Genomic DNA, 72089 nt, shown 5'->3' on the forward strand with positions numbered 1-72089 from the left:
ATTAAATGAAAATATTAATTTTCTTATTCTAAATCCAATAAATGGTTGAAAGCAGAAGCCATGTCTTTTGTCATGGCACTAATGTTTACTGGTCAGAAATGAATAAATTATAAAGTTGAAGACCAGGCAGGTTTATACTCAGTGACAGAATTACTAAGTATGTCAGAGCAAAAGCCTGATTCAAACTTATATACTTCTTATTCTTTTGTTTGTTTATTTTTCAGTCACATCGATCTCTGTGTCTCTGTTTGGAGTTTTCTAGGCAAAAATACTGAATTGTTTTGTTATTTCTTTTTCCAGGTTATTTTACAGATCAGTAAATTGAGGTAAACAAGATTAAGTGACTTGTCTAGGATTACACAGCTGCCATGTGTCTGAAGGGATTGAACTCTGGAAGATGAGTTTTAACTGGTAGTTCAAATAATCACTAGCCATAGGATAATTTTCTCTTGCTACCTGCTAAGCTACCTACTAAGAATGCTAAATAATGCTTGCGTGTATGCATATACAATATCCTTTGTGTATGTGTTGGGGGGTGAGGTAGGAAATGGGAAATATCCAGAAACAATTAAATTTAAGTTTAATTAATAATCAATTATGAATCAGTGTATTTGCTATCCATTCACTATGTGTTAGACACTATATTAAATGCTGGAGACACAAAGAAAAAAGGTAAAAGTTAGTTACAGAATAATTAAAAATTCAATTCAAACATTATTTAAGGTTTGATCTTCACTGCTTGAAACCTTTGGATATGGCGATTTGTTTTTGCAAAGCAGCATGTTACATGAAAGAATATCAAAACAAAACAAATCTATAGTTGGTACCTGTGTGATCTTAGGCAAGTCCTTTAACCATTTGGGGACTATTTTGTTATCTTTAAAAATGAGAGGGTTGGAACAGGTATTTTCTATGGCCTCTATCAGATTGAAACTTGTTTTAAATGTCCATCAATTTCTTTCCTATTCCATTTTGGTTAAATAGTTAGAAGGTACAATATCTTCAAGGACATTACAACCATATATATATATATATATATAAATATATATGAATCTGTGAAGTACTGTGATTTAAGGGAAAAGTTTATTATCTTATTCAAACAGAATGTGTGTGTGTGTGTGTGTGCGCGCGCATGTGTACAACTAAGACTGGGGAGAGTGAGTCATACATCATAAAGAGTAGGACAGGGCATACTTATTTATTTTGATACATCATCAGTAAAATGGATCCCGGGTAATATACTCTAGAGTTTCCTTATCAGAACAACTGGAAGGTGTTGATTATATCACTTTCCCTTATTTACTGGAATCATGGATCATCATAGCACATCATCTTCCAGTGCCTAGGAAAGTGACCCCAGATGGCAGGGAATGCAACATGATGATTGTTTTCATAAACTTTATCTTTGAATCACATGGATAGAATTATGAGTTCAGCAAAAACCCGCTCAAAGAAGAACTGAATTTCTATACTGTTGTAAGCTCAGAAAATATAGCCAATTAGGAAGTGGAAAAATAAAATTAATTTAAATTTTCATCTAGTCCTTTTTAAGCCTTATTTACAAAGTATTCAGAAATTGCAATTAATTTTATGCCTTTCAGGGTATGTTGGAATACTTATAAGTCATGGTACTATTGCTTTAGTTATATTAAAGTTAAAAAATAGAAAGAACATAAATAAAATGTATTTCTGTATCCAGAGTGCTGTGTCTGGAGCACTGTGTTTTACAAGAATGACATCAGAAGGGACCTTAGAGATCATTCACTTCTTGCTCCTATTGTATAGAAAAGAAAACTGGGGCCTAGATCAATCATATAAGAACAGAGTTGGAAGCAGCTTTAGGGGCTATTTAATTCAACCCCCACGTTTTATAAATGAGAAAAGGAAACCCAAAGCGATAAGTGATCTACCAAAGATAACAGAGGAATTGGTTAATCTAAACCTTTTACCTCCAAAGCAAGTATATTTTTTACCAGTTCATACTGTGATATGTAGCAGTTAGATGGTGCATATGGGGCAGATAGAGCTCTGGAACTGGAGTAAGGATTACTCATCTTTAAAATTTCAAATCTGATCTCAGGCGTTTTCTAACTATGTAGTCCTGGTCAAGTCATTAAACACTGCCTCAGTTCCCATATCTGTTAAATGAGCAGGAAAAGGAAAAGGAAGCCACTTTTGCCAAGAAAATTCCACAGGGGATGATGAAGAGTTGGCCATGAATGAAAAAGTGCCTGAAAGACAACTGTGATATGTTTTACCTAGTCACAGAGTTGCTATTCAAACAAATATTGTCAATTCACTCTTTTCAATTTTTTCCTAACTTTATTATGCAATCCCTCCCCTCAAGCGCCTTATAGTTTAGGATGATAGTGGAAATAGGATCAAACATAAGAGTAGGACTTAATCAAAATCCTATTAACCTGCATCATTTAATTAGCTATGCATATTGATTAAATCAATCAGTCAATAAATGAATTAAATATTTTGGAATAAGTATGACAAGTTTTTGATAAATTTGAAAATTATTTGATTAAATTAGATGATAGTGAAGAGGAATTATATTTAAACTGCTGAGAACATGTGATAATATCATATTAGACTGTATAAAGCAATGAAAATAGTTTAGAACTGAACCACTTGGGGCAGTATATCATAAACTAAGTAGTTTATAGTTAAAGAAATTTAGGCTTATAAACCAGGAAACTAATCTTTTTCAGATACACACTTAATAGATGGCATAATTAAGAAATTATCTCAGAACCCTAGAATCCTAATCTATAGTATTTTCCACTAAACCATGCTGCCTTTCTACATAAAAGCATTTTAAAAAACACTCTGATATAACTTTTTTTTTTTGTAGTATCAATTCTTCAAGTATTTATGAAATGTTTATTATTTGTCAGGCACTGTGATAAATCCTGGGAATAAAAATAAAAAAGGAAGAAAAAAAAAGGAAGGAAGGAAGGAAGGAAGAAAGAAAGAAAGGAAGAGGGGGAGAAGGGAAGGGAAGGAGGAAGGAAAGAAGGAGACAATTCATTTATCAGGGGCAGGGTCAGCAGAGTTGAATCAAATCCTAGACTAAGCAAGGTAGAGTAAGGAACATAAAATACATTGATATCATTTTTATATTTAGTATCACTGATTACACTCTCAGATAATGATAGGAGCACCCTAAATTAAGTAAGGGTCATCCGTGTTTGTTCTTAATAAATGGTTTGTAATGATTCTAATTTTACTCTATTGAAATTTATTCCATAATGGTATTTTCCTCAAATACATTTAATAATAGTTTTCAACATTCATTTTTGTAAGATTTTGAGTTCCAATTTTTTTTTCCCTCCTTCCCTCTCCTTCCCCTTACGACAGCAAGAAATCTGATATGGGTTATGCATTTATGATACTTTTAAACATATTTTCCTATTTGCCATTCTCTTGAAATATCTTGACAGAGGTCACCTGAGTGTTACAATTATGGGAAAATATGAAGTTCCCCTGACTCCAGTTAATTCTTTAGAATTTATGCAAAGCTTGCATTTGTTTTTGTTTTTTAGAAGCTAGGAAACAAATTAATCTTTGGAATATGAGTTCTTATTTGTTAACTTGCAATTTGCATGGATCTGTGCCCCATTAGAGACCACTCACTAATGACCTATGTCAATGGTGACAAGTTTATTTGGCAAATGAGGTGGTAGTAGCTGCCAGATTTCCATTTTTGCTGTGGCCATTGATGAATGCTAAAGGAGATCTGACTATAGCTGAAGTCAGAGAAATGATGTCTAATGGTGTCTTGGGGACAATAAAGGAGACAGTTAGTGGTAGTATAGTTGACCTCAAGGAGCAACAGATTTATCAAGTGCCTAAGGGATATGATCAGCGTTTCACTCCAAGACTTAAAATTAAAAAAAAAAAAAAAAAACTCACTCTATTTCTCTCTAATTGATCCCAGTCTGGCTCAGATGCCTGAAGTTTTCAACATTAGATATTCTCCCCCACCAACAAATCTAGTATGAGCTTCGTGTTCTTCATGAATTTCCTTAAAAAAAAACAAACAAAAAACCATGTAGCCATGTGACATCATACAAAAAGTAAGAACTATGGACTTAGGTGCATTTTGGCACTAATGTGTGCCCCCAGTTTCTTTGTTCTTCTATTCCCTTATCTGGAAAGTTATGAGTTTGGATGTAATGGCCTCCAAGGTAATTTATAGATAAAGTAGCAGCATGATTTCAAAGAGACCTGGAGACATTTACATGAACTGATGTTAAGTGAAATGAGCAGAACCAAGAGATCATTGTACATGACAACAGCAAGATTATACAATCATCATTTCTGATAGATGTGACTCTTTCCAACAATGAGATAATTGAGGCCAATTCCAATGATCTTGTGGTGAAGAGAGCCATCCAAACTCAGAGAGAGAACTGTGGGAACTGATTGTGGATCACAACATAGCATTTTCACTCTTTTTGTTGTTTGTTTGCATTTTATTTTCTATCTCAGTTTTTTTTTTCCTTTTTGATCTCTTTTGATTTTGATTTTTCTTGTGCAGCAAGATAATCGTATGTGTATACATATACAAATCTGTCATATATGTTAACATGTTTAACACATTTAACATATTTTGAATTACTTGCCATCTAGGGGAGGGCATGGGGGGAAGGAGGAGAAATTTGGAAAACAAAGATTTATAAGATTCAATGTTTAAAAATTATCCATGCATATGTTTTGAAAATAAAGAGTTTAATAAAAACAAACAAACAAGCATGCAAACAAAACAACAGTAACAAACTTTGGCAACAGAGGGTTTGTGAAGTCCCCTGGAGCTTTAGCTATGGCCAACTCTAGAGAAGAAGTCTATTGTACTGACAAGAACCCTACATCCTAAATCAAGAATACGGAGATCCTGTGTTATTGAGTAGCTATGTGATCTAGGACACATCTAGCTTCTCCAAACCTATTTACTTAACTATGAGAGGAAAATAATGTCGTCAATAGGATTTACTTCACAGGTATACTATGAGAACAAAATAAGGACACAAAAGCTCTTTCGAGTATTTGAAGTATTATTTAGAATCAACTATTTTAAAGTACATCTGTGCACAGAACTAAAACCTGCTTATCTGTAGCCACTTGTCCTTGTACTGCCCTTAGGGGCCAATCTGCTCTTCAGATTCTTAATTTTAGACAGGGTAAGTCCCAGAGTATTATCTTCTTTGTGAAATAGCCCTTCTTCCTTCAAACTGTCTCTACAGAACATTCTCTAGTCCTCTCTGTATCATTATTCACTTTCTCTAGATGCCAATTAGCATAGCGAGAATTTTTTTTTTAATTTGTTCTCTGTTCATTCATTCATTCATTTATTTGTTTATTTGTTTATTTATTTTTGATACATCTTTCATTTTGAAACATGTTGGGAGAGAAAAAATCAGAACAAAAGAAAACACCCTGGAAGAAAAAAAAAAAAAAAAAACAGAAAAAAAGAAGTAAACATGGCAACTGTTGATTTACATTCAGTCTCTATAATTCTTTTTCTAGCTGTAGATGGCATTTTCTATCTATCCAAAGGATTTGGGGATTACCTTGGGTAACTGAACCACTAAGAAGAAGACTTTGGTCTTTCATAATTGATCATCCCATATTCTTGATGTTATTGTGTACAATATATTCCTAATTCTGCTTGTTTTGTTCCGCATCAGTTCAAATAATTTTTCTAGGTCTTTTTAAAATCAGCTTTTTCATCATTTTTATAGAATAATAATATTTCATTACCTTCATGTACCACAACTTATTCAGCCATTCTCCAATTTTATAAACCTTCCTCATCACAAAAAGAGGTGCTACAAACATTTTCGAATATGTTCCTTTATTTTTCCTCTTTTATGATTGTGATACATCTTGGGATGTATCTTGGGATACAACTTGGGATATAGATGTAGTATTGGCACTGCTGGATCAAAGGGTATACACAATTTGACAGGACTTTGGGTATAGTTCCAACTTGTGGTCTAGAATAGTTGGATCATTTCACATTAGTGTACTAATTTTCCAACATCTCCTCAGACAGTTATCATCTTTTCTAGTCATCATAGGCAATCTGAAAGTGTAATGGTACCTCACAGTTGTCTTAATTCGCATTCCTGTAATCAACAGTGATTTAGAGTATTGTTCATATGACTATAGATGGCTTTAATTTCATCATCTGAATATTTTCTGTTAATATCCTTTGACCATTTATCAATTTGGGAATGACTTGTATTCTTATAAATTTGACAGAGTTCTTTATATATTTTGAAAATGAGATCTTTTTCAGAAACACTAGATGAAAAAAAAAAATTCCCCCAGTTTTGTATTTCTCTTTTAAACATATTTCTGTCAGTTTTCTTTTTGCAAAACTTTCAAATATAATGTAATCCAAGTTGTACATTTTATCTTTTATAATATTTACTATTTCTTCTTTGGTCATAAATTCATCCCTTCTCCAAAGATCTTGATGGGTAAATTATCCCTTGCTTTCCTAATTTGATTATCGCATCACCTTTTATCCTGAAATCATGGAACCATTTTAATCTTATTTTGGTATGGGGTGTGAGATGTAGATCTTTCCCAAGTTTCTGACATACTTTTTTCCTATTTTTCCAAGAAATTTTGGTCAAATAGTGAGGTCTTAGTCCAGAAGCTGGAATTTTTTTTTTAAATACTAAATTACTATGGGCATCATTTTTTGTGTTATCTTTATTCAACCTATTCCACTGATCCACCACTCTACTTCTTAACTTGTACCACTTTTGATTACAACTGTTTTATAATATAGTTTTATGTCTGGTATTGCTGGGCCACTGTAATTTTTTTTATTAATTCCCTTGATATTCTTGGCATTTTGTTTTTCCACATGAATTTTGTTTTTATTTGTTTAGTGTTCTATAAATATTTTTGTCAGTTTGAATGGTACAATCATAAACAAGTAAACCAATTTAGTCAGATTTGTCATTTTTATTATATTAACTTGGCCAACCCATGAGCAATTAATATATTCCCAATTGTTTAGATATAACTTTATTTGTGTGAAGTGTTTTGTAATTGTGTTTGTAAAGTTCCTGGGTTTGTCTTGGAAGTAGAGACCCAAATGCTTTATTTTCTCTATAGATATTTTAAATAGAATGTCTCTATCTCTTATTATAGGACTTTGTTAGTAATATGTGGGAATGATGATAATTTCTGGGATTATTTTATATCCTCTAACTTTGCTAAGGGTATTAATTTTTTGGGATTCTCTAAATATATCTTCATATCATTTCAAAGACAGATAATTTTATTTCCTCACTGCCTAGTCTAATTTATTTAATTTCTTTTTTCTTTTCTTTTCTAATTGTTAAAGCCAACATTTCTAGTACAATTTTGAATAATAGTGGTAATAATTGACCTCTGTTTCATCCTGATCTTACTATGAATGCAACCTGCTTCTCACCATCACAAATAATGCTTGCTGTTTTAGATATTAGATGTTGTTTATTGTTTTGGATGGTGCTAATTATTTTAAGGGAATTTCCCTCTATCCTTATGTTCTCTAGGGTTTTTAATAGGAATGGGTACTGTATTTTGTCAAAAGCTTTTTCTGTATCTATCAAAATTATATAATTTTTGTTGGCTTAGTTATTGATACAGTCCTTATGGTAATAGTTTTCCTGATATTGACTGAGTCTTGCATTCCTGGTATAAATCTGACTTGGTCATGGTGTATTATTCTATTGATAAATTACTGTAATCTCTTTGCTAATATTTTATTTAAAATTTTTGCATCAACATTCATTAGGGAAATTGGTCTATAATTTTCTTTCTCTGTTTTGGCTCTTTCTGGTTTAGCTATCAATAACATATTTGTGTCATAGAAGGAATTTTGCAGTACTCCTTTTTTTTTCCAAATAGTTTACATTTGTTGGAATTAATTGTTCTCTATAGGTTTGGTAGCATTCACTTTTAAATCCATCTGGTCCTGGAGATTTTTTTCTTAGGGAGTTGATTGCTAGCTTGTTCAATTTCTCTTTCTAAAACGGGATTGAAGAAAAAAATAATAATAATTTAAAATTTAAATTAAAAATTTTAACTTAATTGTGTTTTAAATTTAACACACAATTTAAAGCTTAAACTATATAAATAATATATTATATACCTATAAATATATGGATATATCTATATGTATATCTATCTCTCTATCTATCTATTTTTCCCCTTTTTACCTTTCTACATTTTTCTTGAGTATTGTTTTTAATTGAAGATCAAATTTTTGTTTGGTCTTTTTTTTTTTTTTTTCAGGAGAAATGATTGAAATTCTCTTACTTCATTGAATTTCTATTGCCTTCTCTGAAAGATGGTGCTGAGTCTGTTAATTATTTGTTGCAAGTGCAATCCCAAGTCCTTTACCTTTTGGAATATGGTATTATAGATCCTCTTATCCTTTATTGTAGATGCTGCCAAATTCTGGATACCTCTTATTGTTGCTCCTTAATACTTAAATTGCTTTTGCCTGGCAGTTTGCAGTAATTTTTGTTTGAGGTTATAGTTCTTGAGTTTTACAACACTATTCCTTGGGGTTTTCTTGTGGGACCTCTTTCTGAAAGTGATTACTGAATTGTTTCAATGACTGTTTTTCCCTGTGTTTCTACAATATCAGAATTATCCTTGATAATCTCTTGAAGAATGGTATCCAGGTTATTTTATGAATTAGTCATGGCCTTCAGGTAGACCAATATTTTTTTAAATTGTCTCTTCTGAATCTATTTTCCAGTTCTAGTGTTCTCCCAGTGAGACTTTACATTTTCTTCTGTTTATTTTTTTCATTCTTTTTAGTTTATTTGACTGATTTTTTGATATCTTATAAAGTCATTAAATTCCATTTTCCCCATTCTAGTTTTTGATGCATGATTTTCTTCAGTTAACTTTTATATTTCTTTTTTTTTTTTCATTTGATTAATTCCCTTTTTGAAGGTGTTGTTTGCCTCAATAGATTTTTTTGCATTTGGCCAATTGTATTTTTTGAGGAATTGTCTTCCTTTTCAAAGCTGTTGATTCTCTTTGTTATATCTCTCATTTATTTTATCTTTTTTTTCTTCTATCTCTCTTATTTGCCTTTTATTCTTTTATGAGCACTTTCAAGAAATCTCTTTGGACATCAGATCAATTTATATCACATTTTGTTCTCATTTGAATTAGAGTTTTCAACTTCCCTGTTACCATAATAGCTTCTTATGGTCAAGGTTCTTTTCTGTTTCTTGCTCATTTTCTTTCCTTTTCTTTTCTTTTGGTATTTACTCTTCTTTTTATTATTATTATTTTTATGGTTGAGCTCCATTCCTGGACTATAGGGTACATTGTCTCATGCTTCCTGTGCAGTTCTCAGTCTTGGCTTTGAACACAGGGTCCCCTTTTCTTTGCGAGGAGTTTTAACTACTCTTTCCAGGAAACAGACTGTTTTCACAGAATTTGCCTTCTGCACTGGGCTTAGAGAATGCTTCAGTAGTCTGCTCCTCTTCTGAATCACAATTGAGTGTCTCAATTGCTATCTGCTATGATTAAGACCCTCTCTCTGGTGTTCCCAGACTCCATCTAAGCTGGGCTGAACACCCTTTTCTTCCCAGTGAAACTGACCTTTCTTGAAGTTTTTTTTTTTTTTTTTTTTAATCTTTCTTGAGCTGGAGAGTGGTTTAATTCTGTCAGACTCTGTTCAGAGGCTTTTATTTGGTTTCATGTGGTTTTCCAGGAAGATCTTGAGCATCTTCCTGGCTTCACTCCACCATCTTGGCTCCACTCCTGGAAGGAGTTAGAGTTTGCTTAGCAAGATCATTATACATACATCTATGGAGCCTAAAGATAATTCAATTAGACAATTCAATTTGGTACTTTTCTATTCATTAAACATAGCAGGCACAGTGCTAGGCTCCCCAAAAACAAAGACAAAAAGTTAATTATGCCTCAAGAAACTTGTATTTCACTGTGAGTAATTTGACATGTTCACAGAAATATAAGTAAAGTAAATGCTGAGTACAAGCCAAGATTATCTAACTGTGAAAAGAGCATTAAATGGGGCAAACAGAAATGTCCTCAATTTGGAGATGCATTGGATTTAGAGCTGTACATTGAAAGAAAGTAGAAATTATAGAACTCCTTGTGAAAATAAGACTTTCCATGTATCAAACATAGCCCTGAAAATATATAGTAATGGAAGGTGGATAGGATTTATGTCTATCAATGGAGAAAGTCAGAAAAGTAAGATCTAAGGAATCTTAGTAATATAGGCCTACTTGACATAGTCAACAAAGAAGTGAAGGAAACAACAAAAGAAAACTTCAGTCTGTTCACTAGTTGCCTAAAATTCACCATGAGTAGTGATATGAAATTGAAATTGAAATTGAATGAAAGCTAATATAAGATACATCACTAATCAAATAGGCAAATGTAATGGCCTAATAATAATATATATATATGTATATGTATATGTATATGCATATATAATTTTTTTAGTAATTGTTTTAGTTTTCTGTTTATTATTATTATTATTATGTATATTAACTTCGCAAAATGCACATTTCCTTATGAATCATGTTGGGTTAGAAAAATAACATGGGGAGAATCATGAAGGAAAAAAAAATCCAGAAAAAAGAAATGAACATAGCATGTGTTAGTTTACATTCATTCTCTGTAGTTCTCTTTCTGAATGCATATTTTCTATCCAAAATTTATTGGAATTGCCTTGGATTATTGAACCACTGAGAAGAACCAAGTCTTTCAAAGTTTATCATCACACAATATACTGTTGTCATATTGGTTTACTTGTATATATTACTCTTTATGAATAATTATGGGTGTAATCTGCACATATTTATAATGTTAAAATTGATTAAAGACAGATGAAGGACTTAGAAATTCTTATTTTGAAAAAGAGGAGATGAATGTGATAGCTGTCTATAAACATTTGAAGAGTTTTCTTATGGAATAAGGATTAAACTCATTTGTTGTGGCCCTACATGACAAAAATTGGAGCAAAATAAAGACAAGAGTATAATGGTAAGATTTGCATTTGGTATTAGGAAGAGTTGACTTCATATCCCTGCTCAGACACTTACTATATCATCCTGAGCAAACTAGTTAATCTAGTGATTTTTAAGGTCCTGCCAAATCTAAACTATTATCCAATGAAGTTGTAAAGATGTGGATTTTTGGCTATGTAGTAGGCAAATTTGATAATTTCTTTCCTAACCCATAAAATGGATTACCTCACAAGATAGTAGATTTCCTATCCTTGAACCTCTCTAGTAAAGGCTAGATGATCTTTTGATGAGTATGCTATGGAGAGTGTGTTATATAAGTACAGGCTGGGCTAATGGCCTCTGAAATCCTTACTAACTCTGGAATTCTGTGTTTCCTCTTTGGATTAGATTGTGAAATGGAGAACTATTATAGGAAGAAATATTTAGCGACTATTCAAGTGAAGTGAAACATTTATAATTATGGAGAATATCTTTATATGTTCTTGACCAGTGAGAGAGGCAAGAGAGAGATAATTTGTGAAGACGATAGATAAATTGTGTGTGTATTTATCTGTTTATATATGCTGACATGATAGGATAAGAGCAAAATCTCTTAGAGAAAAGTGATTGGGATGAGACAGTTAAGAAGAGATAGGTTAATGTTGTCATGAAGAAAGGATATCTCCTTAGAGATTGGAAGAAAGGAAGAATGAATGATTCTCTTTTGTTTCATATACATTTGTCCCTAATAAATCTCTGATCTGGCTGATCAATTCCAAGTCTTCATGAAGAAAGAGAATCTTAGATTCATAGGTCTCATGATTCAGAAATTATCTCACCTGCTCATCTAGTTTAGTAGTCTCACTTTATACAGATCAAATGGAAATTTTATTTTATATATCAAGTGAATGAAGGCCAAACTTGTGTCACACACAATTAATATGTGGTAATGTAAAGGTTAGAGTTCTCTGGTTTTTCTCCTCAAATAGAAGCCCTATAATATTTCAGACTCAGATTTCTGATTAGTTTGAATGCTGAATTCAATTCAGTGGAATTCAACAAGGCAAACTCATTCTGCCCTTTGCTTCAACCTGTGCTTCAGTGAGAAGTTGATTTCATGAACCTTCCATGACTGAATATGTGACAAAGTTATCTTTGATATTTTCCATTTAAAATGCTCATTTTCAGCCCATGAAGAACTTCAGTTAAGTGATTTGCAGTTCACTACAGAATCTAGCATCGTGCCCTGGACAAATTAGGTACATAAAAACTCCTGATTGAGATAAGGACCCATTCCCTGAATGCTTAAAATGAAGTAAATAAATAAAAGAAGGATCAAAGTGATTCTTTGGAAATATATTTTCTGGTATTTCTGAATATACAGACATTAGACCTCTGTGATCTCAACATTGGACATAACAAGATTAGTAAGAAAAGTCTGTTCAGTGACTAATTTGTAACCCGCAATAAAAGAAGAGAATATAGTACTCAGAATTTTGTTGTTATTTAGTCATTTTTCAGTTGTGTCTTGGCAATGATAAGGGACTAGTTTGCTATTTCTTTAAGAAATTCATTTTATAAGTAAGGCAGGAGGGATTAAGTGATTTGCCCACAGAGCTAATAGTGTCACAGGTAAAATTTGAATCAAGATTTTCTGAAAATAGGCCCAGAACTCTATGCACTGTGCCATTCAACTGACCCCTACAAGCTAGTTATGAATTCTCAGACCCCATCACAGAGATTAAGTAAATTTATAAGAATCCAATGTCTCCCAGAAAGTGGCAAAACACAGTACAGAAAATTCATGGAAGAAACTTGAGTCAATCTTTCTTCTTTGTTTTCTCCTTCCTGGTTTTGGTCATCCTGCTATCTTTTTCACTTTGAGTACCTAAGTGACCACTGGGTTTTTAAATGGATTAGACCTGTTTGTGTCCATTGAACAGATCCTTATGCTACGTCTCTACTTGTGGTAGCATCTCTCCATTCATGTCTTTGACGTATTGATGCTTTGGATTTGTCATGGTCCTCACTATAGTTTTATGCTTTGAACTTTGTTGTTTCAATTAAGCTTAATGACTTAACAATTCATGATTTGAAGCTCTGGTCTCCAAGTCCTTCTATAAGGGACAATATTGTAGGTATCAAACCTACAATAAAAATTCTGTTCATCTACCCCCCAAAAAACACACAATTCCTTTATTATTTACCAAAAAAAAAATGTGTACATCATTCTTCACCTAAGTATAAGGTTAACAATGCACCAAACAATTTTAGACTGGTGATTCCACTGAACAGGATGCCTGAAAAAAAGAGGATGTTTAAAGTCTGATCCTCCAGCATGTTTATTTCAGGTCCTATTTCAGCTGAAAGCTTTTATCAGAAGGTCTTTCTTCAGACTCTGCATTTCTTTGTGTCAGTCAATAATGCTAAAGGTGAAGGCACGGAAATTGGTCCTTGGCTTTGGATTCCAAAGAGAAGTAATATGATGTTAGCATTTGCATTTGCTGTGAATTTATTTCTTCTTAATCTTTCTTAAATAGCAGCAGTGGTTCTTGAGGCATTGTCTTTCATAAGAGGTGACTGACAGTCGGTTAATGCTATGTGACCATATAAATGGAGCTGGGGTTTTTAAGCACTAGTCACATGGATGACCATATTTTTCTTTTCATATCTCAAAGTGAAAATGTGAGACAAATTGCTTCAGAGTAAATAGAGTCATAGCAAGAAATTGTAGAGGGGAAAGAGCTCTGAATTGAGTGTCAGAGGAGTTGGGTTGATTTGTTGCTGTCCAGTCATTTTCAGTCATTTCCAAGCATTTGACTCTATTTGGGGGTTTCCTGGCAAATATTCTGAAATAGTTTGCCATTTCCTTCTCCAAATCACTTTTCAGGTGAGGAAACTGAGGGACAATTAAGTGACTTACCTAGCATCACAGTTATTATTAAGAGTTTGAGACCAGATCTGAATTCAAGTCAGTCTCAGAGCTCCAATTACTGGGCCAATTACTAGTTTAGTCAGGTGCATATTCTGAACTTATCCCTTATTGTTGATTTGGGAACAATCATTTACTACTATTGATTAGCTTCACTTCCCTCAGATATAAAAATTGAGCTGATTCCTAAGCCATAAATCTTTACTCTTCATAATCTTTATGATCCTATGAGGATGAGTTAACAGTCAGGATCAAGGAATCAGTTTCATTTAGAAGATATTTATTATAACAGATAAGATTGAAAGTGAGAGATAATGGGACACCTTGAGCTTGAGCAGCAGAAATCACATTTGTATGTGACCTACAGGAAGAATCTTCATGGGTTTTTAAGGATATCTTAGCATATATTGATATAGATGCTATTTCAAGATGAAATAATGACTTCTTTATTCTTAGATAATATTCTTCTTAGAACTAGATTTAGAAGGGAGCCCCAAATCTATGAACATTATCTTTCCTTTATCTTATATATCAGGAAGCTGATGGTAAAATGACTTCTCCAAGGTCACACAGATAGCAAGTAACAGAGTCAACATGTATGCAAAAATCCTCTGATTCCAAAGCCAGAGCTCTTTCCAGAATGCTAAGCTGCCTAGAAGACTTCCTAGAACTTGGAGCTTTCTCCAGAATATGAAATTTTTTTGAAGATTTCCCAGAAGCTAGAGCTCTTTGCAGAATGTTAACTTTCCTAGAAATTCATGATTGAATAAAGATTGCTTTAAAGCAAAGTTATTACTTAGTCACATTATTTTAACACTGGGATGTTTGCCTAATTCACTTGGTTATATAGAAAGGATCCACTGCTTTTCCATGGAGGAAACCCTGCATCTTCAGATTGAGATACATAAAATGCTATGTAATTTAGAGGACTTATATTAGTGGAGTTAGTTCAAATGACCACAGCAAATTAGTAATTTCCCATGTATTGATGCTTTTATTAGATTTATTATTTATTGTGTGTAATAAAAGATATGTGCACTCATAATTTCAGCTACTTTGTCCATGGATGACAAACTTACCCTATCAGCACTTTCTCCAGACATGATACTCTTTTCCATGACTCCAGAGGAGAAAGTGAGGCTGGTGATATTGCACAGCCCTTTCTCACTTAAATCCAATTCACTTGCATGACATGATATCATCTCCCTGATTTCATGGTCCTTTTTGAGAATGAAGAACAAACCACAATCTCTGTGAAGTGACATAAGAGCTGCCTCATTGGGTCCCCAACAGAAACTGTTCAATTTCTTCATTTCTTTTCTCTTTCCCTTCCTTTCCCTTCCCTCTCATCCCCTCTCCTGTCAATGTAAATTTTCATCTCTGAAACCTTCTAAGATATCTTCAGGTTTATAAGTGGGGCTCAGGCCTTAATCCCAAATCACCCTGACTCCCTTTGATTGACTAACAAAAGGTCTCAGGGCAAGTTCCAATTGGTTACTGTTTTAGCCTTGTTTGGCTAGAGTGTAAATTCGGTTATTTCTATTTTGGCCTTCTAGAGTGATATTTTTTTGACTAAGTACAAAAAGTTATTCTCTGCCTCATTTCTAACCTAAACTTAATTACTGATTGGGCACTGGCTCAGTCAATCTAAGATTTGTTAAAGACCTTAGCTTAAAAAAAAAATCAAAATCTTCATCTGCATTCAGGATCATATCTAATCATCCAGATCTACAACTTGTCACTGGACCCAGATGTCTCTGGAGGAGAAAGTGAGGCTGGTAACTTTGAAATGCCCTGCCTCCAATCCAATTCACTTGCATGTCATGGCACCACCTTCCTGATTCACTTTGTGAATGAAACACAAACACATTATCATTATCCATATCTTTTTAAAAATCCTCCATAGGTGTCTGATATAATATGGTGGACACCTTCCTCCTGAATTGTGTTATATTACAAGCTCCACAGCTGCCTATTTGTCACCATCTCCCTTTTTTTTCATTTAAATGAATCCTGCATTGAGTTGGAAAGGAGCTTTAAACATATCTAGTCTAAATTCCTAAATCCCATCTTTATACAGATGTTGAAACTGGCTCAGAGAAGTATATAAATTGCCCAAGATTACACAGATAATATTCAATATACAATTTGAAATCAGGTCCTATTATTCCATTGCTTTTCCATTGTATTATATTCCCTTTCAGATAGATCTTCTTGTAATTTTTTTTAAAATCATATATCTGTATGATGTTATCTTTTAGGCATTTTTTCTATATAATTGGTAATGTGGGGTAGCCTATATACGTTCTCAGAATACAGGCTTTTCCTTTGGATATTTGTAATTATCAATTATCAGAAATGTTTGCATTCAAAGGATGAGAAAGCTCTGTTTTCTTCTATTTATTTTTCTTTCTCCTTAAGAATTTGGCAAATTTAACCTTTTTTTTTTTTGCTTTAATAAAATCTATATAGTTCTTCCTATGTGCCAGACACTGTGCTGAGTATTTTATAATTATGTCTCATTTGATCCTCACAACATCCTTGGATTATTATTCTCATTTTATAGAAAAGGAAGCAGGTAAATAGAAATAAAGTCACTTGCCCAGAATTACACAGCTACCAAATGTCTGAGGCTAAATTTCAACAGTTCTTCCTGACATCAGATACAGCACTGATTTCTGACTTCTTCCTTATTAATTATAGTCCTGTTGAGTATTGATTTACAAATCTCTTTTTGACTCTTCCCATATTTGGGAATTCCTATGCACTAGACTTATGCTCTGATCCAATTGACTTTGGAGGTATGGGACTTGAAATGGTGCAGGGTTAACCTGAGTTGTCAGTTCCCATTTCTTCATGTCTTGCAGAAACCCCTAAATAGTCTGACTCTGCCCCACTTTCTTCTATTCCTTATGTCCCTGATGGAAAGAGCATTGTTAAAATTCAGAGTGGTACTCTATTCTTCCTCTACTCTACTCTTGTGCCACTAAAACCACTACCCACAAGACAACTAGTTATGAGGTTGAATTAATGACGTTGATGGCTTCAAAATGATGGAGAGAGGACAGAGGAAGGGAAGAAAAAAATTCAGAGGCTGTAAATACAGCAAAATAATTATTGAGAGGATCCTAAGCCCTAACTCCAATTATCCTGTTTTGTAGCCCTGCCAGGTATAGGGTCTGATGGAGGCAGAGGTACTGAGTGAATGTTTTAATTATTATTGTGGGACATATGGCATAGTCTTCTTTCCTAGTAATGGATAAAGTATAGAGAGCCAGATTCTGAGAAAAGTATACTTGAAGCAAAGATACTTACAGCAGGATGTTAACTCAGTGTGATTGATGAGATGATGGTACTCTAGTTGACATATACTTAATACATACTATGGTTCTATAGTTGACACACGCTCAGTGTGCTGTAGTTATGTAATTGTATTAAGTTATATAAGGGCTGAGATAACTTGAAAGAAGCAGACAGGAGAAAGACTGGAGTGAGAGTGTGCTCGATCTCTATCTCAGACTTGAGACTCCAGAGAGATCCTTGAGAAAGTTAGGTCAGACATTACAATAAAGTTTTTATATTTTTAGGGTTTTGGGTGTTTTCACTTCTGAGTATATCTAAACTTAGTTTACCTCTTAAATATAATTCTTATTAGATATATCATTTTCTTGGTTATACTTGTTTCATTGTAGTTCAGTTCATTTAAGCTTTCTCATGTTTCTCTATCCCACATTTATTCTTTATAATATGGCAACATTCTATATTGAATTATATTCATGCCAAAATTTATTAATATTCAATTGATGAACAGTCACCTTATTTTTACTTTTTTGCTATCACAAAAACTAGTGCCATGAATAATTAAGCATACTTGGGACTATAGAATCAATATCATAGTCCTATCATATTTTGTTGTTGTTATTATTGTTGTTGATGTTTTGATATTGCAAAGGCCTTTAATAGACTGGGATTTTCTTCTTATGAAGAAGCTATAACAAGAATAATAGGATATAATATATTTGTTTTACTCAGAATAATGAGTGTTATATTCAACTTACTAAAATCAATCATTTTTCAATATTTTTCTTGAGTATTCCAAAATTTTGAGTTGGGTACCAAACCTCATTTTATGTACCCTATAATCTCTTCACTCTGTACTTATATCTAATATTGTACTATCATTATTTCATTTTGATTTCACAAGGTTATAAAAATAATCTGCCTCCCTCAGCTAGGGAGAACATCTTTTCATGACCCTAATAGTCTTGTCTGTGCCTCTCCTCTTAAAATTACAGGACCATTTCTTGGCTAAATCAGAAGCAGAATACTTAGTTAATTATTCTATGGGTTCTTTTTAAAAAAATATGCCTAGAAGTGAGATTTATTGATCTGAGTATAAGAATTTAATTTACTTTTTAGCAGAATATAAAATTATTTTCCTGAATGAATAAATTAGTTCAACTTCATCAACAATATATCTATTTACTTTTTTCCTATATATCTTCCATTTTCATCTTTTTATACTTTACTAATTTGTTGGATATGAGATGAAACCAGTGTCTATTATGATTTGTCTTTCTCATTTTACTAGTGAATAGAGGGATTTTTTATATTGTTTTTCACAATTTGAAATTTTCATTTTATATATTCTGTGTTAGTCCTTTGTCTCCCTATGTATTCATCATGATTTTTTTTAAGTTAACAATTAATACTAATCTATCAGGAATTATTTCATATCCTAAATTCAGGAGAATAATTAATATTAACAAGTGGGAAAATATTTATTTTAAACTTCAGTGAGCTTGATTAATAACATGGGGTAAATATTTATTATTGAAAATAGAAATTTAGAAATGCTAAGGATGTATAAACTTCAAATAAAGAGGGAATCTTTGAGATCTTTCACTCTAGTTAAGGTTATTACACAAGTCTATGAGGTTTCAAAAGGCAAAGCTTATGCAGGAAAACTTTACACTGAAAAACTCATTTCATTGATTTATGCTTTGTGAGCAATAATCTTTCCATATTAAACTATGTGTTTATTTCATTTCTAAAACATTGGAACCTAAAAGTTAGTTCTTCATCCTATGTAATTCTATAAGAATGGAACCTTAGGGGAAAAGGAAGAAGTTACTATATTTCAATATTTTGCTAATATATACTTTCTTTATGACATTTCAGTGGCCTTCTCTTAGAACCAAATCTCAACATCCCATTATGTACCAACATCCAGGCTTTGAAGGGAAACATCCCTGTTTTACTGAGGGAAAGAAAAGATGAGTTGATTAAGTTTGGAACATATCTGTTTCCTAAAGGGTGTGAAAAGTACCTTTTCACCATGCTTAATGAACAATCCAGAAGGGACAAATGTACATTCAGGGATTGTAGATAATGAAGAGATTTGTAAGAATGAGTTAATAAAAGACAAATAAATTATGGGCTCAAGATACAGGAGACCTAATTTTTTAAATATGATTCATGTGGAAATTTATTTTGCTTGATTATGTTTATTTCTTTTCTTTTTCCCAATTTGAAAAATATGTAGAATGGGCTTAAAAGAAAACTTCATTAATTGAAATATATATGTGTGTGTGTGTGTGTGTGTGTGTGTGTGTGTGTGTGTGTATACACACAATGTAAAACAAAACAAACTGGAGGTAAGAATCATGTTGCTTATGTTATAAGACTCTTGTGAGAAAAAAAATCTTAAACATCAAAATGATACTGAAATGTGCAAAGATATTATCTGTAATATGGGAGAAAAACTATTACCTGGCCTATGGTCCTTAGAGGTGCTTTGAAGAAAAGTAAAAGGGCTGTCTGGAGGTAAGATAATTCTGAACCCAGAATTGCTGTTGAAGTTGTGTTTACCTTTTCTCACTTAGTTTGACTAATATAATGAATATCATGTTTATTTTTCCTCCACCAAATCATCCTTCACATGCAGCCACAATATTTCTCTCTGGCACCAGTAAAGCCATACTGTGCCTCTGCTCAAGAAACACCCTTTTCTCCTTATTGGCTACAATTTTATTTTGTCATTTGAATCCCTTTAAAATCTGACACCAGTTTGCCTTACCTGGTTTATTGGATAAAACACTCTTTAATTCACTCTGTATTCCAGACATATTGGTTTACTTGAGAGTCCAAAACTTGATATGGACAAGCTTTCTTGTGAATCTGGAATGAATTTCCTACTTTTTACAGTTTCAAAGAATCTCTAGCTTTCTTTAATTTTCAGCTCCTTTGTGACTTTCTATAGACAGTGTCTTTCTTGATCTCCTCTCCTCCTCATCGTTTTCTTCCTTAGATGCTCATCTTTTTAAAATGATACACATTAAAAATGAAAAGGGAGAACTCACCACTAACGAAGAGGAAATTAGAGCAATAATTAGGAGTTACTTTGCCCAACTTTACGCCAATAAATTCGACAACTTAAATGAAATAGAAGAATACCTCCAAAAATATAGCTTGCCTAAACTAACAGAGGAAGAAGTAAATATCCTAAACACTCCTATCTCAGAAAAAGAAATAGAACAAACTATCAATCAACTCCCTAAGAAAAAAACCCCAGGACCAGATGGATTTACATCTGAATTCTATCAAACATTTAAAGATCAATTAACTCCAATGCTAAATAAACTATTTGAAGAAGTAGGGATTGAAGGAGTCCTACCAAACTCCTTTTATGACACAGATATGGTACTGATACCTAAACCAGGTAGGCTGAAAACAGAGAAAGAAAATTATAGACCAATCTCCCTAATGAATATTGATGCTAAAATCTTAAATAAAATATTAGCAAAAAGATTACAGAAAATCATCCCCAGGATAATACACTATGACCAAGTAGGATTTATACCAGGAATGCAGGGCTGGTTCAATATTAGGAAAACTATTAACATAATTGACTATATCAACAACCAACCAAACAAAAACCATATGATCATCTCAATAGATGCAGAAAAAGCATTTGATAAAATCCAACAGCCATTCCTAATAAAAACACTTGAGAGCATAGGAATAAAAGGACTTTTCCTTAAAATAGTTAGGAGCATATATTTTAAACCTTCAGTAAGCATCATATGCAATGGGGAAAAACTGGAACCTTTCCCGTAAGATCTGGAGTGAAGCAAGGTTGCCCACTATCACCATTATTATTCAATATTGTATTAGAAACACTGGCCTCTGCAATAAGAGTCGAGAAAGAAATTAAAGGAATTAGAGTAGGCAAAGAGGAAACCAAACTATCACTCTTTGCAGATGATATGATGGTATGCCTAGAAAACCCCAGAGATTCTACTAAAAAGCTATTAGAAATAATTCATAATTTTAGCAAAGTAGCAGGATACAAAATAAATCCCCATAAATCCTCAGCATTCTTATACACCACCAACAAAATCCAAGAGCAAGAGATATAAAGAGAAATTCCATTCAAAATAACTGTTGATAGCATAAAATATTTGGGAATCTACCTACCAAAGGAAAGTCAGGAATTATATGAGCAAAATTACAAAAAAGTTTTCACACAAATAAAGTCAGACTTAAATAATTGGAAAAATATTAAGTGCTCTTGGATAGGCCGAGCAAATATAATAAAGATGACAATACTCCCTAAACTAATCTATTTATTTAGTGCTATACCAATCAGACTTCCAAGAAAATATTTTAATGATTTAGAAAAAATAACAACAAAATTCATATGGAACAATAAAAAGTCGAGAATCTCAAGGGAATTAATGAAAAAAAAAAATCAAATGAAGGTGGTCTAGCTGTACCTGATCTAAAATTATATTATAAAGCAGCAGTCACCAAAACCATTTGGTATTGGCTTAGAAATAGATTAGTTGATCAGTGGAAAAGGTTAGGTTCACAAGACAGAATAGTCAACTATAGCAATCTAGTGTTTGACAAACCCAAAGATTCTAAATTTTGGGATAAGATTTCATTATTTGATAAAAACTGCTGGGATAACTGGAAATTAGTATGGCAGAAATTATGCAAGGACCCACACTTAACACCACATACCAAGATAAGATCAAAATGGGTCCATGACCTAGGCATAAAGAACAAGATTATAAATAAATTAGAGGAACATAGGATAGTTTATCTCTCAGACTTGTGGAGGAGAAAGAAATTTGTGACAAAAGATGAACTAGAGACCATTACCGATCACAAAATAGAAAATTTTGATTATATCAAATTAAAAAGCCTTTGTACAAACAGAACGAATGCAAACAAGATTAGTAGGGAAGTAACAAACTAGGAAAACATCTTTACAATTAAAGGTTCTGATAAAGGCCTCATTTCCAAAATATATAGAGAACTGACTCAAATTTATAAAAAATCAAGCCATTCTCCAATTGATAAATGGTCAAGGGATATGAACAGACAATTTTCAGATGAAGAAATTGAAACTATTACCACTCACATGAAAGAGTGTTCCAAATCACTATTGATCAGAGAAATGCAAATTAAGACAACTCTGAGATATCACTACACACCTGTCAGATTGGCTAAGATAACAGGAAAAAATAATGATGAATGTTGGAGGGGATGCGGGAAAACGGGGACACTGATGCATTGTTGGTGGAGTTGTGAACGAATCCAGCCATTCTGGAGAGCGATCTGGAATTATGCCCAAAAAGTTACCAAACTGTGCATACCCTTTGATCCAGCAGTGTTTCTATTGGGCTTATACCCCAAAGAGATACTAAAAAAGGGAAGGGGACCTGTATGTGCCAAAATGTTTGTAGCAGCCCTGTTTGTAGTGGCTAGAAACTGGAAAATGAATGGATGCCCATCAATTGGAGAATGGCTGGGTAAATTGTGGTATATGAATATTATGGAATATTATTGCTCTGTAAGGAATGACCAGCAGGATAAATACAGAGAGGCTTGGAGAGACCTACATGGACTGATGCTAAGTGAGATGAGCAGAACCAGGAGATCATTATACACTTTGACAACGATATTGTATGAGGATGTATTCTGATGGAAGTGGATTTCACTGAGAAAGAGACTTAACTGAGTTTCATTGGAGAAATGATGGACAGAAACAGCTACACCCAAAGAAGGAATACTGGGAAATGAATGTGAACTATTTGCATTTTTGATTTTCTTCCCGAGTTATTTTTACCTTCTGAATCCAATTCTCCCTGTGCAGCGGGAGAAATGTTCGGTTCTGCAAATATGTATTGTATCTAGGATATACTGCAACATATTTAACATATATAGGTGTTGTGAGCTTTTTCTTCTCAAAACGCAGCCAGGTGATAAAAGTTCAGATCTTTTATTATCCCAATATAGCCCGGTTAGCTTAGAGGCCTATCTCTCTGCTTGGTTCCAAGAGCTCTCTCCGAATGTCACCAAATCCAAAGGTCTGGTCCTTCAGCCTCTGCCTCTGCTTTCTTCAGCCTCCAGCCAGCTCCAACTCTTCATGTCATTCCAGTGAAATCTCGACTTGTAGCGTCTTCCTCTCTCTAGAGAACTCTCCGACTGGCCCATTGGCCTATTTATGCTCCTTCCAGAGAGAGGGATTATGGGTAGTTCTACTTAGTACCTTGTTTCAGGTTCTGCCCAAAACATCTTCTTGTAAGATTAGATCAACTCTAATTACTTAGCAGTTAGTAAGGATTCCAACATATAGGACTGCTTGCCATCTTGGGAGGGGGGAGGAGGGAGGGAGGGGAAAAAAACGAAACATAAGTGATTGCAAGGGATAATGTCGTGTAAAAATTATCCTGGCATGGATTCTGTCAATACAAAGTTATTATTAAATAAAATAAAATTTAAAAAAATAAAAATAAAAAAAAATAAATAAAATAAAATGATACACATGTAGTAGATGACCTCTGTATTCTCTTCTAGTTGAAAATCTATTATCACATTTCTAGCCAGAATGAAAGATCTCTCAAGGAAAAGACCCTTTTCATTAGATCCTAATAGTGCTTAACAAAGTCCCTGAGCCTTTGCAATCTTGTCTTAGATCCTGGCTAGATTAGACTAGAATAGATTGCTCAAGAAAAAAACAAAAAAAAAAAACATTAAGAGAAAAGGACAAAGAGGCTACTCTATTCTGCTTTTTCTCTCTTGGTTATTCTTCTTTATTACTGCTGCTATAGCAAGACATAAGATGTAGTGATTTTTCTCAGTTTTCTCAAAGAACAATTGAATGTGAAGAATTATATCTCTACTGAAAGAGTGTGTGTGTGTGTGTGTGTGTGTGTGTGTGTTTGTGTGTGTGTGTGTTTGTATGTGAGTGAATAAGAGTGTGTACTTGTAGGGAGGGATCATTCACATTACTTATGAAACATTAGCTTGGTCACTGCTTGAGAAAAAAAAATTAAATTGTCCAGATGCTACCAAAAAAAATGGAGAATTTTCAATATGTGTAGTTGTTTCCCACATGCACCCTAGTCTCATGATAGGATGTGGGATATGGTGAAGAATTAATTGTTCTAATTTACAACTTTAGATCTCAGGGAAAGCTTTCTGAAACTATTACCATTACATACGTCTACTGCCCTTTACACTACAGAAATCATACCACAGATTTCAATCTTAGTATGACTCAAAGGAGTAGTCTTTGAATCCATTTCATTTCTAACTGTGTATTCATATCTCAGAATATATGGATTCACATGTCATCATATGTTTCCTCCAATGTTGTCATCAATAGCAATGTTTTCTTTTTGGTCTTTATTTTTCCTATTGTTTTATGAAATAAATAGATTTGCATTAGCATTTTCTCAGTCCACAGCACTGAAATCCTAAGTATTTGTACTGTCTCATCTGCAAAGGAATTCTAAACACTGTACAAAAAAAAAAAAAAATAGGAAGTTATTTGGAATAATGAGGTGTAAGTTTAAAAGAAATAAAAGAAAACATTATTACTATAGTAGTTGTTTGTCTAGTTTTATATTTAGAATTCCATATTTGGAGCATGTTTGTAAGAACAAGATCATGTTTTCCCCTTAGTATTTCTCTCCTATTTAGTTTTATAAAGAGTAAAGGTATGTCTTTTCCTGGAATGACACCAAGGTGGGAGAGAACAAAAACAACTCTGTGTAACCTCCTCTTACCTTCTCTCAAACCAATAGCAGATTAAGCCTCTAAACTAGTTTTGGACTCAGAAAATCAACAAATATTTGGAGTACAACACATTTCTAGAAGAAATTACCTTGGAAGAGCTTCAGAACATGTCTGTTTCAAATGGGAAGGGTGACAGTCTGCTGTAATGGGCTGAAACTCTTAAAAGGTGTGCTTGAATCAGACAACCGAGCACTTAAGGCTAATTACCTATTGGACAAAAACTCTATTAGCATATGTTTGTAAACATGGCCCTTCTCACTATTCCGTGCTGGCTCCTTTTGGTGTATACAGATAATCATAGGAGGGATTAGAGGGTGGAGTGAGATAAGCCAGACTCACTTTGAAACAGGATGAGGAGAAGGGAGCTTGGTGGAGAGTTTGTGGCAATTTTGTCCATCTCCTTCACTTTTCCCCCTAAAGACCAAGAACTTTTGCTTATCCTGACTCTGGCTCATCCTGAGGTCTCCAGAGAGCTAGCTCAGACTTTACATTTTGGTGCCCAACATGTGAAGAAGGACCCTAATTTCACTGAAGAAATTTCAGGTGACCAGGAAATAGGGTGAGTATTTTAATAGACAAACAGGGAACTTACTTTGTTAAGAGCTAAACTACTTTTTCTAACTGAAATGGGGTAGATATTAGGAAAAGATTCTCTCCCACCCCCAACTCCACGACCACCCCCATGCTGAGGGAGCTCTATAGAAAGCATACTTAGGTTGATCAAGAGACAAGGTTTGCTTGTAACTTGGGAGCAGATTGGTGGACTCTTGGATACATTAGAATGCACATTCCCTTGGTTTTTCAAGGGAAAAAAGAAATAGAGGCAGATAATTGGAAACTAGCAGGAAATCAACTATGTAAATATTATAATGATAATGGTCTGATTCAATTTCCAAGGAAACATTCTCTATGTACAACTTAATACAATTGGCCTTAAAGAATCCCACAAGTTATAGAAAGCAGAAAAGTTTTAAGAACAGTCAGATGAAGAAATGTGAGGAAAAAAAGGAAGATAAAGGACAGATTAATGGCAATATCACCAGAGGGTATGAGACTTAAGTGAACTTGAAGGGTGTGGTGATTCTCACTCTCAAAGCCCAGCTTCAACTCCACCTACACCAGAGCAGACTCTTGACTCTCCACCCCACACCAACTTCACCTTCCTGAGTAAAGTGTTGAAGAGTAGTGGGAGGGGCAGTGATGCCACCAGCATTTCCCTCTTCCAGCAATCACCCCTTCCTATGACTAGATTGCAAAAGGCACTACTTAAAGCCAAAGAAGAAAGGCAGAATACAACTTATTTGAGAATAGAAATGTGTCCTGTGATTCAACAGTTTAACTCTTCAGGTCAAGAAAGTAGAAGATACACTGCTTTTGATTTAGAAATCCTTAAAGACCTGAAAAAGGCTTACATGCCTTATGGGGCTATATCATCTTATGTTAAGATGTTATTACAGAATTTGGAACCCCTTGTGACTGGAAATCTATAGCAAGGACATGCTTAGAATCTGGACAAAACTTGTTGTGGCTTTCTAAATATAGTGAGCTCTATAGGATACAAGCCCAAAGAAATAGTCAAAGTGGAGTTAATACCCCAATCACCTATGACCACCTAACAAGTGTCGTTTCTTATGCAGACACTTCAGTACAAATTAATTACACCATAGCAGCTTATGAACAAATTGCCCCTGTTGCTATCAAAGCAAGGGGTTTTATCCCAAATAAACAGGACAAAAGAAAGGCCTTTACAAAAATAGCACAAGGGCCAAATGAACCCTTTGCTGATTTTGTGGGATGTTTGCAGACAGCTTCATATAAACTATTGGTGAAAATACAGCAACAGAAATTATGATTAGGTAACATGCTAAAGGAAATGCTAATGAGGTTTGTAGAAGAATTATACTAGAACTACACAAGGATGCTCCTTTAGAGGAGATCATAAGACACTGTGCCACAGTAAGCACAAATGCCTTTTATAACCAGGCTATAATGCAGACTTCCCAAAATCTGAATGTGGGAAGACAGGGTCGCTTTTCCAGAGAGACTTGTCAATGCTTTCAATGTGGTAAAGTAGGCCATCTGAAAGCTTAATGTTGGCATAGAGACAGAGTGAGAAAACAGGGTGGGAGAACAAGACCTAAAACCCCATGTCCAAAATGCAACAGAGGCTTCCATTGGGCATCAGAATGTAGACTGATTCAAGGAAATGGGATGAGGGGTCCAGCCCCAGGGCCCAAGACAAAAAATACTTGGGGCATGATGACAGCCAATGCTATACTCAGAGAGCCTTTAGAAGTTCCATAACCAGACATGAACAGTCAGCTAGGAGGCAACCTGATGGGAGAAAGAGATTACAATTTAGAGAATACAGTTGTATGCAGCTGGGACAACTGAGATATTCCCTGGAGAAGTGAAACCTGTTCTTCTCCAGCCTATGGAATAGGCTTGACCATTTCATCTCCTGAGAGTACTTACAAAACAGTGTCCATCCATAAACTGATGTGGGAAACTGGGGAATGTATAGATGATATCCCAGTCACTAATATAGGTAGACAACATGTGACTTATCACCCAGGAGAAGTAGTAGCATCAGGTTTACTGATACAGACTCCTAATAAGTAATCTGGTGATAGTTGCCCAGATTCTGACTCCAAGCAACAAAATCCAGGAATATACTAGAAGCAGTTGTAACAGCTGACTGACCTATGCTCACAATCTATATAAATGGGCTACCATTGAAAGGATTGATTAATACTGGTGCAGATCATACAGTCATTAGAGGTGCCAACTGGCCCAGTCACTGGCCAAAGATTAAAGCAGACACCTACATGTCTGATGTAGGAGAATCAATAGCAGCTGAAGTTAGTGCTAACCCTTTGAAATGAACTATTGAAAGAGAAACAGGAGTTTTTACTCCTTTTATACTTGAAAAAATCCCCATCAATCTGTGGGGAAGAGACATTTTACAACAATTAGGATTACAAATGAGTACTTCAGTTTTTTAGGCAGCACTGTTGTTGAGGGCCTGCCAACACTTTCACCTGTTGCTATCCAATGGAAAACTGATATACCAGTGTGGAAAGAATAGTGGCCTTTAAGTAGTGATAAAATTCAGGCCTTATTAGATATAGTACAGGAGCAATTTGACCAAGGACACTTAGAGTCTGCTGAGCTCAGACCACAGCATAGGGAGACAGGGGCAAGAAGCTAGGGCTGGGAGTCAGAGGGTTGCAGCTTCCTGGCACCTGGGAATCTTCCACAAGCCTCTTAGGCCATTCTGTTCAGATTATAAGCAGGTGGTTTGGAAGATTTGCCTTTTATAAAATCTTGAGAACTGTATTTCTGTTATGGGTGTACTTAGAGAATGTGGGCATACTTTGATTTTATTTTGATAATATAAAAAAAGAAACTAGAGGTAGAAATGGAATTGTAATGGAAAAAGAGGAAAAAGGAGGTAAAATAAGAGAAATTACATCTCACTGAGTGGCAAATAAAACTATTAAAATTGAGGGCAAAAAGAGAGAGAGAATTGTGTGAATCTTATTCTCATCAGATTTGGCTCTAAGAGAGAATATCAGACATATTTGATTACAGAGAAAAATTTGTCTCACCTTATAGGAAAGTGGGAGGAAAGGGGGGGGAGAAATGGAAAGACTAATAGGAAAAACAGGAGAATTAGGGGAAAGGTGAAAAAAAAGGAGAAGAGGCTATAAAGAGGTAGAAGTATTACAGGGAGATAGTCATCAAAAGCAAAATTCTGCATAGAAGGGAAAGGGAAAAGGAAAGAGAAAAGCATAACTTAGGGTAAATAAAATGGCAGGAAATACAGAATTAGTTATTTTACCTGTGAATGTGAATGGGATGAACTCTCCCATAAAACGGAAGCAGATAGCAGACTGGATTAAAAGCCAGATTACTACAATATTCTGTTTACAAGAAACACATGTAAGCATAGTGATAAATACAAAGCAAAAGTAAAGAGCAGTCTATTATGTTTCACGTGATAAAAAAAAAAAAAAAAAAAAAAAAAAGCAGTGGTAGCAATCCTGATCTCAGAGCTCAAAGAAAAGATCAATCTAATTAAAAGAGATAAGGAAGGAAACTATATTTTACTAAAAGGTATCATAGATAATGAAGTAATATCAATACTAAACATATGTAAACCAAGTGGTATAGCATGGAAATTAATAGAGAAGTTAAGAAAGATGCAAGAAAAAAATAGGCAACAAAATTATACTAGTGGGGGATCTCAACCTTGCTCTCTCAGAACTAAATAAATTGAACCACAAAATAAATAAGAAAGAAGTTAAGGAGGTAAACAAAATGTTTGAAAAGTTTGGTATGGTAGATCTTTGAAAAATTGAATGGAGACAGTTTATTTTTTTCTCAGTGTTTCATGAAACTTATATAAAAATTGGCCATGTGTTAGGGCATTAAAAACCACAAAATCAAATGCAGGAAGACAGAAATAGTAAATGCATTTTTTCAGATCATGTTGTGATAAAAATCATATGCAATATAAGGCCCGGAAAAAAATAGCCCAAAAGTTAATTGGAAATTAAATAATCTAATCCTAAAGAATGAAAAGGTGAAACAGCAAATCATAAACAATAATTTCATCCAAGAGAATAATAATAATGAAACAACATACCAAAATTTATGGGATACAGCCAAAGTGATATAAGGGGAGATTTTATATGTCTGGATGTTTACTTACATAAAATAGAGAAAGAGAAGATCAATGAAATGGGATTACAACTAAAAAAAAAAAAAAAAAAAAACCTAGGACAAAAACAAATTAAATTAAAAATCTTCAATTAAATACCAAATTTGAAATTCTGAAAATAAAATGGGAGATTAATAAAGTTGAAAATGAGAAAACTATTGAATTAATAAATAAAACTAAGAGGTGGTTTTATGAAAAAACAAAAACAAAAAATATAGATAAACCTTTAGTTAATTTGATTAGAAAAAGGAAAGAAGAAAAATCAAACTGTTAGCCTCAAAAATGAAAAGGGAAAACTTTCACCAATAAAGAGGAAATTAAGACAATAGTTAGGATTTATTTTCCCCAACTACACACCAATAAACTTGATAATCTAAATTAAATGGAGAAATATGTATAGAAATATAGATTACCAAGGTTAAGAGAAGAGAAAATAAATTATTTAAATAATCCTATTTTAGGGAAAAAAAAAAAAACTAGAACAAGCTATTACATCAACTCCCTAAGAAAAAATTTCCAGGGACAGATGGATTTACATGTGAATTCTACCAAACATTCAAAGAACAATTAATTCCAATATAATATAAACTATTAAAAAAAAAACCAGGGAAAGAAGGAGTCCTATCAAATTCTTTTTATGACACACATATGATGCTGATAGCCTAACCAAATAGGGTAAAAATAGAAAAAGAAAATTATAGACCAATTTCCTTAATGAATATTGATGCAAAAAATTTAAATAAAATATTAGCAACAAGATTACAGAAAGCCCTCCCCAAGTAGGATTTATACCAGGAATGCAGGCTGGTTCAATATTAGGAAAACTATCAGCATAATCATCTATATCAATAATCAAACTAATAAAAATCATATGACTATCTCAATAGATGCAGGAAAATACTATTTAAATCTTAAATAAATGATATCCACATTCAGATAAAAAATCAATAGATTCTGAAACCATATCAAAGTATATATTTTTAAAACTTACTTTATCATCTTTTGTCATTTTGTTTCTTTTAATCTTTTTTTTTTCTTTCACAACTGTAACTAATATAAAAATATGTTTAACATGATAGCATAAGCATACATTATATCAAAATGCCTACCATCTTTTTGAAGAGACAAGGGGAGGAAGAATGAAGAGGCGTTTGGGATTCACAATCTTGTTAAATGAATGCTTAAAAATGTCTCGACGTTTTAGTGAAAAATAAATACTATTAAAATTAAAACATACTTTCTAGTTCATAACAATAACTTTCATATATTTAATATTCTGCTTGCTAAAATATTTGCATATGTTTTCCTATTAGTTTCTCAGTGAATCACTTCAATGTTTAATGCAGGTAATACAAATATATTTATCCTCCCCACTATTAGATGAATAAAGTGGGGTTGGCAAAGGGTGACTTGCCAAAAGATGACATAATTTCTAGGTTTCAGCAGTAAGATTTTAAAGTGGGTATTTCTGATTCCACTTTTAGTACGATACTCACCGTAGCATTTTGCCTCTGTCATATAACTCAATCAAACTTAGTGAGATTAAGGGAGAAAAAAAGTCCGTTTAAAGGAGCTTGTAAATTTCATCTCAACCCTTGAAATAAAGTTGTGATGAATGTGTATTATTAAATTGGAACTATGGGACTTTGTAATAGTGCCATTTTCTGCCTAGATCTAATCTAAGAATTTAAGATGTGAAGAATGGAAATAGTATATAAAATGCTTATAGATTTTCAAAGGAACTTAACTATAATCTGTTTCTTTGTGTGAATTTTTTAGATGCGGAAACTGATATCCATTGAGGTTAAATGACTTTCAAGAACATGCAGACATGAATTAGTAAAAGTAGGAGAAAAATTCTGATTTTCTTTCTCCAAAACCCCTCTTCTTTCTTCCATGCCTAGCGATCCAGTGAAGCTCTATTCACATTCAAACCTTGAAGTTCTCCATCTAAAGTGCTAATCTGATTTTCTGGTTAATACATTCTAGATTGTGGAATTGTATTCATTTCCATAATGGTTCAGAAAACAGATTTTTTAAAAAATTTCTACTTGAAAATGAAATAAATTGCCATTAAGTTTCAATATATTTGATATAAATTGTCCTTGTTTCTGGTGGTTGAAAATATTTAATTCAGATGTTCTCCATATTCCTATACAGAAATATTCAATGTTGAATCCTGCTGGCTCAAGGAGATTAGTCCTTTCTTCCTGGGCTAATATACAGAATATTAATGTAGTGGATTAGAAACATATGCAGTTCTCCAAAGAATTATAAAGACTTTCAAAGATTCTGACCCCTAGAGAATTCCTAATTATTAATATAATTAATTTTCTAAAAATATCTCTTCAAGCTTTGATGAGAAAAGAAAGGGATTTTTTTTTTTAATGCTTACAAGGCAACATAACTAATTGACCCAATACTAATTATTTGAATTGTGAAAAATACATTAATACTCTAATAGAGCATTTCTTTCATGTCTTGCAGTCAACAGGGGTTTTACTCATAAAAAAGAGTTTCATAAGAAAGGGGTCATGGTGAATTCAATTTAATATCCTCAGCCAGAATCAAAGTGAATTAGGTCTTAAATTTTTAGTAGTTAGAACTAAAATAGGTACAGCTATCACACTCACATACCCTATCATAGTACTAGGGCAGAAATTTTGTAACTTGTGTGTGTCATGGACCCATTTAGTAATCTCATGAAGCCTACAAAATATATTTAAATGAATTAAGTAAAATGTATAGAATTAAAAAGGAAACTAATGACTTGGTTTTACAGTCATCAATATATGCATATTTATATATTCATAGGATTACATATGTAAATAAGTATACACATCTACTTACTATACATACACACATTGTTTTTCAATCACTTAATCATGACTGATTCATCATTACCCCTTAGATACTGGCTAAGCTTTTCTTGCTAATGATATTGAGATGGTTTCCAATTTCCTTTTCCACATGATCAAGGTAAACAGAAATTAAATGACTTTCTCAGGGACACTGAGCCCAGATTTGAATTCTGGTCCTCCTGACTCCAAGCTCCAGTGAACCATCTAGGAACTCCATGTAGAGACATAGCTATACGTAACATATGCTTACATAAAATATTTTGCATATATTGATGTCAATTAAGTATATATGCAAATATTTGCATGCATACATATGTATACATACACAAAGAAATTTATTTCTATCTCTATCTGTGTGCCTGCTTATTTATCTATCTCTATATCTATCTATTTATCTATCTAGTGAGTGTATATCTTAGGCACATTTAAATACTCTGTGCCAGAAATAGGATTTGAACCCATGCTTTTTAAATTTCTAAAAATAATAGTTTTGGAGAAAATATTTATAGGAGCTATAGGTCAAAGATTGACAAGAGAATAGTGAATTCTGAGCTGGCTATGAAGTTAAGGGTCCTTGTGTTTCAGCTTCTTCTCTTCAGTCATAAGAGATCCTCTCCATCTATTCTATTGTAAGAGCCTTTCAATTGATCTTTCTAATTCAATTCTTTTCCTGCTCTAAAACATCCTGAACTCAGATTCCAGAGTGATTTAAAGTACAGTTCCAACAATGTCTTCTTCCCTTTTATAAAATAAAGCTCAAAGACAGCTTCTCTTCTCTTTCTTTTTCTATTCCTTCCCTTCCACTACCTTCTATTCTTCCCTTCCTTTCTCTCTTCTGCTCCCTTCTCATCTCTCTTTTCCCCTTCCCTTCCCTTCTGTCTCATTCTTTTCTCCCTCCAACTCTCTCTCATATATATTGTTTATGGTATCTTAAGCATATGTAGGTATATAAATGATAAATATAGATATTTGTATTGGTCTATATATGTTCTTTAAATGAATCAAGTTTAAGAATACAAAATTATGAGAAATATATGTGTGCGTGTGTATATGTGTATATGTATATAATCTGTTTATAAATTTAATATTACATTGTTTTAGTTAGTAAATTTCTGTATCTTTATGAAATTTTGGTCACTACTCTATCTTTTATGATCATGCACAGGTTTCCAGGGATAATTTAAATAGTTCTAGGCAGGGAAGAAGTTATTTGGGTTTTGGCACTGAATCTATAAGATTTTTGTGGCCTTGTAAATATGGAGGCAATTGACTATGAAAAAAAAATTCAGAGGAGACCTGGTTTCAGTGAAATCAGATATCCATTGCAAGCAGTGAGGGCAACAACCAGAAAGTGGCACTTGAGTAAGACAAGGCTATTTGGACACTAGTAGTTCCCTTGTGCCCCCTTGGCTTTGACAGCAATTAGCAAAGAGCATTCTATCTCTTTTTCCACTCTCTCCTCTCTGACTCTGAGAAGGTTTCATTTTGTCTAATGCTTTCTTCTTCTTTTGGATCATAGTTTTTGTAGTTGCTTATTTTAAGCTTAACTCATTTAGAGAACAATTATTTTCCCCTGGAAGATCTATGGCAATTTCATAGATAGGTAGATAGAGGATTTATATATATATATATATATATATAGAGAGAGAGAGAGAGAGAGAGAGAGAGAGAGAGAGAGAGAGAGAATGGAAGAGGTGATTAATATTTTTGAATTATATCATTAAGTATTGCTTATTATAAATTATTAAGTTAATTTAGCCATCTAGAATTCTCTTTGTATATTATCGTATTATCAGCAAAAAGTTAGAATTTTCTTGCCTCCTTTGAAATTTCTTCTCTTATTGCTATAGCTAACTCCTCTTGCACTATAAAATAATAATGGTCAAAGCTAACAGTGATAATAATTGCAATTATTATTATTAATATTATTGCTATCTTTATGCTAATATGTATATAGTGCCTAATATGTACCAAACAATGTGTTAAATACTTTTCAAGTTTTATATCATTGGATCCTCATGATAACCATGGAAGTTAGAAGCTATTATTATTCTTATTTTGAAGATGTAAAAACTAGGTTAAATAGAAGTTAAGTGATTCAACCAAATTCTCACAGCTAGTAAATATCTGAGGCTGGATTTAAACTGAAATCTTCCTAAACTCAGACTCAGTGTTTATCCACTGTGACACTATCTGCCTATTAATAATGAGCATCCTTGTTTTACACTGAATTTAGTGAAAAATTCTCTAACTTTTCTCTTTCACGTATGTATTTTCTTCTTGTTGGAGTTAATAAATATAAATTACGGTATTAAAAGATCCATTTTTTAAGTTTTCTAGAATAAACATGAATTAGCATTAATTTTTGTTCAAAGCCTTTCTAGTATCTAAAGGCACAATTGTATATTTTGCTTATAAATTTACATTATTTATTATGTTTATAAATATTTCCATGTTAAAACCAACACTGGGTAAGGTACTTGCTGATATTTTATTTATTCATTTATTTATTTTTTGCATCACTGCTCATTGGGGATACAAATCAGTGTTTTCTTTATCTTTTATGTCATTCCTTGTATTAAGTATATAATCATATTTATAGTTTAGAAATTTATTGAATGTATGGATATATATATATATATATTTAATTGAAAACCAAAACATCTGTTGTAGAAATTAGTTGTCTTTGTTTCACAGAAAGCAGTGGGGAACTATCTCATTATGGATATTTATTTTCATTCTTTTGGATTTGGTCTAATCCTCTATTTTTTTTTTTCTGATATTAGATAATTTATATGGTATCTTTCTTTTTATGTTAATCTCATTACTTACCACTTTTTTTTTTGAAAATTGTTGTACATTTTCAGCTATTAAGTATAATAGGATGCAATTATGCAAAATTTCCATTAAATTTACCTTAGATTTTTTTTTCCTTATTTGGGGGATAATTTCTACTTTCAAAATTTTGAATAATTTAGATTTTTTTTCCTATTAAAATTCAGTTTTTAAAATTTCTACTTTTTAGACAAAACTCCAAATTTTACTTATTAATTTAAAAAAATATTTTGAATTCATTATCCCAATCAATTATTTATCATGATTTCTAGTTCATCATTTAGTTGTGAAATTTAAGATTTTGATGTTAAAGTGTATTTCTATGAATTGCATTCCTACCTCACCATTTTCTCTCTCTTTTATTGATCAAAAAAAAAAATAGAGATACATATTTTTCTCTCAGAATACTTTACATACATCTCAAAAGTTTTGGTACATTTTTATATTATTATCTTTTATTTGATTTAATTTTCTGTTATTTTTATAACTTCCTATTTTACTCATTAATTCTATAAAATTATAGTATCTATTCTTCAAATATTTTAATATTTATATAAGGATCTCTTACTGAATAATTTTCTTGTTATTTCACTGTCATGAGAACTTTTTGTATTATTTTATGACATCTTTGTAACCATTATACAGGGGCAATTTTTGTACAGAATTCATATATAGATGATATATAGGTAAATTCCTTTCTTTTCCTATTAATGTCATTCCTCTGATTTCCTGTTTTTAAGCAGTCTAAAAAGTTTATCTTAACTTCACTGTCTATTGTAGATTTACTATTAATTTCTCCCTCCTATCAGATTAACTTAATTTAAATATTTATATCCCATATTGTTTGGTGGTTATACAGTTAAATATTGATAATATTTCATTGCTTCTCAAGATTTTAAGCACAACAATTTTTCTTTAAACATTTATTTTTTATCCAATTCTTTATTTCCAGAATTCTTATCTGAAATAAGGATTTCTATGCCAATTCATTTAAGTTCACGTTAATTATAATAGATTTTAGTTTAATGTTTCTTTTTAACACTATGTGAATCTTCTCATCTTAAGAATGCTTCTAGTAAACAGTATAGTAGACTGCTTTGTAGTCCATGTAGCTTTCCTCTTCCATTTTATGGTTATTTTTGTGCCATTCACATTCAACTTTCTCTTTATAATTAATGATATCTTACAGGAGAGAGAATGTGTCTCTTTGTGAACTTTGAAATGGATCAGTCTGCTTCTTCTCTATTACAGCTTTTATTTTATCCTTATCATGTTCTAGTCCCAATATTGATATTTCTTCTTCCCTTTCCTTTTAGTTCTCTATTCATATTTCTTCCATCAGTATTTGAGTTTGTTTTTCTTACAACTATGTTTTTGTTTATCCCATAAACTCCTTAAAATTCCTCTCTACCACTTTCTCATCCATAACCTTTCTTATTTTCATTTTGAATTTCATGTTTTCCTATGCCAAAATCTACATGTGCATATTGATATGTCTTCATTGAGGGATAGTAGTAACTGGTATTATCTTTATTTTTTTTTTAACTTTTTTTTATCTTTTTTAATCTTTATTTTTCTTTTCTTTTATCTCTTTGTTTTTATACTTGAATTAAGATTCATAGGATGAACATTTTCACGAATACTTCCTATATAACACATAATTTTCATCTTGTATGTGTCTATCATACAAGCAATTTGCCTTCCTTTCTTTATACTTTTCCTAAGCAATAGTTTCCTGTCTTCCTGTGCTAATTTGTTTTTCTTTTAAACTGTTAAAAAAAAAAAGAAAGCCATTAATATAACTTGCCACTTTAAATTTTCTCTGAATCTCAAAGATTTTAAGACTTTGAGAAAACATTTACCAACAGCTGCTGTTTTTTTTTTTTTGTTTTTTTTGTTTTTTTTTTTTTTTCCCTCTATCATCTTCATCATACTTGGTCCAAGATAAGCTTATCATCAGCAAATGTCATCATGAAAATTGCTTCAATTTTGGTACTCAAACCTGAAAAATACCTTCAATTGCTTCTGCTGCTTTGATTTCAGGGAAGATCAAAAATCTCAACCTGTGAGTTCACTTTGCAGTAGGTTCAAAATCCCTCATCATTTATCAAAACCTACTCTATTTCACTTAATCTCCATCATTCTCACCATCATCATCATCATGTTGCAGTGGCAGATATGCCCTCATAGTTCATATTTAAAACAACAAACAATAAAACAACAACAAAAAATCATTGTGCTCTATTAAATTATAAGGCCCTTGAGGAAAAAAATGTTTTTCCTTTTCCTGATTTGAATCTTTATCATACAACACAGTATCTGTCACATAATAAGTACATAATGCTTATTTTAATATATTGTCCATTTTTAATCTCCCTAATAATATGTTTGCTTAAGCCACAAAAAAAAAAAAAAAATGTATTCCTTTATGTTTTTCTTGGCACCTGAATTTCTATTACCAAATATTTACTTACTTTTAGTCTTTTCATTAAGATAATAATAATAATAACCTTAACAATCCTCCACTCCAAAAAAGTTTTTTTTTTCCCCCCTCTCTTCTGACAGGGGAATTTTGTAGAAATATGCTAAGTTCTAAAAGGGTAGGGGATCCAGGAAAAAGGTTTAAATATTGCATTTTGGTATAATATTCAGAGCTTCCCTATCCTTAAGAATGGCAGAATTTACTAAGGCTTTTGTATTTGTAATTGTGGTTCCTTAGTACTCCTTTTTGACTTTTTGAAATAGTTTTTGTTTAACCTGTAAAAACTGGATTTCAACTGATTTTTCTTGGAATTTCCTTTTGATATTAATTTTTGGAAATGATGAATATATTTATTTGTTTTATTTTACTCTCTTATTTTAACAGTTCTAGTCAATCAAATTGAGATTTTCCTTTAATGTGACATATGTGGTGCTTTTTCTAATAACAATTTTGGGCGATTTGAGAATTCTAAGATTGTTTCTCATGAATTAATTTTCTATACCCATTTTTATTTTTACTTTGTTTTCTAGTTTTTTTTTTCTATTTTGATTTTAAAAAATACATATATTTTTATTTTTTACATAAGTAGATCATTGTTTTCTGTCTGGTTCTTTCTAAGTTTCTAGGTATTTTGTTCTTAAATGAGGTTTCTGTTTTAAGGTATCAGTTTTCCTTGCACTTCTCTACTCTTTAGATTTTTCATTCTGTATCTTCTGTTTCATTGTCTCCAAATACTCCTGTACTCCTTGTAACTAGAGAATTTTTTTTCCCATTAAGTCTTCCTGAATATGTTATCTGGTATTATCTAGTGATTATTTTCTTTGATGTTTTCTAGCTAAGCATCTTCCATACCAACATATTTCTTCATCAGGCTTAGAGTATTCCTTGGCTTATTTTGGAAGATAAAGAGAGATGTAACTGGATCATGTTCCTTAAATAAAGTGATGTGGTGGGGAGGCAACTGGGTCCTGATTATAATCAACCAGACTAAGTCAATCTTTCTTTTAACATTTATTTTTCTCAATTTCATGTAAAAATGACTTTTAACACTTTTTAAAAAATTTAGGCTTCAAAATTCTCTCCCATCTTCTTCTCCCTTTGCCTAAAATTTTAAACATTTAGATATATAAGCATTCATGCAAAACAAATTCCTACACTAGTCACGGGGTTGTAATGACAGCATATTTAAAATCAGCCGGAGTCAGGAACTCAGGTTAAGGGAAAAATCCTCAATCTCTATTGAAGTGAAGAGGTGAACAAGGATTGCAATAGCAATATGGGCAGCTGTGACAGGAAGTCAGCCAACAGAGGGGGATCTGAGCTGAAAGGTCGTCGCAATGGCAAAAGCAAGCAGTCTCTCCTCCCCTTCCTTTTCCACTCCCCTGCCTCCACCCACCAAAATCGTCATTTCCTATACAACACATCAGGACTTGCACAAAGAGTGGGCGGGGGCCATTCTTTCTCCAAGCTTATATATTAATAGAGTATGGTCCAATTACTATTTAGCCTCATGTGCTTGGGACCTCAGTGCATCAACTCAAGCCTCAGCCCATTACATCTCCCGCTTTCTTTTGTTTTAGAACACAGGTGATCATGCCATCCCTGACTCCTCAGGGAGGTCAGAGCCCCCAAGGGGAGGTGATCACACCCTCCCTGACTTCTCAGGAAAGGAGGTGAAAGCACTAAAAAGGAGATAATCACACCCTCCCTGACATCTCAGGAAGGGAGATGAAAAGCACCAAAGGGAAGTGGGGGTTGCTACCAGGTTTCTGGGTTGAAGGGTCTTATTATGCACAAACCCATCAGCATGGGAAGTATTACACAAGCACATAGCAACAACACAGAGGCTATTAGTGATGACTCTCCCCACAGTCAGTGCAGGCTTGATGTGGTGTAACAAATATGAATTATACACCCAAGTAACGGTATAACAAATAATATAAATCAACATTGTGTTGTAAAAAATTGCCAGAAGTCCTAGAAGGAGAGTATGTAAACAGCAGTCACACATACACCTTCTTCAGCAGTCAAGAGATAGTCCAAAACCAATCTATTGTCCATTGCTTCACATATCAGGGAATCCAATGATCCCCCCAAGTTTTTGAAGTCCAGCAAAAGTCTTTTTATGTCTTAGGGAATCCAATGATTCCAGCAGATTTTGAAGTCCTGTAACAAGCTTATATATTAATGGAGTATGGTCCAATTACTATTTAGCCTCATGTGCTTAGGACCTCAGTGCATCAACTCAAGCCTCAGCCCATTACACGGGGTGAAAGAAAACACAGACAAAAAGTAAAGAAAATAGAGTGAAAAACAGTATTCTTCTATCTTCATTCAGATTACATCAATTTTCTCTTGAGGTGGGTAACATTTTTCCATTATGAATCCTGAAGAACTGTCTTTAAATTTGTTTTGTTGAAATAGCTAAGACATTCCCAATAGATCATACAATATTTTTTTGAGGTGTACATTGTTCTTGTTCTACTCAGGTCAATTTGCATCAGTTCATATATGTTTCCCCAAGTCTTTTTGAAACTCTCTGACTCATCACTTCTTATATCACAATAATATTCCAACACAATCACAAACCCCAAATATTTGATCATTTCCCAATTTTAAAAAGAGAGTGTTCTTTTAATTTATAACTCTTTGCCACCATAAAAAAAGAGCTGCTATATTTTAATCTCTTTGCAGTACAACTCTAGTAATGATATTAAGAGTTAAAGAGTATGTACATATTTATACATAGTTCAATTTTTTTCCAGAATGTTTGAATCAATTTAAAACTTGATCAATACTACATTCATATCCAAATTTTTCAACATCTCCAACATTTATAATATTCTATTGTGTCATACCAATTTGAAAGGTGTGAGATAATGACTTAAGAGATGTTTTAATTTGTATTTCTCTAATGGTTTAGAGCATTTTCATGTGACAATAGATAGTTTTGATTTATTCATCTGAAAACTGTCTATCCAAATCATTTTGCCATGTATATCATTTGAGGATGGTTTATATTCTTATAAATTTGACTCAATTCTCTAAATAAAAAGTGAGGCTTTTATCAGAAACTTGGTATATAAAAGCAACTCCCCCAGCCCGCAAACAGCTTTTTTTTATTTCCTTCTAATTTTGAAAACATTGAATTTTAGTTGTGACTTTGTAAAAAAAAAAAAAATCTTCTAATTTAATAAAAATTACCCCCCTTTATATTTCATAACATTCTGTCTCTTGACAGTCAAAAATTATTTTCTTATTCATAGATCTGGCAGGTAAACTATTATTCCACACTCCCTGAATTTGCTTATTGTATCCCTTTTTACGTTTAAATCATGTACAAATGTTTACCTTATCCTAATATATCATATGAAATGTCGGTATGTATCTAGTTTTCCTCAAAATATTCTCTAGTTTAACAAGACCTTTTTATCATATAGTGAATTATTTTCTCAAATTCTTGAATCTTGGATCTCTGGAAACACTAGTTCACTATGATCAATTGCTATGATGTCTTGTATATTTAATCTATTCCACTAATCCACCATTTTACATAGTAGTCAATACTAGATTTTTTGAAGATTAGCATTTAATAATCAGTTTGAGATCTGGTCCAGGTAGACTACTTTATTCAACATTCATTTTATTAGTTCCTGTTATGAGTCAAAACTCCTGTATTTGAAAAAAAAAAAAAAAAAGGATTCTTACAAGGTGCTAACTCAATGGAATTGATGAGACAATGGTTATCTAGTTTAGCATGGTGATTAATAGTTCTCTACTTCAGTTTGATTGATTTAATCTTACAACAAATAATGGTTCTTCAGTGACATAATGATTGGCTTATGCTCAGTAGGATGAATGGATTTAACTGTAATAGAGCATATAAACCGGGACAAACTCAGCCAGGGTGGGACTCAGAGACAGATTCACTTCATCTCACAACACCCTGATGGTTGGCCTCCTGCACTTCCACCACTGAGACCAAGGCTAGTCTAAAAGGCTCTCCAGAAAACTGTTCAGCCCCAGGCAAGGAGACAATAAAGAATTTGGACTTTAACACTAGGCTATTCTCATGGAGATTACCCTTCTGAAAAAAAGGCTGGTCTCAAGACCTCCAGAAAACCCAAAGGGAACACTACAAGTTTCCTTGATGTTCTTTACTTTTGTTCTTCCATATCATTTTGTTATTTTTTTTTACTACCTTTAAAATTTGTTTGTCATAGATTAATTGTTATGGCATTGAACAAATAAATTGTTTAAGGTAGAACTGACATTTACCCCATAGTTTATATCTTACTTTATTTGTGGGGAAAATATAATTGTATTCAAACAGTTCCCTGCTTTGTCTTGGCATCTACTGTAGACAACTATCTTTTATACTGTTTAAAATTATTTTAAATGTAATTTCTCTTCCTATCTCTTGGTGTTAGACTTTGTAATACAAAGAAATGCTGATGATTTGTGTGTTTAGTTTATGTCCTATAACTCTGCTAAAATTTTAATTATTTCATGTAGTATTTTAGTTGATTATAAAAGTATACAAACATATCATCTGAATGAAACATTTATCCTAGGTTATTCTTATCTTTTCTTTACTTTTTTCTCTTAGTACTAGAGATTGCTTTTGTGGTGCAATTTAGTGCAATTTATAGTGCACTAATTATGAAAATGGGAATCTTTACTTCACTCATACTCTTATTGAGTAGACATTTAGCTTATTTCCATTATAGATAATGGTTGCTGATGATTTTAGAAAAATTCCATTATCCTTTTAAATAAAGCTCAATTCATGTCTAGGTTCTCCCCTCTTTTTAATAGGAATAAGTGTTGTATTTTGTGATTTTTTTTTTCCTTCATTCTTTAGTAATCATATTATTTCTGTTATTTTTTTTTAATAGACATGGTACATTGTGCTAATAGTTTCCCAAATATTAAACCATCTGTGTATTGCTAGTATAAATCTCACCTGCTTATAAAGTGTAATTTTTTGTGATATACTATTATAATATCCTTGCTAATATTTTATTTAATTTTTTTGAATGGATATTCTTTAGGAAATTTATTCTTCTTTCCTTCGTTCCTTTGTTCCTCTTTCCCTCTCTCTCTCTCTTCTTTCTTTCTTTCTTTCTTTCTTTCTTTCTTTCTTTCTTTCTTTCTTTCTTTCTTTCTTTCTTTCTTTCTTTCTTTCTTTCTTCTTTCTTTCTTTTTTTCTTTCTTTCTTTTTTTCTTCCTTCCTTCCTTCCTTCCTTCCTTCCTTCCTTCCTTCGTTCGTTCCTTCCTTCTTCCTTCCTTTCACTGTCTCTCTGTCTTTTTTCCCATTTTATGTAGCTGTATCATATTTTGTCATAAAAGGAATTTGTTAAAAATTCTTCCTGGGGTACAGCTAGATGGTGCATTGAAAAGAACACCACCCCTAAATTCAGGAGTTCAAAGCAGAACTCAGAAACTTAATACTTCCTAGCTGTGTGACTCTGGGCAAGTCACTTAATCTTCAATTGCCTCAAATGAAAATAAAAATCCTTCCTTATCTAATTTTTTCAATTGGTTTATTTAAGATTGGAATTAATTGTTTTATTTTCACTAAATAGTATTTAATTTTTCCCATTTCATATAAAGATAGTTTTCAACCTTAAATTTTATAAGATTTGAGGTTGAAAATTTTTTCTCCTTCCTTTCCAAGATGTCAAGCAAACGGATATAGGCTATACATATCTAATCAAATTGGACATATTGCCATATGTATCATTTTATGAAAGAAAAATCAGAACAAAATGGAAAATTCATGAGAAAAAACTATGCTAAAAATGAAAATAATATACTTCAATCTGCATTCAAATCAATACTTCTTTCTTTGGGTGTGCCCAATATTTTCCATCATGAATCTTTTGGAATTGTCTTAGATCATTGCATTGCTAAGAAATAAATCTACCAAAGTTGATTATCACACAATTTTGCTGTTCCTATGTATCATTTTCTACTGGTTCTGCTCATTCCATTTAACATCAGTTCTTGCAAATCTTTCCAGATTTTTATGAAATCTGCCATCTCATCCTTTTTTATAGCACAATAATATTCTGTTACATTCATATATCAAAGCTTTTACATTCATTTCCTAATTAATGGGTATCTCCTTAATTTTTAAATTTTTGCAAACACAAAAAGAGCTGCTATAAACAGTTTTTCATATGTGGGTCTTTTTTCCATTTTTATGATCTTTTGGGGGGATATAGATGTAGCAGTAATATTGCTTGATGAAAGGGCATGCAAGGTTTATAGCCCTTTGGGCATAGTTTTAAATTGCTCTCCAGAATGACTGGATCAGTTCACAACTCCATCAATAATACATTAATGTTCTACTTTTCCCACATCCTCTTCAACATTTATGACTTTCCTTTTTTTGGTCATGTTGGCCAAAAGAGTTTGTTTTAATTTGTACTTCTTTAATCAATAGTGATTTAGATAACTTTATATGAATTTATATATACATATACATATATACACATATATCTTTAATTTTTAAAAGCTACCTGTTCAAATCCTTTGACAATTTATCTATTAGAGAATGGTTTGCATTCTTATAAATTTGACTCATTTGTTGATATATTTGAGAAATGAAGTTTTTATCAGAAAAAACTGGCTTTAAAAAATCATTTACTAGGTTTCTGCTTTTCTAGTTATCTTGGTTGCATTGGGTATTTTTGTGCAAAACCCTTTTTAATTTAATGCTATCAAAATTATCCTTTTTTGTATTTTATTATAAATCTGATAAGTTTCTTACTCTCCTAATTTACTTATGTTATCACTATGTCCAAATCATTGACCCATTTTGACCTTTTTATTGGAATATGATGTAAGATGTTCTCCTATACCATGTTTCTGACATACAATTTTCCAGTTTTCCAAGCAATTTTTGTTAAACAGGTTTATTAAACAATAAATTACTATAGTCATTCACTGCTAACATATTCCAGTGATCCACAACTCTATTTCTTATCTAGTACCAAATGATTTGCATGGCTGATGCTTTATAATATAGTTTTAGACCTGAGTACAGCTGGGCCACCTTCCTTTTTCATTTTTTTCTTCATTATTTCCCTTACTGGAATTAATTCTTCTTTAAGTGTTTGGTAGAATTCAAGTATGAATTCATCTGACCCTGAGAATTTTTTCTTAGGGAGTTCATTGATGGATTGTTCCATTTCTTTTACTTAAAATGGAATTATTTAAGTGTCCTATTTCCTTTTGTGTTGATCAGGATTTTTTTTTTTTTTAAATATGAATCTGATTCTGTGATGAAGAAAGACAAACATTATCAGCAGATCAAGATTGGAGCTTATAATTTCCATTCCCTGAGTGGGACACTGTCACTTCTGAAGACAATTTTTTTTTAACCAGGCCTTAACCATCAACCTTGCAAAAAGGATCAAAGCTCATGAGGCCCTGAATAAGCCCTCAGTCATGGACACAATGATGTACAGGCAACAGATTGATGAGTGTCTAAGAAATTCAATGCCAGTAGAAAGTTCAAGGAGGCAATCATACCAACAAGGAAACTTCTCAGCACCTAACTACTTTTAACTTACTAAATAAGAAGGCAGATATAGTCAAGAAATCACCATAGAGAACTAAAACCACCAAACAGAATGAAGATACCAAAGTTCATAAGCAAGAAATCATTAAGATTACAGAGCAGCTGATTGAGGCCATCAATAATGGGAACTTTGAAGTTTATGCAAAACTGACCTCATTTGAACCTGAAACTGTTGCCAACCTTCTAGAAGAGATGTACTACCACAGATTCTACTTTGAGAATTTGTTGCCCAAAACAACAAACCCATACAGACTACCATCCTGAATCCCCATGTACACATTATAGGTGAGAATGTTGCATGCAGTGCCTATGTCTGTCTTACACAGTGTATTGATAGACAGGGCTAATCCGCCACCAGCCAGTTACAGGCAATGGCCAGTTATAGAATGTCTATTTTCACTGTTCATGTACACCTGTGTCTCTACTGCAGTAAAGAATCAATACAGGGACTTTCGGTTAAGATGGCGGAGAGGAGGCTCACAGTTGCATAAGCTCCGCGCTTTCTCTCACTATCCACTTCATTACAAGCCTCTGAATCAATGCTTGACTGAAAAAAACCCACAAATAGTTACCAAGAGAAGCCATCCTTGAGATCCGCCAAGAAAGGTCTGTCTTTACTGGAGGGCTGGGGCGGTTTTAGATCGGCGCAGGCGGCGGGCAGCGGCAGTGAGGGCACAGCAGCAGACTGGAGAGGGGGTGGAGAGTGATCGTAGCCGTTTCTGCGGGGAGAGCTTCGCTACAGGTTTGGATACTTTCCTCCGGCAGCAAGTCAACAGCCCAGCAGAGAAGCTAAAAACACCGGGCTGAAGAATACAACCCCAAACAGCTGGAGTCTCTCGGGACCTGGCCGCCCCCCCTTTCCCCCCCCTCAGTGACTCAGCACGCTTTGGGATCTCAGAGCGCAGGCGCAGCACAGTCCTGCTAGTGCCTCACTGCTGCCCCTGCAGTCTGTAGAGGAAGCTCGATAACACACCCAGCCCCCCCCCCCCCCCCCCCAAAGAAAGACTCCAATTTTTTCTGTTTTTCTTTGGTAGTTTGTCTCTGATTAATAGACAGAATGAGCAAGAAGCTGAAGAGGACTTTAACCCTTGACAGCTTCTACACAGATAGAGAGCAGACTCTAAATCCTGAGGAGACTAAAAACAGGCAGTCCCCAGGTGATTCCCCAAAGGAGGAGATTGTCTGTTCCTCAGCACAGATGAACCTCATAGAAGTGATTAAAAAGGCTCTCACAAGGGAGCTAGAAGAAAAATGGGGAAAGCAGAGTGAGGCTTGGGAAAAGGAGAGGGAGGCTTGGCAAAAGAGCCTGGAGAAAGTTAAAGAGAGAGTGGATAAAGAAGTAAAATCCTTGAAAAATAGGATTAGTGAACTGGAAACAGAAAACAGCTCTCTAAAAAACAAAATTGGCGAAATGGAAAAAAATTCCACAGAACAAAAGAACTCAATGGGACAATTAGAGAAAGATTTTAAAAAAGTGAGTGAAGAGAATACTTCACTGAAAATCAGAATTGAACAAGTGGAATTGAATGACTCGAGGAGACAAGAAGAATCAGTCAAGCAAATCCAAAAAAATCAAACAATGGAGAAAAATGTGAAATACCTTCTGGGGAAGACAACAGACCTGGAAAACAGATCCAGGAGAGACAATCTGAGAATCATTGGACTCCCAGAAAAACATGATGAAAAAAAGAGCCTGGACACTGTCTTCCAGGAAATTATCAAAGAGAACTGCCCAGAAGTCATAGGAACAGAGGAAAAAATAAACATTGAAAGGATTCATCGATCACCCACTGAAAGGGATCCTAAAATCAAAACACCAAGGAATATAGTGGCCAAATGCCAGAACCCTCAGATGAAAGAAAAAATATTGCAAGCGGCTAGAAAAACCCAATTCAAGTATCAAGGAGCCACAATAAGGATCACCCAGGATCTGGCAGCATCCACATTAAAAGATCGAAGGGCCTGGAATATGATATTCCGAAAGGCTAAGGAACTTGGTATGCAACCAAAAATAACTTACCCAGCGAGAATGAGCATCTTTTCCAGGGAAGAAGATGGACATTCAACGAAGTAAGCGAATTTCATCTATTTCTGATGAAAAAACCAGAACTTAACAAAAAGTTTGATCTACAAATATAGAACTCAAGAGAAATCTAAAAAGGTAAAGATTAATCTTGGGAACTATATTTTGACTATATAGATGTATAAAGAATACATGTATACCTTGTTCTAGAAATTGATGTGGAAAGGACATTGTACCAGAAAAAGGGTAAAGTGGGGGTAGTACATCTCATGAAGAGGCATAGGAAACCTATTATATCTGAGAGAAAGAATGGAGGGGGATGAATATAGTGGGTATCTTACTGCCTTCAGAATTGGCTTTAAGTGAAAAATCTTAAGACATATTCAATCTATCGTGAAACTTCTCCCATCTCATTGAAAAGTGAGAAGGGAAAAGTGGAAAGGGAAGGAATAAGCTAAGCGGAAGGGAATACGGGAACTGGGAGGGAAAGGGGTAAGATAGGGGAGGAACTCTAAGGCGGGGGAGGGACACTAAAAAGGGAGGGCTGTGAGAAGCAAGGGGTGCTCACAAGCTTAATACTTGGAAGGGGGGAAAGGGGAAAGAAGGGAGGAAAGCATAAACCGGGGTTAACAAGATGGCAAGTAATACAGAATTGGTCATTCTAACCATAAACGTGAATGGGGTAAACTCCCCCATAAAGAGGAAGCGGTTAGCAGAATGGATTAAAAGCCAGAATCCTACAATATGTTGCTTACAGGAAACACACCTGAAGCGGGGAGATACATGCAGGTTAAAGGTAAAAGGTTGGAGCAAAATCTACTATGCTTCAGGTGAAGTCAAAAAAGCAGGGGTAGCCATCCTGATCTCAGATCAAGCTAAAGCAAAAATTGACCTAATTAAAAGAGATAAGGAAGGACACTATATCTTGCTAAAGGGTAGCATGGATAATGAAGCACTATCTATATTAAACATATATGCACCAAGTGGGGTAGCATCTAAATTCTTAAAAGAGAAACTAAGAGAGCTGCAAGAAGAAATAGACAGTAAAACTATAATAGTGGGAGATCTTAACCTTGCACTCTCAGAATTAGATAAATCAAACCACAAAATAAATAAGAAAGAAGTCAAAGAGGTAAATAGAATACTAGAAAAGCTAGATATGATAGATCTCTGGAGAAAATGTAATGGAGACAGAAAGGAATACACTTTCTTTTCAGCAGTTCATGGAACCTATACAAAAATTGACCATATATTAGGACATAAAAACCTCAAACTCAAATGTAGTAAGGCAGAAATAGTAAATGCATCCTTTTCAGACCACGATGCAATGAAAATTACATTCAACAAAAAAGCAGGGGAAGTAGACCAAAAAATAATTGGAAACTAAATAATCTCATACTAAAGAATGATTGGGTGAAACAGCAAATCATAGACATAATTAATAACTTCACCCAAGAAAACGATAATAATGAGACATCATACCAAAATGTATGGGATGCAGCCAAAGCGGTAATAAGGGGAAATTTCATATCTCTAGAGGCCTATTTGTATAAAATAGAGAAAGAGAAGGTCAATGAATTGGGTTTGCAATTAAAAATGCTAGAAAAGGAACAAATTAAAAACCCCCAGTCAAACACTAAACTTGAAATTCTAAAAGTAAAAGGTGAGATCAATAAAATTGAAAGTAAAAAAACTATTGAATTGATTAATAAAACTAAGAGTTGGTTCTATGAAAAAACCAACAAAATAGACAAACCCTTAGTAAATCTGATTAAAAAAAGGAAAGAGGAAAATCAAATTGTTAGTCTTAAAAATGAAAAGGGAGAACTCACCACTAACGAAGAGGAAATTAGAGCAATAATTAGGAGTTACTTTGCCCAACTTTATGCCAATAAATTCGACAACTTAAATGAAATAGAAAAATACCTCCAAAAATACAGCTTGCCCAAACTAACAGAGGAAGAAGTAAATATCCTAAACAGTCCCATCTCAGAAAAAGAAATAGAACAAACTATCAATCAACTCCCTAAGAAAAAATCCCCAGGACCAGATGGATTTACATGTGAATTCTACCAAACATTTAAAGAACAATTAACTCCAATGTTATATAAACTATTTGAAAAAATAGGGATTGAAGGAGTCCTACCAAACTCCTTTTATGACACAGATATGGTACTGATACCTAAACCAGGTAGGCTGAAAACAGAGAAAGAAAATTATAGACCAATCTCCCTAATGAATATTGATGCTAAAATCTTAAATAAAATATTAGCAAAAAGATTACAGAAAATTGTCACCAGGATAATACACTATGACCAAGTAGGATTTATACCAGGAATGCAGGGCTGGTTCAATATTAGGAAAACTATTAGCATAATTGACTATATCAATAACCAAACAAACAAAAACCACATGATCATCTCAATAGATGCAGAAAAAGCATTTGATAAAATCCAACATCCATTCCTAATAAAAACACTTGAGAGCATAGGAATAAATGGACTTTTCCTTAAAATAGTCAGGAGCATATATTTAAAACCATCAGTAAGCATCATATGCAATGGGGAAAAACTGGAACCTTTCCCAGTAAGATCTGGAGTGAAGCAAGGTTGCCCACTATCACCATTATTATTTAATATCGTATTAGAAACACTAGCCTCGGCAATAAGAGTCGAGAAAGATATAAAAGGAATTAGAGTAGGCAATGAGGAAACCAAACTATCACTCTTTGCAGATGATATGATGGTATACCTAGAGAACCCCAGAGATTCTACCAAAAAGCTATTGGAAATAATTCATAATTTTAGCAAAGTAGCTGGCTACAAAATAAATCCCCATAAATCCTCAGCATTTTTATACATCACCAACAAAACCCAACAGCAAGAGATACAAAGAGAAATTCCATTCAGAATAACTGTTGATACCATAAAATATTTGGGAATCTATCTACCAAAGGAAAGTCAGGAATTATATGAGCAAAATTATAAAAAAAGTCTCCACACAAATAAAGTCAGACTTAAATAATTGGAAAAATATTAAGTGCTCTTGGATCGGCCGAGCGAACATAATAAAGATGACAATACTCCCTAAACTAATGTATTTATTTAGTGCTATACCAATCAGACTTCCAAGAAAATATTTTATTGATCTAGAAAAAATAACAACAAAATTCATATGGAACAATAAAAAGTCGAGAATCTCAAGGGAATTAATGAAAAAAAAAATCAAATGAAGGTGGCCTAGCTGTACCTGATCTAAAATTATATTATAAAGCAGCAGTCACCAAAACCATTTGGTATTGGCTAAGAAATAGATTAGTGGATCAGTGGAAAAGGCTAGGCTCACAAGACAGAATAGTCAATTATAGCAATCTAGTGTTTGACAAACCCAAAGCCCCTAACTTCTGGGAAAAGAATTCATTATTTGATAAAAACTGCTGGGATAATTGGAAATTAGTATGGCAGAAATTAGGCAGGGACCCACACTTAACACCATATACCAAGATAAGATCAAAATGGGTCTATGACCTAGGCATAAAGAACGAGACTATAAATAAATTAGAGGAACATAGAATAGTTTATCTCTCAGACTTGTGGAGGAGAAAGAAATTTGTGACCAAAGATGAACTAGAGACCATTACTGATCACAGAATAGAAAATTTCGATTACATCAAATTAAAAAGCCTTTGTACAAATAAAACTAATGCAAACAAGATTAGAAGGGAAGCAACAAACTGGGAAAACATTTTCACAGTTAAAGGTTCTGATAAAGGCCTCATTTCCAAAATATATAGAGAACTGACTCAAATTTATAAGAAATCAGGCCATTCTCCAATTGATAAATGGTCAAAGGATATGAACAGACAATTTTCAGAGGATGAGATTGAAACTATTACCACTCATATGAAAGAGTGTTCCAAATCATTATTGATCAGAGAAATGCAAATTAAGACAACTCTGAGATACCACTACACACCTGTCAGATTGGCTAAGATGACAGGAAAAAATAATGATGAATGTTGGAGGGGATGCGGGAAAACTGGGACACTAATGCATTGTTGGTGGAGTTGTGAACGAATCCAACCATTCTGGAGAGCAATCTGGAATTATGCCCAAAAAATTATCAAAATGTGCATATCCTTTGATCCAGCAGTGTTTCTATTGGGCTTATATCCCAAAGAAATACTAAAGAAGGGAAAGGGACCTGTATGTGCCAAAATGTTTGTAGCAGCCCTGTTTGTAGTGGCTAGAAACTGGAAAATGAATGGATGCCCATCAATTGGAGAATGGCTGGGTAAATTGTGGTATATGAATGTTATGGAATATTATTGTTCTGTAAGAAATGACCAGCAGGATGAATACAGAGAGGACTGGCGAGACTTACATGAACTGATGCTAAGTGAAATGAGCAGAACCAGGAGATCATTATACACTTCGACAACGATATTGTATGAGGACATATTTTGATGGAAGTGGATTTCTTTGACAAAGAGACCTGAGTTTCAATTGATAAATGACGGACAAAAGCAGCTACACCCAAAAAAAGAACACTGGGAAACGAATGTAAACTATCTGCATTTTTGTTTTTCTTCCCGGATTATTTATACCTTCTGAATCCAATTCTCCCTACGCAACAAGAGAACTGTTCGGTTCTGCAAACATATATTGTATCTGCAACATATCCAACATATAAAGGACTGCTTGCCATCTAGGGGAGGGGGTGGAGGGAGGGAGGGGGAAAAAAATCGGAACAGAAACGAGTGTCAATATAATGTAATTATTAAATAAAAAATTAAAAAAAAATCAATACATACATTTTTGGTTTTATTTTGAAGGAGACAATGATTAGGGTAGAGCTGTCACTACTCATACACACTCTGCTAGCATATTCATGTCTGCTTCATCCCACTCTTTCTTGATGCCAGTATCTGTAGAAAACAAGATCAGATGTAATTTCTTATTAAAACAAACAAATATGGACATTAGCATCTGGCACTACAACAACAAAAGTAACCAAGGAAATGAGGAGGGAATACCACAATACCAAAACAAAAAACAAGAAGAAAAAACTGTTAAAAAAAAAAAAAAAGCCCTGGTGTTTGTGGAGCTTCAAAATCAGTCAACTACTCCTCCTGTCCACAGATTTATATGTCAGTCTGTCTGTCTGCTCATTGGCTTCTTGGATGATCAGATGTTGCAATGAAAATTGCCACAAAACTCTCCTTCTGTTGACCTCCATGTTGAATGCTGTTTGTTAGAAGAGAAAAACAAACAAACAGAAAATGACTTCCTTATACAAACAAACAAACAAAAAAAAATCTATTTTACTTAGATGGTCAGATTTAATAAATTTGCCATTAAATTTTGCAAAATAATTCCTACTATTGGCTTTAATTTCCTTTTCATTGCTAAACTTATCCTTTTTATTTTTGATGCCGGTAATTTGCTTTCCTTTCTTTTGTTAGCCAAATTAGCTAATAGTTTATGTATTGTTTTGGACTTTCTATAAAACCAATTCTGAGTTTTATTTCTTAGTTGAATGGTTACCTTACTTTCAATTTTAGTAATCTATCCTTTGATTTATAGGATTTCCAATCTGCTGTCTTATTGGAGGGTTTAATTTCCTTTATTTGTTTCTATTTTTAACATTTCCTGCCCAATTCCTTAATCTATTCTTTCTTTATTCTATTTATTTAAGCATTTAGAGATATATTTTCTTTAGGTACTTCTTTGGCTGAATCTTATAAATTTTTGGTATATGGCTTTATTGCTATTCTCTTCAATGATTTTTTTTTTATGATGTTCTATTGTCTACTTATTTTTTAGGATTGGATTAAAATTTTAATCTATTTTCTGTTATTTTTACAATACATTTTTATTGTATTATGATCTAAAAAGAAGCATTAACATTTCTGTTTTTCATGAGATGAACCAAATCAGTTCCAACAGAGCAGTAATGAATTGAACCAACTACACCCAGTGAAAGAACTCTGGGAGATGACTATGAACCACTACATAAAATTCCCAATTCCTCTATTTTTATCTGCTTACATTTTTGATTTCCTTTACAGGCTAATAGTACACTATTTCAAAGTCTGATTCTTTTAGTACAGCAAACTAACTATTTGGGCATGTATACTTATACTGTATTTAATTTATACTTTAACATATTTAACATGTATTGGTCAACCTGCCATCTGGGAGAGAGAATGGGGGAAAGAGGGGAAAAATCAGAACAAAAGGTTTGGCACTTGTCGATGCTGTAAAATTACCCATACATATAACTTGTAAATAAAAAGCTATAATGAAAGACAAAAAAAAAAAAATCTGCTTTTCTGCATTTGACTGTGAGTTTTTTTTTATTTTGTAACACAAAGTCAGTTTCTGTATAGGTACCATATACCATTGAAATAAATTTATATATTTTTTCTACTTCCATGCTTTGCCTTCTCTCTGCCCCACAAGAGGTCCATCATTTTTATTTTTTCTAAAATTCTGTTCACCTCTTTAATTTTTGCCTTGTTTATTTTTTGGTTAGACTTACTTATCTACTTCTGAGATGAGAAATTTAAGATCTTACCCTCCTACCAGTATCCTTTACTGTCCATTTCTTCTTATAACAAATTCTTAACTTCTTTAAAATTTTGAATACTATTTAGAGATGCATATCTAGTTTTTGATTAGTACAGTACTTTTTTTTTCTTTGCTATCCCTTTTAATTAGATCAGTTTTTGCTTGGTTTAGCTGATTGTAATTGCTACCTAGGTTCTTTCTTTCTTTTTTAATCTGAAGCAAATAGATTCTGCTTCAGCCCCTTACATTTATTCTATGTGACTTTCTTGATTTTTAACTTTATGTTAAAGTTGGACTCTGCTTCTGGAATGAACAAGGAACTATCCCAAATTTCAAGTTCTTCATGTTGCTGTTTTCGGAGGTAATTTTGAAGACCATATATTTTTAGTTCTTCAAGAGTGCTATGACTAAGGAAAGGTGTTATCCCTGCTCTTCTGGCCTGTATTCTGCTCTGTGAACTATTATAGATACTCTTTTCTGCTGTGGACCTGTGACTAGGATCACTTTTGGCCTGCAGCATCATGTTTTACTTTGATAATGTTCTTCCTCTGAGACTTGGATCTGTGCCCTGGATCCCTTTTTGGACAATGCAACAAAGTCCTTCATCCAGTACCAGCAAAATTTGCTATATTTTCTTTCTCACCAGTGTAATGTTCTTGTTTGGTTTTCTGGAGGTCTTGCAGCAGCCTTCTTTTCAGTTGAGTAACCACCACAAGAATAGCCAGGTGTTAAAGTCCAAATCCTTTATTATCTTCTTCACAATCTAGTTTTCTTACCTGGGGCCAGGGCTTCCTTTCTTAGAGGCCTTCCGGAATCTTGGTTTCAGTGGAGAAGCTAAGGAGGAGAGCCTGCCACCATGTGCTGTGAGATAGAGTGAATCTCTCTGAGTCTGAGGACTTGTGCTCTTTCAGCCTCCAGCCACCACAAAGATGGAAGATGGAATGAATCTGTATCTGTGTCCCTTCTGAGTCTGTGTCTAGCCCTTCTGAGATTTTCTCTAAGCCCTTCTGAGTCTGCCTATGACTCTGGGACCCAGCTTATATGCTCTACACTGAGTATAAATCAATCATTATATCACTAGGAAACCATTATTTGTTGTAAGATTAAATCAATCATACTGAATTTAGAAAACTATTAATCATTATGGGAAACTAAATAACCATTGTCTCATCAATTCCACTGACTTAATACCTTGTAAGAATTCTTGTTTCAAAGTTCTGGCCCATAACACACTAGTTCTTCATTCACCTTACGATCTATGGACTGAGAGTTCTACAAGTAGTAGATGATCACTCAGTGGCCCCCAAGGTCTACATTGGCAGGTATAAGGGCATGCTACACTGGACTGTGCTTCATTCTCATTCCAGACAGTTTATATTGCCTTTATAAGTTGTTTTGGGCTAGTAAATTGTTTCACCCCTTTCTTTTGTTGATTCTGCCACTCCTGAATTTGTTTGGATATATATTTTAAAGTTCTTTGGAGGGAAATTTGGGAAAGCTCAGGCTACCTTGCCTATCTTACTTCACCATCTTGATTCCACTTCTTTGTTAGATTTAGTCATTCTTTCAAGCTACTTTCATTCTCTTGTCAACTGCCTTGGATACTTCTCCCTACTGCATACTCTGTCTGGGTTCCTTCTTTTTGTTATCATACTCAATGTCTTTTATTCTTAGTCTCTACAATAAGCTTCAGGGAATTCATGGAGTAGATTTTAACTAGGTGGGCCCCATTCACTTATAATTTGTCTGAGATCCCACATATCTATGATGAATGCTTCCTGGAGCACCCAGTGGCTGCTGGGTCTGAGGCTAAGCTGAGGTCCTGTTAGGACTGGTTCTACATTGGACCTTGTTTTAATGAAGTCTAACCTGAATGGACCTCAATTTCTGGAGAGTACTCTCTGGAGATCTAGGCATAATAAACTAACTTTGGATTTGTGGGAGGTTAGGCCTTCTTGGTTTGGATGCTATAGAATTCAGGCAGGAGTGCCAAAACTTCAGGGTAAGAAGTACAAAGAGAACTCAATTACTCCAGGAGCATCCTAGAAAGATCTTTAGAAATCAATATAAAGTTAATGGGTGCATGAAGGAAGAAGAATTTAAAAAAAAATAATAAATCTACCTGCAAGCAAAAAAAAAAAAAAAAAAAAAGGATAAATAAATGAACGTGAAATTTAAAAAAAGGGGGGGGGCTTGAAGCAGGCTCAGGAAAAAAAAAGTTGTTCTGATGTCTTATGTGCTGGAATTAATTAATGGAATTTAATATAGTTACTAAGAATACTTGGAGGTATTGATATTCAATGGTGTTTTAAATAAATCATTTCATTAACAAAGAAGGAATCAATGAGGATTGAGGAGAGAGTTGACATTCTAAACAGCATTTACAGATTTCACAAATTGCTTCCTAAGTTTTTTGTCCTTTGATATTCAAAATGATTTGGTCAGAGAGGTGCAGCAGGTATTATGACAATTTTGGGTGGTAGAAAACAAATTAGAATTCCAATAGACTTATGATGGAAATGCCATCCACATCCAAAGAAAGAACTATGAAAACTGAAAGCAGATCAAAGCATACTACTTTCAGTTTTTGTTTTCTTTTTTCTTTCTTGTTTTTTTTCCCTTTTGTTCTGATTTTTCTTTCAAACATGACTACTATGAAAATGATTTTAAGATGAATGAACATGTATAACACATATTGTTTTCTGTCTGAGGAAGGAGAGGGGAAGAAAAAAAAAATGGAACTCAAAATCTTAAAAGAATAAATGCTATCTGGGGGAGAGAGTAGGGGAAGGAGGGGAAAAATTGGAAGAAAATATTTGGCAATTGTCAATGCTGTAAAATTACCCATGCATATAACTTGTAAATAAAAAGTAATAATAATAATAATAATAAAACAAAAGAAAAGAATGAATACTAAAATCTATATGTGTAATTGGGGAAAAATACTATTGAAAAAGAAAAAAGAAAGCTGAGGTCAGAGTCATCAAGTCATTTGACTAAAATCACACTGATGTTGTATATCTGAGCACTGATTCTAACCTAGGTCTCACTTGATTTAGAGTTTTTCCATTATATCTTCCTAATGTTCTGACATAATTAGAAAGTCTTCATGCAGGACAAGACTAGATGCTTAATAGAAAAAAAATGGGAGGATTAGTTAGCTGAACAGGATGAATAGAACATCCAAAATAGAAATAGTAAAAACAAACAAATAAATAAATAAGCATAAACCAAAGTAGAGGTGGGAATGCATGTGGTAACTTTTGGAAATACTGACCAGCCTAATTTAAGTGGATTTTAAAATGGTGCTGTGGGTGGTGAGGTGGAGTGAAGCTCTTGCTTGGTATTGAAAAGTTGTATTTGTACTGCTAACTCTGTCATGAGCTAGCTATTGGATATAAACAAGTCATGGATTTTCCCAAGATCAAACCTTCTATAAAACCTACATAGTAGTGGAACTCCATGGTCCTTGGGGCCCTTTCCAGGCTTGAAATTTTTTGGTTCTTTCTTGTCCTAATAATTGACAGGGTGAATTTTGGTTGTAGATGCATTTAAAAGCCAAAGAAGCATATCTGTATTGGAAACATGCCTCAGTATTAGCTTGTGATCCTGAGTCATTTAATCTCTTTGTCTCAGTTTCCTCATAAAATAGAATTTTCAATCATATACTCTATCAGCATCCCAAACACAATGCATACAAAAGACACGACTCCCCATCTCCATAAACCTTTTCCTCTTTGAAGTATTCAACTTTCATCAAAGGTATCATCATTTTTAATATTTTCTCTGATTTATGAACTTGAAAATCACCTCCTCCTGATCCCTCACTCAGCATAACCAATCAGTATCGATATTTCTTCTTCCATAGCATTCCTTGAATCAGAGCCTTTTACTCCATCCACATGGATGCCATCTTATTTTTGATCTATCTCCATTATCCCTTGTCTAGACTCCTGTAATCATGTCTTCATAGGACTCTTCCTTTAGTCATGTCTCATCCTGACTTACTTTACTTGCTCTTCCAAAAGTGGAGGCCATAAAATCATCATTGTGAAACTGAGTATGACCTCAGAGTCAATCTAGTTATAGATCAGGAAACTGAAGTCTAAGGAATAAAAGGGACTTGCTCCTGTTCACATAAGGATGAAGAGATGGATGTTTGAACTCAGTGTTTTTCTCTCCAAATTGAGCATTATTTCTTTTGCACTGCACTCTCCCCCTTACTTAATAAACTCCATCAATATTAGGTGAAAATATAATCTCTGTTGACCTTTAAAGCTCTTTTCTACCTGGATTTAATTTACAATCCCAAATTATTGCACATTATTATGCTACCAATTCTTTCCACTCTTGTTCAACCTTCCTCAAGAAATTATTATAACTCACCCCAAAAAACCTTTACTCCCATTCTAGCTACTATCTGTCTCTCCCTATTTCTCTCTGTTTCTGTCTCTGTCTCTCTCTCACTCTCTCTCTTTTTCTCTTTCTCTCTCTATCTCTCCTTCCTCTTTATCTCTGTTTTTTTCTGTCTCTTTTTCTCTCCCTCTTTCCATTTACACATAGAAATATTTACATAAATTTATACATTATATCTCCCCAAATAGAATGTTAGTTTTTTTTATAGGGGTAGAAGATAACTTGTTCTTTTGTCCTTATGTATGTTTGTAACATGTTTCATGTTCCTGAAGTAAATGTTTATATTGAGGAATTAATATGGAGGAGTACTTAGAGTTTCTTTAGTACTTGAAAATAGTTGAAGGAACCACTTCTAACTTGAGATTATTGATAATGTTCCCAGTGAATAGAGAATGGAGCTGGGAAGGCTTTCCTATTTTTGTATATATCTGAAATAAATATATCTTTTAAAAATCCATTTATGTTAAATTGTTAAAGAGAGCTGAGCAATAATTATTGGCCTCCTAACAATGAGGGGGCCAAAGCTGCTGAAGAAGAGCCAATGTTAATCGAGAAAAATATCTACACATATGTTATTTTAGTGTTGTAAAGATAATATAGTAAGACTCTGAGAGAGAGAGTCAGGACACAATCAGTACAAAAAGACAAAAGTCAAACAGTTCATGGTCCCTAGGAATTTATGCTCTAATAGGGAAACTAGGTAAGAGTTTTGTGTAGAAGATGTAGAATGTGTAGAAATGTAGAAGATAGTTTTAAAATGTGGCAGAAAACCAAAATGATCAAAAATATGAGATGCTAAAAAATTGCATTTTATATCTATGCTTCAGATTTCTCCTCTATTAAATGATATGATTAGGATGAATATCTCTAATGTTCCTCCTAGTTCTAAATCTGCCTTTATTATCCTCAGGGAATCATATGTAATAATTAAAGAATGATAAGCTAGACTCACACTGTGAAGAGCTTTAAATTCCAAACTTCCAAATCCTAGTCATTTCTCTAAGGATCTCCCAGGTATCTGAAGTAATAAAAATATATGTGTGGGAAGGTCTCCACCATTTGTTAGCATAATTGAAAGAATTTAAACAGCATTCAATGACTCATCTATATTTTATGATTTGTTTGCTTTTGTTTTTGCTCACTTGGTTTGCTTTGCTTTAATAATCTTTAGAATATACAGGTCGCAAATATTATTTTGATTTTCAAAGAAAAAAAATTAGGCAAGATGAAGCCACCTCTTGATAAAGAAGCCTAGAGCTGGGAGGTGCCCAGAGGCAATTCTGTTAATTATACTCACTCATTTTACAATTGTTGACAATAAATTCTAGGGAAAGAAAATAAGATCATGAACTTAAAGATAGATAACGGCTATCTAGCCATCAATGATTCTTTTTAAATAAGGAACCTGAGGCTCCTAGTGAAGAATTGACTTAGTCAAGCAAAGATAGCAAATGGCAGAATGGAGATTTGAACCCATGTCTTCTAATTTCAAATTCCAATTTTTCCCCCTCATGTAATGATTTAACCAATATCAGAAAACAAGCAATGACTTGAATGTAATTCTTTCAATCTTATTAGAATGAATGGATAAATGAAAAGGAACTTACTTTTACAAAACAATGTCTACTATGTCTGTTTCAAAAGGAAAACAAGAATAAGAGTGTCGGAATTGTTGAACAGTTGAAGTATAGACTTATTTCAGATCCAAGAAATATATTTTATTTTGGAAAGTACCCAGATGGATTTTTGCTATTTTTACCACTGTTCTTAAATATGTTTACATGAATCTTAGATTTTATCAATGTTGATATTTCTGCATGTGATGTAAATCACCATCTTCATAGCTATTAATCTTGAGTAATTCTTGTCTATATCCTCTCAAACTTTCATCCCAGGTGACAGGGAAAATGAAATCCTACGAAAGCATAGTATGCTTTGCCAAGGAACCTCCCTTCTTGAAACAACTGCCTATCAGAACTCCTGCTAACTGTGAAGACATCTTCTCAGTGATAACCTCTGGTTATTTCTCTCTCAGGACCTTGACACTCAGAAGTCAGTCTCCCTAGCAAAGCTGGCTTCTCCGTGCCAACAGAGTAAACGTCCCTTTTGCCAATCAGACTTTTCAGGTTCCTGAATTCTTTTCACATTGGACCTGCATCAACCAGAGGGTGTTCCCACAACTCTGCACTACCACTAACCACATCACAGGGGATCAGTATAACATGTTAGGGTGCTGTTTTGATATCTCCTAACAGTGAGTTCCAATGTCTCCCTAGCAATTCTAAGTTAAAATGTCAAAATTCTCAATTTAGTATCTAAAACTCTTTATAACCTGACCCCTTATTTCCTTTCTAACTTTGTTTTGCTTATGTCCACATACTCTGCACAAATGTACCATTTCCTTAAAAAAGACATTTTAAATCCCATTTCTGAATCTTTGCTATTATTGTTCCCCATGAGTACAATGTTCCAACTCCTCATCTTAATTTTTTAGGTTGCCTGTTTCTCATCAAGATTCAGCTGAGATTATATTTTGTGCATGAGGGTTTTCCTGGCTGTCCCAGCTACTACCTGCCTCTTTCATATCAATTTAATCGTTATTGTTCAGAGTCTTTTGTTCTTTATTTTCAAAATGTTTTTCTCCATCATTAGAAGGTATGCTTCTCATGGAAAAAGACTGCTTTTACTTTTCTTTATGTATCCAATGCACAGTGTCTAGCTCATAACTTCATAATAATTTACTGTTTACAGAATTGATAACATTACTAAGATGTTAATGAAGCACATCAGCTTAGTTATACTTTATTTTCACCCAATGATTACTCTTTTTTTTTTTAAATAATACTAGTCTTTTTTTTTTTTTGACAGTTCTAAATGAGATTTTATCAAGAATGCTTTGGAATGATTTAATATTTCATCTTGAAGGAGGGGAGACTAAAGACCAGAAACACAAGACTTTATACTTTTCTGATCCTCTCTTACAATGTTTTGTCCCCTAAATTTTCTTTTATTTATATTGTATAAACTTATAAATGTGTCTAGAAACATGGGACATCAATCAATCAATAAACATTTATTAAATATTTACTGTGTTCTAGATTTTTATCAAGAATATAGCATAGTGACTGGCACACAGCAGGTACTTAATAAATCCATGTTTTCTCTTCTCCTTTCATTTCTTTTTAATGTTTGTCCTTCCTTATTTGAAAAAAAATATAAAACTTATCCTTATTGACCATTGTGATCAATGGGATACTACATTTTAATTGTCTAGAACTTGTAGTGTAACAAGTCTTAGCATCACAACACTTTATAATGGGATAATAAAAAAAAATAATAAGAAAGGACAGCTAGGTGGCAGAGATAAAGGGCTGACCCTGGAGTTAGAAAGAACTGAGTTCAACTGCAACCACGGGCACTTCACATTTACTACCTCTGTGACCCTGGACAAGCAGCTTAACTTAGATTACCTCATCAAAAATAAATAAATAAAGAACATTGTTTTAATATAAATTTTAGCATAATTAAAAGAAATATATGGTTGTCCAATCATAATCTAATCCATTCTTTCCTTGATTAATCCTAGCCTCAATTCATTGACCATTTGTAAAATGTTTTAGGTTCTATAGGTATATATGTGGACATGTGGACACATACAGTATATATATGTATATATGTATATGTGTATATGTATGTGTCACTATGTATACATGCATATATATGTATGTATGTATATATATATATATAGGCAGTATATGGGTAAATAAATAGATAGATAGATAGATGAACTGTATAAACAATATCCTTCTAAATGAATGCCTTAATACAAATAACGGACATTTATTTATCCACTTAAATATTTCTTTTTGGTTGAACAGGTTAATGTCTTTTGATTTATCAGTTTTTTTGCTAGAAATATCATAGCTTCTTGGCATGAACCTGGCTTTATCACAGAACTTCAAATTCATTCTTCTGAGAAGAGAATAATTCTCTCTTCCCCCCATTTTTAATGTGAATTATTTTTTTTTTCTAAATTTTATTCATTATCCTTAAGCTTAATTTTTTTATCTTAAAATTTTCATGCTACATAATAGCAATTAATAACATACATCTATATTAGTCTGTGGTTATTGTTTCTTGTCATGTATTATCTTTCTTTACACCATCATGATCATTACCATTAATGTCATTGTCACCATCATTTGTAGGAGGGGGGACTCTGAAAGGGTGTACTTGAATCTGAGAAACTAGGGTGCTTGTAGTTAAATACCTACTTGATGTGAGATGGGGTTCCTTAAGCACCTACTTGATGTAATGAAATGTAATGATGTGGTCAATCTTGTTAGCATAAACTTAGGGTAATATGATAATGTGATGTTCTACAGCTGTGCATGCCCAGTATGGTGCTGTAATAATATAGTTGTGCTGGGGTATTTAAGGGAGGGTCACAAACAGGGGGCTTTCTCTGTGGAGGAGATCTCAGCCCCAGAAAAGACTTCAGGCTCCAGTCTCCAGAGTCCAGATGCCAACTTTGACAAGCCACATAGCAGCTTGCCTACCTCCTTCACTTCTCCTCCTAAAGACCAAGGACTTTGATCCTGACTCTGACTGTTCCTGAGGGCCTCCAGAGAGCTAGCTCATACATTATAATTATTATCATTAATATAATGTGTGTATTTATTTTTTTTTTGTAATTGATTGGTATGTTTTATTGCATATTTATTAGTTTTTATCTTACTCCCCCTTTTTTTTTTGTTCTTATGCCTTTTCACATGGCTCACAGACCTACAAATTTTAGAAGCTACTCTCTCATTCTTTTCAATAAATCATGGAATTTTGCAATTTTCAAAGAATAATGATTAATTTGTTGAGTTTTTGTTGTTGTTGTTGTTGTTTGCTTTTTAAGTATTGCTTCAAGAAAAATAATTGGGTCTCTACATTTTGCTTCTTTCAGGAGAAACTGGTCCTTGATGATGGAGTTGCCATCAGAAATTCTTTTGAGTGTGTTTTTTTTTTTTCTTTAGTATATTTCATGAAAAAAAAATTGTGTTTTTGTAGACCATGAAGAATTCTGCAATGATTCCATTGTAGAATTTTTCAAAACAAGAGTGAAAAGGCTATTTAAATTGCCTTTATAATAGGAAACATCTTATGTTTTGGACTAATGACATCTAAAAGAAATTGATAAATGGGCTTAATGAAGTCTGTTTTTATTTGGATGATCTACTTTTATCATAGGGCTAGAAAAAATAATTGAGGTTATCTCTTTTATTCCCCTTGTTTTCCAGAAGAGGCAATAAATAATTAGAGAGGTTGAATGACATACTTTAAGTGACATAGAAAATGTCAGAGGTTGAAATCAATCTCTGATCTTTCTGATTTCACAAATAACAACTCCTTCCATTCTATCCATGTCTCAATTGACTATGAAGTTATGCATAGATAATGATAACAATTTGCACCTAGGTTTTTTCAGATTCTAGGACTCTAGTCCTGGAATTTCTTGGATTTCTTCCCAAAAGATAATGCTGCCTCAAAGAATTATAGTGGCAAAACAAATTATATTTTCAATATAATGGTAAAGATGATGAATATGAAAACTGGCCACTATCTTTTTGGTATGATGAAGAGATCTAGAGGCTGTCCTTTGCATTTAGAAGTATATAGTAATAATTTTGAATTCTCACATCTACTAATTGACTTATCTCAGGGATAATATATGCCTTTCCCTTTGAAATGATGGGGTCTGAGAGTCTTATACTCAGACCACTAAGCTCCAAACTAGCTCAAAAAGCAGATTCTATAATCCTATGTTAATTACATAGTAATTTAAAGCATAGAAGTGTTACACATTTTTTAGTTAATTAAAGCCTTACAAGAAATCTATGAGTTCCTTAAAACACACATTAACATTCCAAGAAGGAGAAAATAGATGCTCAGAGGGATCAAATAATTGGACAAATTAAAAAAAGTTATATTTGAATTCAGGTTTTTCTAACTTCAAATCAAGCATTCTAATCATGTCTTTCCAAACTTAAATTACTACCTGCTTATTTATTTGTGAATTTATATTTTGGTTTAATACACAGTGGTCATTGGTAGCAAAGTCATTTGTTACCATTATAAAAAGGAATGTTCAAATATATACAGTTGCTCAGAAAAGGACGAGAGTTGATCTCATGCTTTTCAAGGAAACATTCTATCTATAGGGGAAAAATTAAAGAAGTTTGTCACTTAAACTAATTTGACAAAATTGATATAAATATTGTCATTTAAATTAAAACTGGATGACAGACTATAAATGATGACAGACTATTAATAAATAACAAAATATCGAATTAATAGAAGATGTCCACTGTTGTGCTACAGGGATCTGCATTAGACAGAATTTAATTAAAGATCTTTATTAACTATCTGAAAGATAGATTTAGTGATGTGTTCTCTCACTGTTTATTTTGCTTTGCTAGAACTGTGTTCTTTGAGAAATATAACAATTAGAATGGGAAAAGACTGGGAATATGGAAGCAAAAAGGAAGGCAAGCTTCTTTATCTACCTAACACTAATATGAAATGAGATTATAATGGGTGTGTGTGTATGTATGTGTATATATATATATATATTATATATATATATATATACACACACACACATATGTATGTATGTATTTCTGATTTCATGAATACTATTCCTTTCATTCTATTCTGATGTCTCAATTGACTGTGAAGCTATGTATAGATAATGATAATAATTTGCACCTAGGTTTTTTCAGATTCCAATTCCTGATTTCTTCCCAAAAGATAATGCTACATCAAAGAATTATATTGTGAATTATGACAAAACAAATTGTTTAATATAATAATAAGAATAATGAATGTTCATATTATGTATACATTGTGTGTGTGTGTGTGTGTGTGTGTGTGTGTAATACAGTACGTAAACTGGATTTGCTAGCAAAAAATCACCATAAGTATAGTTGTTACACACAAATGACTCATTGGAAATTGGAAAAAAAAAATTATCCAAGGAATGAGCTAATCATACATGGCAGCCTGACTCCTATACAAACTAAAGGCACTGATAGGTCCCCATTTAGTTCTCACAATAATGAATAAAATCTCATATTTAATTCAAGTTCTTTAATTTAGCAAATATTAGTCACTCATTAGGGTAAAGATACAATTTTTTTGTTGTTGTTGTTGTCGTCGTCGTTGTTATTGTTGTTTTTGTTTTGTTTTGTTTTTTCCTGACCATCTCGTGAATGCTTGCCCTGTGTGAGTTCATCATGAAATAATCTTTTTGGAAAATGTACATTTGACATTTAAACAATGTGGCCAGACCAAGTGAGTTATGCTCTTTGTAGTAGGCAGTTCCAGAAAGGAATCCATGACTAGTATCTTATCTTGCCATGTGACCTTCAGAATAATTCCAATACAATTCAGACAGTATAGAATTGACCTCAGAGTCAGAGAGACTTGAAATCAAGGGCTGCCTCTGACATATAAGGATTCCATGACCCTCGCTAAGTTATTTAACTTTTCAATAACTCTTAGAAATGTTCTAAGACTATAGATTATGGAGAAAATTGCAGTACAATCTGCACTGGCATAATGCCTGTATTTTCTAATTAACACAACAAAACCTCAGATCTAAACCCTGTTTCCCTTATGTGATATGCTTTGCTGATACTGGAGACACATAAAAAAGAAAAAAAAAATCCATCTTCAAGGTATCTTCATTCTGACTACATATGATACGTATGAAATGAGTACAAATGAATAAATACAAAATAGTATCAAGAAAGAAAATGGGTTTATATTTAGAAGATCAGGCAAGGAACTTAAGCAGGAGAAAGTCATTTAGAATGTTTTGAAAGACTAGAGAAGCTTTAGAAATTCCTTCATGATATCCAATATGGAGTTTTGATTTAGTGGAAAAAACACAGGGCCTGGAGTTCAGAAAATCTGAGTTTAAATGCAATGTCAGCCATATTCTAGCTATGTAAACTTTGACAAGCTACTTAATCACTATTTCCCTCTTTTTTTCTCATCTGTGAAATAGAGATTTATAATAGCACTTACTTCACAGTGACATTATGAGAATCAAATAATTATAAAATACTTAACAAAGTCCCTGCTATAGTGTAATTAAATAAATTAGTTATTATCAGTAAAATTATCATTACTTATTGATAATTAAATCATGCCACTGAAATTCAAATAGACTAAAAAAAAAGAAGATACAAATTCCAGTTATCTTTAACAACATTGGTCAAGGTGGGGTCATCACATAGATGAGTGAGAAGGAAAGGGAAAGAACAACAAGAAGAAACTCCTTTAAAATTCATACATTTTAAAAGAAGAAAAATTCATAAAGTATTTGTGAACATAATAAAGGTGGGCTCAGAGAGGCGTTGAAAGGGTAATGTATCTGAAGGTACTTTTCCATCTCTTTACCAACAAAATAAATCTCATTACCAAATAATGATTCTTTATATATATACATACATACATATATATATATATATATATCAGTTTTCTTTGATTAAAAAAAGAATCAAGAAAAGTAAGTTGAAGTTTTTGGGAAAAGAGGGACAGAGAGTTTTTGCCACTACCTTTTTTAATACTCCATTAAGTAGAACCCTTAATCAATTTGTATTTCTATAGAACAATCCTTTAGTCTCTAAATACTTATATCTAGATTTCCTCATCTGGAAAATGGGGAAAGAAATGGTTTAGTTGAATACTATAGTTTTATTCATTTTGCAATCTATGAAACTACAATATAAAATGGATTACTTACCTGCTTCCTGAATGATATAACTTTTTCACCTCTCCTATACACAGGGTAACATAATTTTAAGTCATGAGATGCATTAAATTTGACTAATATGGAGGTGGAGCCAAAATGGCTGAGAGTGGACATGTACCTATGTGACTCCTCTGAGTTTCCCTAAAATAAACAGCAGACTAAGCCTCTGAACTGGGTTTTGGAATAACAGAACCAACAGATATTTGAAGTGTAACACATTTTCCAGAAGATATTTCGGAAGAACTTCATAAATTGGGCAGGGAGAGAGCCTGGGGCAGGGAGGTGGGGCTGGGAGCCAGGGCATTGAAGAATCTATTGTGAGGCTTGTAAGAAGCCAGTAGTTCAGCAGATTTGCTCTGCGGCATCCAAAACAAATAAAAAAGGCAAATGGCAATCCTCTAAATTCCAGAATCCCAGAAAAATGGGACCTGGCCATGCCTCCTCAGCACTAGAAGTCAGTCAGCAGAACTATCCCATGGCAAACTAAAGTGGCTGTTAGCACTTTGTCTTAAGAGTAGAGTTCAATGATTTAAGGGGGAAAATGAGCAAAAAAGCAAAAAAAATAACCCTGACCATAACCAGCTTTTATGGAGAAAGGGAACATACCTCATACCCTGAGGATTCCAAGACAAATCAGCTCTAGATGAAGACCCAGAGGGTAATATGAGTTGGTCCCCATTTCACAAGGCTCTGTTGGAAGAATTCAAAAAGGATCTTTAATGATAGAAGAATGTGGAAAGGAAATGAAATCTTTTCAAGAGTATGGGAAAGGAAAACCAGAAATTATCTGAAGAAAACTCCTTTTAAAAATAGACTGCATGAAATGGAACAAAGGATATAACTCCTTACAATATAGATATGAAAAAGAAACCAATTATTAAAAAAAATTATAATTAAAAAAAAAAACAGAATTTGTGAAATGGAAAAAAATGCAATGAACAAAACACTTTAATTGCCAAATGCAAAAGAAGATAAAAAAGGTAACTGAAGAAAATAATTCACTAAAAATTAGCATTGAATAAATGGAAGGGAATGATTTAGAGATGTCAAAAATCATTCAAAGAAAATGAAAAAATGAAAAAAATAGAAGAACATGTAAAATATTTAATTGGAAAAATAACCTACCTGGAATACGAGAGACAATCTAAGAATTTTTGGATTTCATGAAAAACATGATGAAAAAAAAAAAAGAGTCTAGACATCATATTTCAGGAAATCATCAAGGAAAACTGCCCAGATGTCCTAGAACCAGAAGGTAAAACAGTTAGTGAAGAAATTCACCATCACCTTCTGAAAGAGACCCCAAATTGAACACTCCAAGGAACATCATAACTATATTTCAGTATTATCAAGTTAAGAAGAAAATATTGTAAGCAGCCAGAAGGAAACAATTCAAATATTAAGGAGTCATAATCAGGATTACCCAAGACCCAGCAGCTTTCATTTTAAAGATCAATGGGCATGGAATCTGATATTGTGAAAGGCAAAGGAACTTGGATGGTAGCCAAGAATCAATTATCCAGCAAAACTGAGCATCATCTTTTAGGGAAAAAAACAGGTGAATTTCATCTATTTTTTTATGAAAAAGACCAGAGCTGAATAGAAAATTTGGTCTTCAAATACTTGAGAACTCGAGAGAAGCATAAAAGGTAAAAAGGAAAGAAAACATAACTTTCGTTTAAAAGTCAAAAAGCTTATATCCCTATATGGGAAGATGATATGTTTAACTCTTTAGATCTGTATCTCTGTTATGAGTATATTTAGAGAGTGTAGGTAAAATTTGATTTTATTGTGATGATTTAAAAAAAGGAAGTGCTTTACTGGAAGAAAAGGAAAATGGAGTTAAAATGCAGTAAATTATATCTCATGAGGAGGCAAAAAAGACCTATTGCAATTGAGGGAAAGAATGGAGGGGGATGAGCATTGTGCAAATATTACTCTCAAAAGATTTGGCTCAAAGAGGTTATCAGGGACATTTATTTTCACACACAAAAAAAAGTTTGTTTCATCCCATAGGGAAGTAGGAGGGGGAGGGGGAAAGAAAGGGTGGAAGTTAATAGAAAGGAGAAGAGAAGTAGAAGGAGAAAAATATAAAAAGTAGGGGGTGGCCTGCAAAAAAGGGAAAACATTTTGAGGGAGGAAATAACCAGTGACAAAATACCAGGGAGGAGGGAAAGGAGAATGTGGTGTTCTCTCCTTTTCTCAAATATGATTGTTTTCTGAGAGCAGGTTTCTTGGGGAGCTTCTGGAGGCAGCCTTAGTTTCAGTTCAAAGTAATAATCCACCCCAAATGCAGCCAGCTGTCAAAAGTTCAAATCCTTTATTGTCTCCTTCAAAATAGCCTGGTTAGTTTTCTTAGAGGCCTATGTCCCTCCTTGGTTCCAAGAGCTTTTGCAGCTTGTCTGCCAGCTTCATCCTCCAGCTCTCTCTGAATCTTGGTTCTACTCTTTTCAACTGACTCCAGGAGCTCCTTATATATGATCTCTTAAAGATGTGAACCCAAAGGTTGACTCCTCCTCTGAGAGAATGGGATTGTGGGTTTCTGACTTGTGAATCTCCCAAATTTGTGAACTCTAATGTATAAGCTAATGTATAAACTCTTAAAGGTGTGACCTTAAGCATTCTTTCTTTCAATTCCAGTGAGTTAACACCTTGTTTCAAGTTCTGGCTCATAAGGGGAAGAGAAAAACATAACTGAAGGTAAACAGGATGGTAGGAAATATAGAGTCAGTAATTTAATCTGTGAACATAAATTGGATAAACTCTTCCATAAAATGGAAGTGGATAGCAGACGGGATTAAAAGCCAGAATCCTATAATGTATTGTTTACAAAAAACTCATTTAAAATAGAGTAAATGCATACAGAGTAAAAATAAAAGGCTGGAGCAGAATTTATTATGCTTCAGCTGAGGTAAAAAAGGCAGGGGTAGCAATCCTGATCTCAGATCAAGCAAAAGGAAAAATAAATCAAAATCACTTGGGACTAGCAAAGCAATAGAGTGTTGGATCAGTGGAATAGATTAGATATACATGACACAATTAGTCAAAACCTGTAGCAATCTATTATTTGATAAATTCCCAAACTCCAGCTTCTGTAATAAAAATTCATTATTTCACAAAAATTGTGGAGGAAACTGGAAAATTATGTCAGAAACTCAGCATAGACCTACATCTCATACCCCATATCAAAATAAGGTCAAAAGGGATACATGATTTGGACATAAAAGATGATACTATAAACAAATTAGGAGAACAAGAGGTAATTTACCTATCAGATTTTTGGAGAAGGGAGGAATTTATGACCAAAGAAGAATTAGAGAACATTATAAAAGGCAAAATGGACAACTTTGTTTATATTAAAAATGTTTCTGGAAAAACAAAACCAACAGAAATAAGATTAAAAAGGAAATACAAAGGTGGATAATGGCTGAACAAGTTGTATAATATGAAAGTAAAGGCATAAAAAAAAAGAGAGAGAAAGTTTGTTGTTTGTCCTTCATTCTAGAAAACTATGACAGAAAGGAGATGATACCATGATATGCAAGTGAATTTGGATGTGAATGCAAAGTCACATGCTTCATTTTCCCCTGCAGACCCACCTGGATCCAGTAGTAAGATATAGATCAAGAGAACTGGAGTTGTCCCTGGATAAAATGTAAGAACTTGGCCTTTTTAAGCTGAAGTTTTCAATAATCTTGAAAGGAACAAATAAGACAGGAACTCCTATCTGGGGGGTAGAGGTTAAGTGATAACAATGCAAGTTAGGGAGTAAAATTGGAGTAGAAAAGTTATCAGGAATAGGAAATAAGAGATATAGTAAACACAATAACAAATTAGAGGGAAAAAAAGTAGGAAGTAATGTAATCATTGTTCTCTGTAAAGGGAAGGGACTTTGAAGAAATATACTTAAGGCTCAGTATGATTGATTTATACAAGCTGTTAATTCAGTGGAATTGATAAAACAATGGTTATCTAATTTAGAAACTAAACAGAAGTCAGTGTCATGATATGCTAGGGATGAAATAATGTGAAGAAAGACAGAAGGACTCATAGTAAAGAATGGAGAAGTCAAAGAAAATGAAAACCTAAAAGGAAATTTCCATAATGATATCCTTAATAACCTTGGAAAGGGAAATAGCAAATGGAAAGTGGGGGTAGCCATCATATTACAAGCAAATAAGGAAAAAGTGGACCATTTAATAATGGTAGTTGGACGTTGTATGATGATGAACTTTATTAGTCTTAAGTTTCTTTAGAAAATCAGTTATCTAAGAAAATTCCATAATCATGATGGGAAATGATGCTATCATTGAGAGAAGCAACTATGTAGTCTGAATTCAGATCAAAGTCTATTTTAACTTTTTTTATGTTTTCTTCCCTTCTTTTGATTTTTTTTTTCTTTTTTGTTCTGATAGTTCTTTCACAACAGGACAAATGTGAAAATATGTTTAATATGAATGTATATGTATGATCTATACCAGAATCCTTGTCATCTTGAGGAGGGTAAAAGGGAAAGAGAGCAAGAAAAAAAAAATGGAACTCAAAGTCTTTTAAAATTGAACCTTGGAAATTAAAAATAATAATAATAATAAAATTACCACAAAAAATAATGTTAGTTAATTCTTGCAGGCAACTCAGTAGTGTCTTGGGAGTAAGTATCAGACAAAATTCAAATCTAGGTGTTCATGATAGTCAATTCTCTTCCCTTAGTGCCAATGTTAAAAACA

The 72089-nt window shown here is 33.3% G+C and overlaps 1 pseudogene; it reads left to right on the forward strand.

The window, feature by feature from the left end:
* The first annotated feature begins 45243 nt into the window (after positions 1-45243).
* LOC127547003 (calcium/calmodulin-dependent protein kinase type II delta chain-like) lies at positions 45244-45889 on the forward strand (annotated as a pseudogene).
* The last annotated feature ends 26200 nt before the right edge of the window (positions 45890-72089 follow it).

Source organism: Antechinus flavipes, chromosome 2 (genome assembly GCF_016432865.1).
Source record: "Antechinus flavipes isolate AdamAnt ecotype Samford, QLD, Australia chromosome 2, AdamAnt_v2, whole genome shotgun sequence".
Taxonomy (NCBI): Eukaryota; Metazoa; Chordata; class Mammalia; order Dasyuromorphia; family Dasyuridae; genus Antechinus; species Antechinus flavipes.